The sequence below is a fragment of the Helianthus annuus genome, chromosome 4 (assembly GCF_002127325.2).
Source record: "Helianthus annuus cultivar XRQ/B chromosome 4, HanXRQr2.0-SUNRISE, whole genome shotgun sequence".
Lineage (NCBI taxonomy): Eukaryota > Viridiplantae > Streptophyta > Magnoliopsida > Asterales > Asteraceae > Helianthus > Helianthus annuus.
The window spans coordinates 122857499-122929587 of record NC_035436.2 but is presented as its reverse complement, the minus strand read 5'-3'; the positions used below and the strand labels follow the sequence as shown (position 1 = coordinate 122929587).

Sequence of the window (72089 nt, the reverse complement as noted above, 5' to 3'; positions counted from 1 at the left end):
TCAATGTTTTTGAACAATCTCCGTTGTTAGAGGAGTGGATTTCTGGCAAAGCTCCAAAAGCGTCATTTTACGCAAATGGAAACTACTACCCTCATGGATATTATTTGAGCGACGGAATTTATCCTAGGTATTCGATTTTCGTGAAGACGTTTAGTGATCCTATTGATGAAAAAAGAGCATACTTTAAAAAGGTTCAAGAGTCTTCACGAAAAGACATTGAGAGATGCTTTGGGGTTCTTAAACAACGCTGGCAATATTTGAGAAATCCATGTCGTGCATGGAGCAAGCAAAAAATGAGAGATGCTATGTACGCTTGTATAATCATGCACAACATGATTTTGGAAGACGCAGGAAAGGCGATATGCCAGAATTATGTGCCAGTAGACGTTCAAGAGGACCATCCACAAGCGTCAATGGAAGAAAGAGTGAATAATGCGCGAGAGTTGCGTTACGAACCGTACCATTCCCAGTTAATGGTTGATTTGGTACACCACGCATGGTCGGTTCGGTATGTACCACCTGAGGGTGGGGAAGAAACGGAGGACGAGGAAGACGAAGTTGGCGAGGGTGAAGAAAGCGAAGACGAAAACTAGTGTTTTTTTTTTAATTTAGTCGGATTTTATTTTTTTTATTTCTAGTATTGTATTTTTTTTATTTAATGAAGTATTAAAGTTTAAAAAAAATAATTGTGAAATGATTGCATGGGCGTTTTTGGGCATTATTCCCACTACGCCACTTTTGCAATAACCTCCAATAATGCCTCATGCTGACTGGACTGCCACGTGTCGCAAAACGCCCCCATGGTGGGGGCATTATTTGGCTAAACCACACATGTTCTTATCATAGAAACTAAAAATAATTATCCGGTATCAATAAACCCAATATCATCACCTAAAAAGGTGTACTTTGAAATTCATAACATCTTTAGTTGTCATTAATTTGTCATTGTGTTATGGGATCCCAAAACATCAATTGGGAACCATTGATTTGCTGCCTATATCCACTTATGTCAACTTGGGTGACCCGATGATGGGTCAACAATTAACATAGCAGCCGGTCCTAATTTTCAAGCTCGTTGACATCAGTAACCTATGTAGGACATAACCAACGAAAATATCTCATAATACATGTAAACAATATCAATGATAGGCTTCTAATTTGAGGCATTTGTATTAGTATGAGAGTATGAGATTACATAAAGTAAATTCCCACTATATTTCAAATCTTCTCTTAAAGGTTTTTTTTTTTTTTTTTTTCACGAGTTTATCATGTTCCCATTTATCCCATACAAATTAAGCTATCATGTTATCGGTCCATCATCAATACCGCATATGCTTTAAATGATTAATTTCTTGACATTGTTCTAGTGGGACTATGCAAATAAATAGTGATAACGTTTCCTCTTCGTTGGTGCTTTATTTTTCTCTTTTTGCTTATGCTCTTTATCATCAAGATCGTGATGCCCATCTTGTGAATCTCGTTTTACAAAGACCACCTAAGGTGGGTTGTTTGTATCTTTTTATTCTGGCCATAGTCTCCTTCCATGTATTTCCATATATGGTATTTAATTTAAAGGTGCAACAATGTTTTTTTTTCTCGAAATTATATTTATATGATTGTTTTCATGATAGAACCAGTTTCTTTGTACAAACAAATTACACTAGGGGTGAGCAAGTTTAGGTCCGGACCGAAAATAACCGAGAACCGAACCGAAAAATACCCAACCCGACCCGAACCTAAGTACCTAGGTATTTAGATCGGTTCCAATTTTTCATATAAAATAGGGTCGGGTCGGGTCGATTCTCGGTTCTTTTCATGGTGAAACCCGACTTTGACCTATGGATCGGAACCGACCCTATATTTAGGGTAGTGAATCGGTTCTGTATTTTATGTTTGATCGGTTCTCGGGTCGGGTCGGGTCGGGTAATGGTCGGGTAGGGTAGGGTCGGGTTTTTTCTTTTGCTCACCCCTAAATTACACATTAGTTTTCAGATTATCATATTAGCAGTGGCGGAGCTTGATCAAAAGTTTCGAGGACAGAAAATCATGGGACACATTTTATATATTATATAAATATTTAGGCAAAATAATTGAGGTAGGGGGAGGAGGGGATCTTTTATAATTTTAATATTTTTGGACGAAAAATCAGAAATTTTATACTTATAGCCGAAAACATTGGGGGGGTTGCACCCCCGGGTATCAACTAAGCTACGCCCCTGCATATCAGTAGTGTAAAGTTAGAATGTTAATTCTTGTCTGGCTTTTCTTTGTACATGCTTAAAAAGGGATATTGAATTTTAATAACATAACTTTCACCAATTGGCCGATAGCACTCCTAACTTTTGATTTGTACTGCACCACTCCCAACTTTCAACTTATTGGCCGATAGCACTCCCAAACTAATCCAACACTAACCCAGTTTGCTGACATCAACTGTCACATCACCAAACCGTGCCACATCATCAAAAAATACCAAATCAGATGTCATGTCAGCTGCACGTCATCAAAAACCAAGTCAGACGCCACTTCAGTTGCCACATCATCAAACAATTACACATCGGATGCCATATCACCACATAAGTGCCACATCAGAAAGAAAAAAAAAACTAACTGGGTTAGGGGTCAGTTAGTTTGAGAGTGCTATCGGCTAATAAATTGAAAGATTGAAGTTTTGGTCGTACAAATCGAAAGTTGAGAGTGCTAACCGCTAATTGGTGAAAGTTGGGTTACTTAAATCCAATATCAGCTTTAAAAGTATCTATATATATATATATATATATATATATATATATATATATAGGGGACCGCTAGAATGAGAACCACCTCGAGTTGTAAGAACCGCGAGAACCACACCGTACGGGGCGAGGTGGACCAATTTTTTTTTCAAAAACGTAGATGCATGTATTATAAACACATTCGTAAAAAAAAAAAAAAATTAAAAATGTCGTGCGTGTAGTTTTTTACACCACAAGTTTGTGGTTTACGAGTTCCGTAATTTTTTTCAAAAACGTAGATGCATGTATTATAAACACATTCGTAAAAAAAAATTTTAAAAAATGTCGTGCGTGTAGTTTTTTACCCCACAAGTTTGTGGTTTACGAGTTCCGTAAATTTATGGAACTCGTAAACCACAAACTTGTGGTGTAAAAAACTACACGCACGGCATTTTTTTTTAAATTTTTTTTACGAATGTGTTTATAATACATGCATCTACGTTTTTAAAAAAAAAATTGGTCCACCTCGCCCCGGATCAAGTAGTTCTCGCGGTTCTTACAACTCGAGGTGGTTCTCATTCTAGCAGCCCCCTATATATATATATATATATATATATATATATATATATATATATATATATATATATATATATATATATATATATATATATATATATATATATATATGAGATGGATTTGGGCCGTGTGGCATGTGATTTGGGACATTTTTGATGATGTGGTAAGCTTTGGTGAAGGTGGATTTTGAGTTTAGGAGGGAATCCATCTCAATTCTCTATACATAAACCAAAATTCTCAAAACACAAACCAAAAAAGTGTGGGACGCGGGATCCGGCTGAGGATTCGGGTCACCCAATATTAAAAAACGGATCCCTTATATTTTTTGAAAGGCTTTCTTCCTTGACACAATTCCATGTTTTCACAAACCCTAGATCTGAAGCTCCTATTTCTCTCTTCTTTGACAAGCGATTCCAAAACAATCTAAACAAGGGCGTCTTGCACATCATCAAGATGAAATTCTTAGGGATTTTAATTCTTCCACTACAAGGTGAGTATATCTTACAATTGTGTTGTTTTGTTTTTAGTTTTTTCACGAATTCGATTATGAGATTAGGGTTTATTTTTGTTCATATTACGTTTTTTTTACAAATCAGTTCATATTATGGCTGTTTATTGGACATCGATTTGTTTTTTTTTTTTTCATCAATTGCAACAAGGTGTAACTGGTGGCGGCTTACAAATAAGGTATCTTAGTGCCATCTCTGCTCAGTCTCTGCAACCATCAATGGTTTTTCTTTACCCAAATTTGGAAGAATTGAATGTTTGTGTTGGCGTGTGTTCACCATACTTAACCATCAATGGTTTTAATTTACGATTCTTTGAAGCCTGGTAAAACAGTTTTTTTTTTAATTTGACTTTTGAATCAGTGTTTGCAGGTGTTTGAATCAGAATGTCAAAAGAGTGTGTAAATTTGATTGTTAGGTGTGTACTTGATCAAACCTAAATACTGTTTATTTATGTTGTTAGATCTTAGAGGAATTTTTTTTGTTCAAAACCCTTTCGGCAGATCCTAATGTTTTTTGTTTTTATTTTTTTTGTAGATCATTCCACATAATTTGCAGGTATGTAATTTATATTAGATATTTATGTATTGTAAATGTTTAATGTCAATTTTTTATGATTTTTCTGTTTTTTTTTTCTTTTGTAGATCGAACATGTTATAGGTAAGTTTAATCAAGAATCTATAAAAAGATCTAAGGTAAAACTACGATTAAGGTTAAATACTGTTTCTTTATGTTGTTCGATCATGATTCATATGAAATGATGTTTTGTTTGTTTTTCATCATGATTCATATGAAATGATGTTTTGTTACAAATACAATATTTTTTTATGATTTTTCTGTTTTTTTTTTTTCTGTTTGTTGTTGACGATGATTTTGCATTATCCGATTCTAATCATATGAAATGATATTTTGTTGATGTTTTGATTGTGTTCTCATGTTACTCATATTTTTATTTACAGTCTTTTAGTTTGTTGTTGATGATGATTTACAGTGTTCTGATTTGTTATTTGATTTGCGTTCTTCAATTTTTCGTATTCTATTTTGATATTCTTCGTATTTCATCCGACAAGATGGTAAGGGTTTATTAAGGCTTTCTAGCAATGTACTGATTGTGAAGATTAGTTTTTTTCCTGACAACATTCTTCATTCGACAACTAAGGTATGAATTGAATCAGTGGTCTCGAGCTTCTTCTCAAGTCCATGAATGTGATTGATTTTTTTTCACAATCATCTAGATATTGATTATATTATGAATATATTAAGCTCATTGGTTTTGAATTTAAGTTTGAATAATATTTTACTATTTAAGTAAATCGTTTTGACTGATTATTTCAAAATTTGAATTTTTGAAATTTATATAAGTTATGGATACTTATCAAAGTTGTCTAAATTGTAACGTATTTCCAAATTTATCAAGATAACTTATATTAAAGTTTAATTGCTTCCAAATTTTGTGTTAGTTTCCATAATTTACAACAATCACATTATTTTTCAAGTTTCTCAGAATTTGGAAAGATATATAGCATTTGTTTTAAACCTAAATGACCTCTCTGTATGTCAAACTAGGTTCTTTTGTTGACGCACAAGCCTATTAAACACACAATAATTGAAAACACACAATCACATTATTTCCAGCCATTTAAAGAATTTCATAGATGTTTAAAAAATGTATTTTTTTTTAGTTTAAGCCTATTTTTTGTTTGGTTTGTTATAGGTACTTTATATGTACGAGTATGCCATATGGTTCAAGTTCTGTTGAGTCCTCAGTAAGCTTTTTAAATTTGTATTTTTACTTCAAGATATTAAGATATTCTTATTAACTATGCTGGATTTTCTTTTCTCTTTCTTGAGGAGTTGTGAATTAGTTCGTTTTTCAAGTACTTTGCTTCTGAAGGTAAAATTTACAGAGAAAATTACGAGAATTAGATAAACTTCAAGAGAACTTGAACATTAAGCGAAATATCAAGAGAACTTATTATTTTTGTACAGTTTCCTTGCTCAGCTTACTGCGTCAACGTCTTCCGGTTACTCTGGATTGAGTTCCTCTTTTATGAAGTCAATGTCTGATGAGTATCTATCTAATATTTCCTTTAGTACGATTGGAGCATCAAGCGGAATATCCCAAGTATTCTTACAATTTTTATTATTTTTTTATTATACGTATTTTTTTTAACTTTCATAATGTAGTAAATTATATACTATCTATACAGGAAAAGTTTGCTATTATCCTGGGAACAATTAAGAGCTTTGCTTCAGAAGACTCATGGTTTTACAATGCATGTAAAACTTGCAACAAAAAGGTTCTTACGAACACTATTTGCAAGGACAAGGAAGATGGAAGTCAAGGATATGATGAAGTAACTGTCTTGGAATGCCAAACTGATCGGTGCAATAAAAGGACTGTTGTGTCTGTTCCTAGGTTAATTTACTTGATTCATTTATTGTCCACATATTATGAAACATGATCGATCGTTAATAAAATCTTATTTGAAATTTTTATAGGATAAAAGTTCTAATACGTGTTCAGGATTGTATCGGGATTGTTACTTTGACGTTGTTTGAACGTGAAGTTGTTAAACTGATAAAGGTTAACGCAAACCAGCTGTTGGATAAAAACATGGAGGTAACTTATATTTTCCAAATACCATTTCCTTAATTGCTTTATACGTTTTAATGTTTTTATGTTACATTATTAACTTTATAATAATGTTTATCAAACAGTTAGCCAGCGAAGGTAACTTTCCCAAGGAGCTGAAGGCATTGCTAAATAGGAGGTTTGCGTTTAAGATAGCCATAGGTTCGTTTAACATAAAAAACAAATCAGATGGCTACTCGGTGTCGAAGTTGACTGAAAATCCTGCAATTATCAAAGATCTTGATAGGCATTTTGATGCTTTCCAGGTTCGAAAATTATTCTATACGTTAGCTTTACTTTTTGTAATAAAAAACTTATAACACTTTACAACATTTATTGAAACATATGAAATAAATACAGTCTGCTGATGATGAATCTTTAAATGTTGTTCCTTCTGATTCAAATCCAACTGTTAACATCCAAATCCGGGTTTGTGAAACAAATTCTTTAGTTCTCTAATGCTTCAATATTTTGTCATTCACCTTATTTTTTCAACTGTTTTTTTACCTTTTTAATTTTATTTTACAGGATTCTGTTTCCCGTACCGGTGATGACGATACGCCGATGTCCAATTTGAACAATAGCATGTTTACTACACCCTCCGGAGTGGATAATTGTTGTTCTTCGAAGATGCTGGAGAATGAACTTAAGCGTAATTTGGATGCCGTTTATGATGTGGATTTATGTTCTTCTCAGTCTTCAACTAAACCGCGTAAGGGTGATTGTGAGAACAATGAAGGTTTGAATGTGAAGGTGGGTCTTTTGAATCCAAAGCTGAAAATTTAGTCTTAGAATCTAATAGTCATCTCAGTTTCTTCAAACAAGTTTTCAATGTTTTTTTTTTCGTTCAATCGTATTCAGAACATTTGTGTCAGTACTTGATGTTGCTTTTTACTCAATGTTTGTTGGGGTTTATCTTGATTTTCATTTATTATCGTTATATCAATAAGAGATGATATTATTAATTAGCATTTGTATTTTTTTTGTACGTCGAGTTATATTTATTATACGTCGTTTTTTATTACATTAGCATTAAAAACTTTTATTTTTATTACATTGAAATTCAATACTTTAATGCGTTGACGTGATGTTGGTTTGTTACCCAACATCGATGTTGTTTTATTTTTAGTGTGGTTTTGCATTGTTATATCAATAGCATGAAATTATTGTTAATCACTTTATTGTGGTTTGTGATCTATATATCCATAGAAGATGATAGTATTAATCAGGCTTTGGATTTTTTGTATGTAATTATGTTTATAGTTACTGTAGTTCTTGATATTGAATATAAATAAAGAGTTATTATTAGTTATTCTTTGCATATTTTAAATTTTATGTACAAATGTTTTTAATTGTGTTATTTATTTATTCATAGAATATATACATATTATTATAGATAACTATTAACATTGTACAATCCAAATATAACATTATAAACCTAACATTGTAACAACATTCTTAGTATATAAATTATTTTAGTCAACTTTTTTTTGGGGTTTTTTTAAATAAATAATTAAATCACCAGTGAATGTATACTTACAGATAGTATTATATGTTTTAGTTTTTAACAATTCTTTACATTTATACAAGAATTTGCTTATCATATGTGAATCCCAACCGGTTTACTAAAATTAATTTAAATTTCCCTTCACAAAAAAACATTCCATTTATAATATCATTTTATATAAATTACAACATACATCTCCATTACATATCAACTTTCAACCTATTCTTTGGTTTCTTCAACCAGGTACTATGCAAAATTCTTAAGTAATACACAATCTCTTTTTCATGTATCAATACAAACTAATATCATTTATGTTTTATTATACGTTTCCATTTTACTAGGTGTTTCGTATAATGGATCAAATTCCGTTTGATGTTGTGATCATGGAAATTTTTGTTAGGCTCCCTCACAAATCACTATGTCGGTTTAGAAGTGTATGTAAAAAAATGGTATGAAGATCTTTCAAGTTTTGAATTTTTACAGAGGCATACGAATCGCGTTAGTAATACAATGGTAAGATGTTAATGTCGTTAGATAATTTTAATGATTACAAAATTAATATTTCTTTATACAGCGTTCATATTAATTGTCAAATTCTTTCTCATATCTGTTACAGGATGAACTACTGGAACAAGGCATGTTTCCAGATCCGTTTGACATTTGAGAACTTGCATGGCGTTCATTTTCTTCATCTATTTTGTATTTTGCTATGATTAACTGTTTTTTAAGTTTATGAATAATAAATCATTTATCAATCTTCTTATTTGTTTCCTTTAATCAAGCACACTGTTGATCATTTTTATTCATTCTTCTTTATTATTTATTATTTATATTTATTATTATCAATATTATCCATTATCAATCATATCAAATTGAAATAGATTTATGTTCAATTTATCTAATTATGGATTGAATATTGTCATTCAAATTTTTATATAATCGGTTACATCTGATGCTTAAAATAAAATATTCTCATTAATTATAAATATTTCAAAATTCAAATTTTGAGTCACTATTTTCAATCAAATTTATATAATCTTTTACATCTCATGCTTAAAATAGAGTATCCTAATTACTTATAAATTATTATAAAATGAAATAGATGTATGGTCGCTTTATCTAATTATGGAGACAACATTTTAATTAAATTTTATATAATCCTTGACATCTCATGCTTAAAATAAAATATCGGCATTAATTATAAATACTTACCTTCAAATGGAATTACAAATAAAGCATTTGTTAGTGGGTCAGATTAGATGTGTTGACACAAGAGGTTATTATCTCCAACTCAGAATTTCAGTTTGCTTTTGTATCTATTATTGTGGTATTTTTGTTTAAATTGTCATTCATCTTTATGCGATTCATTATTTCTCTGTTATATGTTTGTAGATCATTAATGTTTCTTGGTTACTTGCTTCACAAATTCATATACATAAATCTTATCATTTGTTTCATATGAATTTTTTTAGGATGGAACCTCTTGAGTTTGAAATGTTTGCTCACGAAATTCTATCAAGGCTACCAAGTAAATGTGTTGGACGATTTAAATCAGTTTGCAAGCAATGGCATTATGAATTGTCTTCACCTATGTTTTCTATTATTCACTCTCGCCATATGTCTAATTGTGAACATCGTAAGCTAATCACGTTGAGTATGTCATCGATTTATATTGACAACTTGATTGGAGGAAAGGTAGACATTTCTGAAAGGAAGTTTATTTCCTTCCCCGTTGATACCCCTCTTTCCAATCTAACGATTCTTGCTTCTCAATATAGTCTTTTACTGATGTGCATCCAAGGTCCTTCAGACGAATTGATTCTGTGGAATCCAACCACCAATAAATTTTTGAATTTGTGTCATAATAAACCTAAAAGTTTTTTCGATATCAAGGCAGATGCAGTTGGGATTTATCTAGACTCATTTAACGATGTTAAATTATTACATCTCCAACGTCGTATGGATGATGTTGTACCTCGTGTGTATTCTCGGAATACACATCAATGGAAAACTTTAACTTTTTTCAAAGAACCGGATTACGCTTCAAGGTTATATTTGTGGTCTCCAGGCACTTTATGCAACAATGTTTTATATTTTGCATCTCCACACTATTGGGCGCCTGCTAAAAGTTATATGATTGCTTTTGATGTGGTTTCTGAAACTTTCTCAAAGGTTTTAATACCACAATGTACTCATGTTGTTGCTCGCCAAAGCAGGTTTTTCAAAATCCGCAACACACTTCATATGTTTGTTGTCGTAAAGACCCATGCTATAAATGTGAAGCTATTTAAATTTCAAGATCAAGGATGGTCAGAAGTGTCTTCTTTTACAAAGCTAAAATCAATTTCATTTGAGTCATGGCTTAAGAAGTTAGTTGAGAAAGGAGGAGAAACTTGGTCTTTTATGACCGACTGGGGTAGTATGATTGAAATAAAAATTGGCACGAAAGATTTTCAATACTTACAAGACGCTGAGACCTTTCAAGGACTATATAACGTAGCATCTTTTGAACAGATCGTTGTGTCACCTACAGTTTAGCATTAATATGTTTTTCGTATCAAATTTATTGTGATTTAATATGTAACATTTTTATTTACTATAACTTTTACTACTCATCATCTTATGTTATTTATGATATATATTTTTTTATCCAAATTTGATAATAATTAACAATTCTATCCTTATTGCCATTTTACATTTATAAATCAACATGTATATATACTAACTGTAAAACTGTAATAGATATACATAGCTAACAAGTAATTATTAATTTCACACACTTATTAGGATTTAAATACAATTTTCAACTTAATACTTTTGTAAAGTGTCATATTTCCCAAATCTTTTTTTAAAAAAAAAGGATTTTAATATTTATTCATTTGATAATTTTAAGATTGTATGTGGGAGTGGACATCCTGTGAAATTATATAAAAACTTTGTATATTTCTAAAATCTCGATCCTGTGAAATTGTTATGTTTGTATATACAAATTTAAAGAAAAATATAAATATAAACATCCTAAAATTAAATGACATGTAATTGCCGTTCATTATATTTTAATATTAATATTGTATTTTATAATCAGTTGAATTTTTAAAGCTGATTTGATTTGCATTGGAAACCTGAATTCATCATCATCCTCGAACTTACTTCAATCATCATCACTGTTTCTCCTTTTAGCCATTTTCTTACAATCTTCTCCTCATTAGCTTATATCCATCTTAGGTTTTCAAACAAGCATTTGCTCAAATCAAAATCAAGTCACCAATCTTCCTTCGTCGCATCATATTCCACAACCGTAAGTATCTGCACCTTCAATCTCTTCAAACGTCTCTGTTGTTATGATCGTATTGGAATTTCAATAGCTATAAAATGTTTAATCACAAAGTAAATGAACCATAATTATCTTTAATTTTACTTCCACAAGTATGAATGTTGTATAATTCCATGTTTCTTTCTTTAAAGAGTTTGTGTAGTTTCTATGTTCAATAAGAGTTTGTGTACTTCCACAAGGAATTTCATTGGTGTTTTAGGCCGATTTTGATATCCATTATAGTTTATAAATATATTTAATATTATTTTGCACCATGAAGCCGAAAGTCTTTTTTGATTTGTAGATGTGTTATTTGTTTGATATATGAATGATAATTCAAGAATCTTTAATTTTTTTGATTCTTAACCTTTCAGTTCAATCGGGTATGTTATTTAATGTACGATCTAATATATCTGTGTTATTAATTCAGGTGAAATCATGAATTTATCGCTTGTGAAGATTCTAGAAGACCCAAAATCTTTAAAGCTGGTATGATTATTTATGTTTGACTGAATAATCTGATGTTTAATAGCCTAATTCATAAAATATTTATTTAACTTCATTATATACTTAATAGTACTATCTTTGTATTCAGGAGTTACCTCTCACTTTTGTTTATAACCATTGGGTCGACCATGGCCACGTATTGATCTCCAGATCCATCATGAATGTGGTAAGTCTTGGACCGTAACGATGAAAACATTAGAGTCTAGACCGGCTTTGGCTGATGGTTGGGCAGCAGTTGTTAAAGGCCTTCAATTGTCAAAGGATTCACTGTTGCTTTTCAAACCTATTCGACATGATGTGTTTGAACTTTCGTGTTTTGTTGACGGTGTATGTGGTGAATCGTATTTCACATATCAGCAATACACACAATTGGGCTTAAGTGTATGTATATTGTTTTTCCTTTTGCACATTATTAATCTAACTGTATACCTTTTTTTATTATATATTTATGTAATAGTATAGTATTAGATCTATTTACTATATCGAAACAACATGCGTAGTAACTTATGATACATGTTTCATTTAATGCAGATAATTCTAGATGCTTTTACTAAAAAGTTTTATAAAAAAACACACACTAAACAGCACCTATCAAATACTAGCTGTTGGTACTCGCTGGAATGTGGAATCTGCTAAAATACATAACTGCTATGCATTCACAGACGGATGGCCGACTCTTTGCGAAAGGCTTAAAATCTTTGATGAAGATGTATTGATCTTTAATAAGATTGATAACGTTGCCTTTCAGTTATCAGTTTATCGAGATTGTATTCCTGTTGTTTTGAGTGACATAGTTGATTCTGATGATGATGAGGTCGTTCAAATAAGTCATGATCAGTTTGTTGATAAGTTAGACAAGGTAATTATCTATTTTTCTTATATACACAAGCTTTTATTAATTACTTACCCATAATTCACTTCAATGTTTTTTTGTTAGGCATTTGATATACATTCTAGCCACATCTTTCGACATGAACAAACAACTGTCAACAAGGTAATCTTATATTGCTATAAATTTTTATAATGGTCACAATTCATATGAAATTTAACGATGTCACATAATCAAGTGGTTTATTTATGTTACATTGAAATGTGTATAGACACAGCGTCCTGATATTCATAAAAAAAGGTATCATCATTAACGAAGAAGTTGTGAAACCAATGAAAAGGAAACAAGATGTTGTTGATTGCACTCCAAAGGTATGTACCCGTGTTAAGTATCACCATGTCTTACAATAGGCTATTTTTTGGGTATCATACTAAAATTTTTTGTTTTTACCATCATAAGTATTTACTTTATTATTTAAACATCCAGCAGGATAAAAAGAGCAAAGAATTGTTTCACACAAATAAAGATATAAGCAAAGGATTTCATAGTACCATCAACTTTAAAACATCAATTGTTTCAAAGTTTTGTGAAACTGAAGACAAGCATGTGGTAATGATTTACTTTATATTATAAATGCCACATCATCATCTAAACTTTTAATCCTAATGATTGTCATTAGAATAATATTACTTATATGTGTAACCAATCATATAGGTAAAGCAAAATGTACCCTCGGTTGGCACTTCCAGATTGAAGAGGCATAGCCTTGCCAAGAAAGGTCAAACAGGGAATGTTCCCGTAGATGCTGAATTTTTTGACTTTACACGAAAAGGAGAATATAAGCTGGTATGATTTTTTGTTTCTTAAACTTTCGATTTACATTTTAGTAATTATTAAATAATTTTAAACAGCTTTGATTTTTAATGTATGTTGTTAAATGCAGCGTCTTCCTATCGAAGTTGCTAATCGAGCCGGGTTTACGAAGAAGATAAATTCATTGAAAGTTCAGAACTTGGAAGGACATGTTGTTTACACAGCCAAGACTGAAAAAAACGGATGTGCGAAACGTTATTCGGTCGAGAACTGGCGTCAATTTATGGCTGACAACAACTTGATTGATGGTGTGATGCTTGATTTCACCTTTGTTACTTCAAAAAACACCATAATCTTGAAAAACTTCCGATCCGATTAGTAAAACTCTATATATCTATAATTCGTAGTTAAGTGGTGGTTGATATGAACTAAGTTTTGGTTGGGTGGTTAACGTTTGTATTTTGAACAAGTACCTTTGTTTATGTTTATTGTCGTATCCGTTGTTATGCTGCTCATTAATGTTTTCAATCTGTATGTCTATAACTTAATTAGACCATTTTGTCTATATGAAGCTATATTGGATTTTGTTATGATACTAATATATATCTTCTAAATGTGACTTATCAAAGTAAAGATTAAGTTGCAATCATAATATCAAGCCATGTTATTTAAAGGTACTAATTAAATTTCATTGCTTTTGGAAATCAATTTAATCTATCCACTACATATTATTTTTTAAAAAAAGTTTTTCTAATTTATGTAAAGACAGTATAATTATAAGCATAAATCTAAGCAATGTAAACATCTATGATTTTACATACAATCCACCTAAGAATTTTATAACATACTTTAAAAGGATATTTGGGAAACAAGTCATTTGGATACAATGTTTTATTTGATCAATAAAGACACATGAATATTTTTTTACACAAACAATTTGAATTTCCAAATTAATTTATTTTTAAAAACAAACAAATTGAATTTAAAACCATCAATAACGTAAAATGTAGTACTTTCTTATGTTTTTAAAATCAAAGTATATATATCTTTAAGGTTTCGAATTTGTTAATAAACTAAACATTAATAATTTATATTTTATCTTTAATTTTTTTCCTTTGTTAATATCAATTTATAAAATATTTTGTAAATCAAACAAACTATTGAAATTTGTCTCTGTAGTTTTGAGAATGTGGTGTATGTTTACCAATGCATACTCCATACATAGATTTACTTTTTAATTTTAAGGTAATAATTTTGTTTACAAATTGAAAATCTATTATTATGAAGTAAGATTTTACCTCATATGCTTAACTTTTAAAGTTTCAAAAACCACTTTTAGTATGTTACGTAAATAATATGTAATTAATAGGTCAAATATAGTTACGTAAATAATATTATAACAATAATAAATAGATTTAAAGACTATGCATTTGAAATTTGGATTGCACTACAGTCAACTTTCAACCTGCCTGGCCCATATGTGTGGTACTCAACTAATGTGATTGTGCATATCAAATTATATTGTGTTTGTGTGTTTCAAAGGTTGGTGACAGTGGTGGTGTTAAAGCCTTGGAGAATTCATTATAGTTTTTTAGTTTTTGTACATGTTAAGTGTTATAATAAAGAACGGACACAATATTAATAAAGTTCTAATAATCTGTTATAATAAATAAAAGTTTTTTTTTTGTGTCGTGGGTCATTCAGTGAGGTAAATTTCTGCCTCCGTTTCTTGCCAAAAGTTTCTGACCTTACTGGCAACCCTAATGACTACAACTTTCAATTCAAAACAATTATAAAACAAATTTCTGACATAGTTTGATTAATATAAAGTAAATTTTCCTACCCGCGAAGTTCGCGGGTGATAACCTAGTAAAGTATATGCAAAATCAGAAATGTTATATCAAAATCTTTATCTTTTAGGCGAGTAAAGGTTATACTTAACGGATATTAGGTGAAATCTAAGGTTCTAATTTTACGTGATACAACTTATTATATAACTTTTTAGTAATCAATTTCTTATAATAAAGCTACAAATTGGCATCGAAAAACAAATTCTTTCATCCTACATTGACTATGAAATAAATGCGATGTTCAAGAAAATGTCTATAAATCTTGCTCTCAGTGCTGATGAGACAGTTTTTTTTTTTAACGGCTGACAGAAATTATGTTATTCATTGTAGCAAGATGCTATTCACCATACATACAAACATACATCACCAATACATTATTAGATTACATATATTTTAGCCAATAAAATTGAACCGACTCCAATCTTCCCATGTTAGTGTCGCCACCTTTGGCCGATTCTTCACCCACAAATACGCCATTGATTTTATCTCGTCTAGAGTCTTCGTAGTATTTGGAATTGCTTGTCTGACTACAACCTCATTTCTCATCTTCCAAATGCTCCAAAAAGCTACCAAAATAATGGCGTCTAGTGCTTTTTTCTTCTTGCTCGAACCCGGACTAAATCCATGCAAAGTTAACAAATCCTTGACGTCAAACGCAATAATCGGAGGTACCGTACACCATCCTGCAATATTCTGCCATATCGTTTATGCGAATTAACATGATACGAAAAGATGTTCGCTAGTCTCTACATATTCACCACAAAGCGCACACAATTGATTTTGTACCGGTATATTCCGAGTTGATAAAGCACACTTAGTCGGCAAACGTTCCATCTCTGCTCTCCATGCCACAATTGTTACCTTCTTCGGGACCCAATTGTTCCACTCAAATAGTCTAGCGAGCCGGACTCAATTGAACGAACTAAGTATTTTTTTTTAATACTTGCAACATTAATAGTACCAGATACCTCATACTTCTAGCTCCAATTATCTCTTCCAGGAGTCATGACTATCCCTCCAATCGTGCCCATAAGTTGCTGCAACTGAGCATTTTCATTGTCGCTAAGGACCGAACTAGCCCAGACCCAATAAAACTCCAATCCGGATTCGCCTATACCCATTCGATCAGCCACCATACAATCTTTTTCTTTTTCAGCTTTGAATATATCTGAAAGTTTTATGTAGAAAGGTTCCGAATATGCCCAGCTATCTAACCAAAAGGAAATGTTTCTACCATTTGCCAGAATCGTTGATGTAGCATTCTTCAGGTCAATATCGGCATTCAGAAGAATATACCGTATACTAAAAATGTTCTTCCATGGACTGCCTATTGAAACTTTTGCTGGAATATCACTCCATGCCCTTGAATTGTGATGAATAGCCCAAACTACCCGCCTCCACAACCCTTTTTTCTGTTTTAAACCTCCACCACCATTTTGCCAACATTGCTAAGTTTGCGTCCCTGAGTGATCCGAACCCCAATCCCCTGTATTCCACATGAGCAATAGTTTTTAGTTTTTTTCCCATGCCACCCAGTTCATTTTGGCCTTTTCTTCCGATCCTCCCCAAAAGAAAACCCTTTTGATCTTATCCAGTGATTCCAGAACCTTTATCGGAGCTTTAAAGAGTGAGAAATAATATGTTGGTAAAGAACTCAACACCGATTTGATTAGCGTTATTCTACCTTCATAAGATAATGTTTTTGCTTTCCATAGTGAAAGCCGATTTTTGAATATTTCTATCACGATTTCCAGTTTCAAGCAAGATTCATATTAGCACCTACTAACAGACCAAGATGCTTAATCGGAAACGTACCTTGTTTACACCTCAAAAGATTCGCCATGTCTTGAACTTCATGCTCGCTCACCCCAATCCCATATATACTACATTTCGCAAGATTTACTTTTAAACCCGAAGCTAAATAGAAACATCTCAGCAACCGTCGCATGTTACTAATGTTCGAAGAAGACCACTCTCCAACAAACATTACATCATCATTATCATATACCAGGTGAGATAGAGACGGGCCATCATTAGTAAGCTTAATACCATTGAACAATCCAATTGATACGAATTTTTTCATAATACCAGTCAGTGCTTCCATAACTATTACAAACAAAAATGGAGACAACGGGTCACCTTGACGGAGCCCACGGGAACAATCAAATTCCCTAGTCAATGAACCATTTACAAGAATAGAAGCTCTTACAGAATAAAGTGTTGCCATTACCCATGATCTCCACTTACTTGGGAAGTTCATTTGTGTCATTATCGAATTAAGGAATGCCCAATTAACTGAATCATAAGCCTTATTGATATCTACTTTGAAGTATATACCCTTCCTCTTTGACTTTTTAACCAACTCAATACCTTATTAAGCACTAGTGGACCATCCATAATATTTCTTCAAGCCAAAAATGCTGATTGTTGTTCGGATATCAAATTCCCCATCACCCCTTTTAGTTGGTTTACAGGCACTTTTGATATAACTTTATTGATCACACCTATTAGGCTAATTGGTCTGAAATCCGATGGGCCAACCGGATCCTTAACTTTCGGAATTAATGCTATAAAAGAGGATGTGTAACACTTATTTAGCGAGCCTTCCTCATAAAATCTGTGAACAACTTGACGATATCTTCACAGAGTTCTGACCAACACCTTTTAATGAATTTGAAATTAAATCCATCCGGCCCCGGTGCACGATCTCCTTCGCATTCCCAAACGGCCGCTTTTATTTCATCCATTGAGAATGGATTAACCAACATGTTTACCTCGGCTTCAGAAATAGTAGCTAGATTCGGACAAACCAAATCCGGTCTAACTGGCATTGGTTCCGTGAACTGATGAAGAAAAAACTCATACAAAGCTTCTTTGATAGATAAGGGATTCTTAACCTACACACCATCAATCATTAGCCCATTTAATCTGTTCGTACTTATATTAGAATTAATAATATGATGAAAAATGCAGAATTTTCATCACCTTCGATGGCCCATTTAGATCTGGATTTTTGACGTAAATCCAAATGCTTAATCTTGTCAAATTTTGCAACGTAGTTCCTGCATTCCGCTCTTTCAGCCAATTCTTCTTCCAGTAACATTCTTTCCTCCGCCAATCTTTCAATACTTGCCAACCGTCTCTTTTTCACACCATAAATACCCTCCCTACTGTCACACCCGACCGCGTTAAAACAACAAAACCGCGGCGGAAACGTCGGGGAGTGGAGTAACAGAATCAGTGTTTCACAACACATGGATATGAAGTTATGTTTTATTAAATTTATAATTGTTTAACATTGTCTTGAAATAAAATAAACGAGTTCAAACATATTGTCTTGCATATTTTATGTCACTAAGGCCCTCGTCCAATCCTATGTTTTGCATCATGATCATCAAACAACTGCACCTCAAACATACATGAAAATAAAGTCAGCATAAAAATGCCCGCGAGTACATAGGTTTTATGAGTGTGTCAAATTCATGGCTTGTACACATATTGCAATACCTCGTACGACTACTAGAGTCGATAATTGAAAACCTTGTATCGAAAAGTGTTTGGTATTTTAATACGATTAACCAACTAATACAAGTTGATTATATGTTTAAGAAAAACCTCGTTGCCATGAATCTTGACCCAAAACATTTGCTTGTATAAACCAAGTAGTAAATCGTCTCGTGAGAAAACTTGTATGGTTTATATCATTTAGTAAACATCGTTGCGTGACATCGTTTGAAATCATTCGTCCAAGTGAACTAAATAGCGCCACAGAATGTAATATGATAAAAGCACTTATATATAAGAAGTACCAGCGGCGTATCTACCATGCTTTCATCACATTACACCCGTCCCGTTATTTAATCACATACCATAAACCAATCGTTCAATTGTACGTGTTATAAATCGTCCGTGTTTTCAATCGTTCAAATCGTTCATGTTATAAACCATTGTTCAATCATTTGTGTTATAAACCATCGTTTAATCGTTCGTGTCATAAACCATCGTTCAATCGTCCGTGTCATAAAACCATTCGTTCAATCGTCCGTGTTTTAATTGTGAAAACTAAATTTTGGTCGTTCTAGTTGAACATATTCAAACCTGTGTGACTCGTCTATACCACCAAAGGGTATCTTTAATAGACTAACAAACCAACAAAGGGTTTGTTAAAATAACAGGTTCTGTCGTTACCCATATTACCCCCAAATCCATGGTGATAGTCCGATAACGGGATTTGTCAAATCCTATGGTACTATAACATACTACTGGTCGGCTTGGCCAAAGCTAATGAATGTCATTTGTGTTATGTATCAACGCACCAACAAGTTCGTCCACATTATTGAAATCGTTGTGTTTAATATAAACCATAGCATTTGTTTTTAAAAACTTGAAATCGTTTTAGCACATATGAATCACCCCAAAACAATTGAAAGCATAAAATAGGGGAACTATGTACTCACTTGAGATTGCAAGTATCCTTGATCTAGTGACTAACAAAGCTCGGGGAGTCAAGGAATCAAGTGACACCTAGTATGGAATCGCTATGTTAATAAATCGGGACCTAAATCGGGAGATCAGGTAGAGTGAGGTCTTGTAAACCAAATGAGTGTTGGAACTCATATGATATGGTTTAAACAAGCCAACATTCTGATTTGAAATCAATCCTAAGTGCTTTTGACCCGTTATGACCCGTTAAGGTAGTTTACGCTACTTTAACGCGTCATTTGCGCAAATGTGCGTTCGGATGGTCTAACTAGTCCTATGATAAGTCTTATATGCCTAAACATTTTTAATAATGTTGTGTTGATGCACAATGTCTAAAGCCTGCATCTTTGAAACGCTAGATTAATGTATAGGGTCCAGATAGGTCATTTTGTGTTAGTATAGGGGGTTAAAGTGTAATTTTATGTTTGTAATGTTGTAGGTCCGCTTTTGTGGCATGTGTCCACAAAAGCGAACCAGCTTTGTTGTCTGGACCGCTCTTGTGGACATGTCACATGAGCGGACCACTTTGTCTATAAATACCCCCGTAGTAGTCTTCATTTGTAACGTCTTCTGGAACTCAACGTCGAACTGTTGTCCGTACGACAAGCGTTATAAAGTGAAGAAAAAGTATTATAAGTGTGAATTCTCTGTTTCTACTCCATTCTGTTACGTTTTTCTTTGTATCATGCTGAAAATGTGTTTCCGCCACATTTTCAGTAAGCACTAGCTCTGATTGACTCACTCGAGAGGTCAAAACTGATCCTACAATTGGTATCAGAGCCAGTTGCGAGTTAGTTTGCTAGATAAGAAGCGTTTTATACGGACTTTTGTAGATTTGGACTGTTTGAACGGTGGAAATGGACTGAAATTTGGACAACAGGTGTGAAATACACTAATAACAAACCCTTGAAAGATTCGGATCAAAATACGGCCTAAAAGTGACCCAAAAACCCTCGTGAAATAGGTTCGCGCTTACGTCATGCTCCTGGTTCGCTTTTTTGGACCGCTCCAACATACATTTTAAGCTGGTTCGCTCCTAACTTTAGTTCTGGTCCGCTCGAAATGTCTATTTTAGTTGCTGGTTCGCTCGTCTGGTCCGCTTGAACGACAGTTTCTGGTCCGCTCCAAAGATCATTTGTGGTTCGCTCGAAAGTCAGCTGTCTGGTCCGCTCTTAGTGCAACATCCTGGTCCGCTCGAAGTGCTCATTTCTGGTTCGCTCTTAGGGTGATTTCTGGTTCGCTCTTGGTTACAGTTGTGGTTCGCTCGAAAGTCATTGTGGTTCGCTTATTCAGCCACTGTGGTTCGCTCATTCAGACTGTTTGAAAATTTTTTTTTGTTACGACTGAAAATGGAAAGCCAAGATTTTTACAACATGTTTGCGGGTAGTGGTAGAGTTACTCAGAGTCCTGCTAGCATCATTCAGAATGTGAATCTGGAAAACGAGCTTGGAACGATGCAGAAACCTCCTAAGTTGATGAGTTTAGATGAATATTCCGGATGGTCCGGGAGATTCAAAAACTGGGTGCAGGCCAACCATCTAGAGTGCTGGATAAAAATCGAAAGAAAGTATGTTCCTCCGGTAGACGGGTTGAATATGTTGAAGACCATCACAAGTCTTACAGAGGCAGAGCAGATTGAATTCAAAGCAGAAAAGAAGATGGTTAGCATCCTGCAGCAAGCGATAAAGAGGATATTCTAGTTCTGCTACAGCACGATGATAGTGCACAGTCGATATGGCAAGCTTTGGAACAGAAATTCAAAGGCAGTGCGTCGATGATCAAGAGTAAGAAAGCACTGATAAAGAAAGAATTTGATATATTCACGGGAATTAAAGGTGAATCGACAAAGCAGCTTATCGAGAGGTATTGTCACCTGGTGGTAGAGATGAGAAGGTTGAATATCGAAAAGACGAATGAAGAGTGGATAGACAAGTTGTGTGATGCACTTCCCTATGAGGAATGGGGAACGTACTTGATGATGTTGAAAAATAGTTCAGATTTCGTGAACTATAGTTTGAGTGTGTTTATAGAGAAAATTGAAGCTCATGAGTTGGAGTTGGTGAAAATCAAAAAGATGAATTCAGCAAATATGCCACAGGATGTGTCTTTGTATTACAAGAATAGTCCGGCAGCTACTAATGTTCAGAGTCCGAAGATTCAAATCGGGTTTAGAGCAGACAACACTTCATCTGTTGCTCAAAATGCCTATCAGTCGAGTCAGTCGACTCCATTTGCTAACTACGAGCCGAATGTCAAAGTCACAGAGCAGAATTCTCCTCAAAGTTCTACAGGGTCAAATCAACAGACGCTTGTGTCCGGGGTGCAGTGTAACATTACGGTTAACATCAAGAATGGGAATGAAATCACCAAGAATGCAGCCAAGCAGCACATTACGTTACTGGCATCAGTTCTGGAAGCTTATGAAGGATTGGTCGCTGGTAGGATCGGTAATCCCGATATGACTAAAGAGGATTACGCTCAGATCGATCCGGAAGAACTGGAACTGATAGATATAAAGTGGTGCATGGCGAGTCTGGTTAGAAGAGCACAACGCTTTATGGAGATCACGGGTAGAAGCAGTCTGTCAGGTCCTGATCAGAAATTGGGGTTCGATAAGACAAAGGTTACCTGTTTTAAGTGCAAAGAACGAGGTCATTTCAAGCGTGAGTGTCCGAATCGTGAGGTGCAGAATCATCAGAATCCGTTCACAAACGATTATTACAGACAAGCTATATATCACCGCCCAAATCAACAATCTGCTGTTCACAGACCTCAGATTGAGAACAAACCAGAGAAGGCACTTATCGTAAACCAAGATGATGAAAAAGTTGCGTCTGGGTTTAGTTGGGACAAGTATGTTCCAGGAAAGGATGATCGAGCAATGATGGCTGAGGTAGTTGAAATTACCGAGACAGTTGCAGAGCCGAAGGTTGTCGATGAGGTAGTTACTGAGAATGTCGATGAGGTAGTTTCTGAGAGTGTTGTTGAGTCTGATTTTGAAGTGGTTGAGGAAGTAGTTACTAAGATGGTTGATTTTGTGACTGAAATTGTGATTGAAGAAGCTATGGAAGTTGCTGATCAGGTGGTTCCGGAGGTTGTTAAAGAGGTTTCTACAGATAATTCTGCAAAAGCTGAGGAATCAATGACTGAAGTTCTCAACTTTCAATCACGGCAGGAGGAATTTGTTTATACAATGAAATCTATTTTACCTCCTAACGTCTTTGATTCTTTTGCAGATTATTTTGAAGAGCCAAGAACTGGAACGTGTCCGAGATTTGAAGCAGAGAAAGAAGCAGTCGAGGAGGTAATCGACGTTTCCAAAGAGATGACTGAAGAAGCTCTAAAGGAGATTGCAGATAAAGCATTGATGAGCAAGTTGAAAGAGGTAGACACAGATTTCCAGGAGTCAGTTGATAAGATGTCAGGTCTAGGAGAGGAAACTGGAGTCATAGAGGTCAACGTGGTCAAGTCGTCTGAGTCAGAGTCAAATTTTGTTGGTAAAATTGTTTGTGAGGATGAGATTAAAGTTGAAAAAGTTTCAATCCCCGATACACCGTGTCTAAGTTGTTCACAACCATGCACGGGGTGTCTTGAAAAAGACACCAAGTATCAGGAATTGAAACAACATGCAGATTTGGTGAAGTATGACTTAGAGCAAGTAAAAGAGGCATACAACACATTATCTAGGTCAATAAAAATGATCCAAAAAGAGAGTCTTGAAAATGATAAAGCAACAAAGTTGGCACAATCAACTTTATTTGATAAACAAAGAGAAGTCAACTTTCATTTAGATACAATCGCATCTTTGAGAAAAGAGCTTGAGTTGACTAAAATTGAGAATGATAGAATTGATCAGAAATTGATGAGTTATGTGGCATCATCGTATGTGTTAGAGCAAATAGTGCCACAACAGCCACATGCTTCACCTGCCTACAACAGTGTTAAACCCCCAATGTGGAATCATTATACACAGAAATATCCAGATGGGGTGGAAGCAGCATTAAACATCAAACTGAAAACACTTGAGAATGATTTACCTGATAACATTGATATCACTTTCACTGCGTCTGACACTGACAACGAATCCCAGGTTATCAAAAATGTTATTGATCAGGTGTTGGACGATGAAAGTGAGAAATCTGAGAAGGCAAAATCAGTGAAGTCCGGTAGTGATTCTGAGGAGGACGGAAACTTTTTAGATCGTTATTTGTCAAAAACGGATAAAAGTACGGGTGATGATTCAATTATGGTGGCTTACACTATGGTTGGGTCTGACAAACTTTACTCCAACACCGAGTTTCCGCTTCAGAATGTTAAATTTGAGAATGTTCAGAAAGTGTTTAAGATGATTGAGCTGAGCGTAAATGAGTTAAAGAAAAATGATTTCTTTTCAAAACTGAATAAGTCAGTTGGTTCATCACGACCTACTAGTCCAGAAAAGGTAGAGGTGGTGGGTAAAAACCAAAACAAGAAAAATCAGTTAAAGAATAAAGGTATTGGTTTTGAGAAGAAAATGACTAAGCAGGTGGTCAAACCAAAAGATAGGATTGAAGATGTGTTTGTCGCTGGTCCTAGCACTGAAATTGAAAAAGATTATATTTTTAGTCAAAAGGCCGTGGACGACTTCAATGCAGCGCAAAAGCTAAAAGTGGAAACTGTCACAACCACTTTTGTAGAATATGATAAGCGTGTGTGTTATCGCTGCAATGAAGTCGGCCACATGGCAAAGCAGTGTAAGAAAGTAATTGAAAAACCGGTTGTGATAAAAGTTGTTAATAAACAAATGGTTGAGAAACCGAAGGTTGAAAAACCTAAGGTTGAAAACAAAAATGTTTCAAAACAAATCATTCAAAAACCTCGACCAAAATCACCGGTTGTTGCAAAAGATAAACAAGTGTTGGTTTCGCCGATTCGAATTCTTAAACGGGGTGAAAAGTTAAAGTCGGAAGATAAGCCGAAATCGACTTTCGAGATTGGCGAGTCTTCTAAGTCTCCCAAGACTTCGAAATTTTATCCTAAAGCAAAAACTTTTGAAAATCAGTCATGGGTTGCAAAATCTAAACCATCTGGTGAGATCAAAAAGATGGAAAGTGTGTTGAAAAATGAGTCACAGTTTGTGAAAGATGATGTTGCTGTGTTTGAGTCTGAAATTGATCAGTTTTTATCAGAATTTCCCAAACTCCATAACAAAGTGAAACAAGATAAAAAGGAAATTGAGTCAAATGTCACATTTAACTTTCCTAAAACAAATGAGAAATGCAATGTAGTTTTTGGGTCTGTGTCGGAAGTTAAAAAGTCGTGGGCATCATTGTTTAACTGATGTGTTTGTGTGCTGATTGCAGGAGCTGCCCAAGTCTGTGCTATCCAGGTGGATAATGGACAGCGGAGCGTCGAGACATATGACGGGATCCTTAGCTCTATTATATGATGTCAAATCAATTAATGGAAGCTACGTTGGATTTGTTGGTAACCAAGGTGGCAGGATTATTGGTCAGGGAAAGCTCACAAACGGCATCATATCTTTTGACAAAGTGAATTATATTGTTGAATTAACGAACAATTTGTTAAGTATTTCACAAATTTGCGACAAAGACTTTAGCGTACATTAAACAGAGTGTTTGGTTTTAAAGCCAGGGTTTAAAGTCCCTGATGAGTTGGTGCTGTTGCGTGCTCCTAGGGTTAATGATCTTTACATTTTAGACATGAGCACTGCAACACCAACAACTCCTCAAAAACAATGTTTTGTGACAAAATCTAAAGCAACTGAGAAAGAGTCAATTATGTGGCACAGAAAAATGGGTCATATACACGTTCGTAAAATGAATTTTCTTGTGCACAACGATTTGGTAGAAGGTGTGAATGTTAAGAATTTTCATTTACCTGACGATTGTGTTGCTTGTAAGAAAGGTAAACAGGTACGGAAGTCTCATCCGCTAAAGATGCTCAACACCATCCGGTTACCTCTCGAGAGATTGCATATGGATCTCTTCGGGCCGGTCAACGTCAAAAGCATCAGTGGAGATTCTTATTGTTTGGTGGTTACGGATGATTATACAAGGTTTTCATGGGTTGTTTGTTTGGAGAAAAAGGACGAAACATTCGATGCTTTGATGGTTTTATTCAAAAAGATGGAAACGGTGTACAAGCTGCCAATCAGAAGAATTCGGAGTGATAACGGAATAGAGTTCAAGAATAACAAAATGTACGAGTTCTGCAACGAGAAGGGGATACTACACGAATTCAGTGCGCCATACACACCACAACAGAACGAAGTGGCTGAACGAAAGAATAGAACCCTGATCGAGACCGCACGTACTATGTTGGCAGATTCAAAGCTTCCGATTTTCTTTTGGAGTGAAGCAGTGTCAGCGGCTTGCTATACACTGAATAGAGTTCTGACAGTGAAGAAATATAAAAAGACTTGTTTCGAGCTGCTGCATCGCTATAAGCCAAATCTTGAGTTCTTAGAACCTTTTGGCTCTCCGTGTACTTTCATAGATGCTGATGGTAAATTCGGAGCGAAAGCGAATGAAGGATTTTTTGTAGGATACGCCAGCCCGTTAAAAAGGGTGTTTGTACCGTGTCTGGGGAAAGTGATTCAGGTCCATCATGTGGATTGTCAGAAGCATACGCCGTCGCAACAACTTCCCGGACAAAGACTCCTATTTGACTACGACAAACTCTGGGAATCGTTTCATCTGCCGTCCGAGCCGAGTGAGGAGGAACTTGCTCTCATGTACTTGTATCAGCAAAGTCAGTTACAAGAGCCGGAATCTAGACCGCTAGATGTTCCTACGCCCACCGTGGGTATCACGATGATGAAGCAGGACCGAGTGGAACCGTTCATATACCGCCAGAGGAACCAGAGGAACCAGCTCCGTCATTTGACGCTTCTGACGACTCAGAGGAGGAACCCGCTCCTACCTTTGACGAGGAACCAAATGAGACATCAGAGGAGGCTGTTGATCAAATTGTTGATCTCGACATTTCAAATCTGGAATCGAAAGTTGTGGTGCCTGATAATGTGATGCCACGGACACTGTCTTATCATCCTTCAGAACAAATTATCGGCGATTTACAGAGTGGTGTCAAAACGAGACATCAGATAGATCAGGCTTTTACATGTTTTTATTTAGATATTGCTGATATGCAGAAAGAAGTCTCACTCAAATGTTTTATTTCGCAGATAGAGCCCAGGACTTACAAAGAAGCATTGACCGAGGATAGTTGGGTGAATGCTATGCAGGAGGAACTGCAACAGTTTGAGAAATTGGACGTCTGGAGACTTGTTGATCTGCCGAAGAACCAGAAGTTGATAAAGACAAAATGGGTGTTTAAATGTAAAAGAGATGATAGAGGAGTCGTGGTGAGGAACAAAGCACGTTTAGTGGTTCAAGGCTTCAGCCAGCAGGAGGGTATAGACTATGATGAGGTTTACGCGCCGGTTGCAAGGCTTGAAGCAATTCGCATCTTTTTAGCCTTTGCATCTTGGAAAGATTTCAAAGTCTATCAACTCGATGTTAAATCAGCATTCCTGTATGGCAAGATTCAAGAAGAAGTTTACGTGGGGCAACCACCGGGGTTTGCAGATCCACTGAACAAAGACAAGGTGTACCTACTGGATAAAGCATTATACGGTCTACACCAGGCCCTGAGAGCCTGGTACGAGACTCTCTCGACTTACTTGCTGGAGAACGGGTTCACAAGAGGAACAGTAGACAGCACCTTGTTCACAAAAGAAGTAGCAGGCCACTTGTTGATCGTGCAGATCTACGTTGATGATATAATTTTTGGTTCCACCAACGACGATTTGTGTAAAGAGTTTGAGAGAGTAATGAAGAAGAAGTTCGAAATGAGTTCGATGGGGGAGATGAAGTTCTTCCTCGGGCTGCAGGTAGAACAAATGCCCGACAGAATCTTCATTCACCAGTCAAAGTATGTAAAGGATGTGATAGACAAGTTTGATATGACAGATTGCAGTCCTGCATCAACCCCCCTCGCACAGAACCATGGTATTTGTCCGGATGAACAGGGAGTGAAGATGGATGAAACGTTATACCGATCGATCATTGGGTCTTTAATGTATCTCACAGCTTCCCGTCCCGACATCATGTATCCTACATGTCTGTGTGCACGATATCAGTCGAATCCGAAGCAGTCACACCTGACGATCGTCAAACGCATATTACGGTATTTGAAGGGTTGCCCAAGCATCGGCTTGTGGTACCCTCGTTCGGGTGATTTTACCTTATCCGGTTTCGCTGATTCAGATTTTGGTAGCTGTAAACAGAACGCAAAGTCCACCACTGCTGGGTGCCAGTTCTTCGGAACTCGGCTCGTTACCTGGCAGTGCAAGAAGCAAACTGCAGTCGCGCTTTCCACGTGTGAGGCTGAGTACGTCTCAGCCTCTAGCTGTTGCTCGCAGATCCTCTGGATCCAACAGCAGATGCGCGACTTCGGTCTGCAATTCTTGGATACTCCGATATTTGTGGACAATGAAGCGGTCATAAATGTTACTAAAAATCCGGTTCACCATTCGAAAACAAAACACATTGAAATCCGTCACCATTTTATTCGAGATTGTCACGAAAAGAAATTAATACGGATTGAACATGTGGGCACCGATGATCAGAAAGCTGATTTTTACACGAAACCGTTTGATAAAAAGAGATTTTATTATCTTTTAAGGTTAAATGGGATGAAAAATCTGCAATCTGGGAGGGTAATCGAGTGTGAAGCCGAATTGGGCGGCGATCTGACTTGAACCGTATCGGGTTGTCAATTTTCGTTTGTACAGTTGTATTTTTTTCTGCTTTTCGTTTAAAAAACAAAAACACAAAAATATGTTTTAGTTTTAGGGGGAGATATTCGCAGAAAAATACAAAAACATGATAAAATCATAAAAATCCAAAAACATTAAAAAATGCAAAAAGAGCTGTGTAGTATAGGGGAAATGATAGTACATCAGCTAGACGGGCACAGTACGCTAAAGATATGTAATGTATTAAATGCAATTAAGCAGTCTCGCTAAAGATGTGCTGGTAGGTTCTTACAGAATTAGTAGATCAGTTTGGGATATAAACTAAATTTAACTTGCGTTTTTGTGGGGAACACCTCTAGGATATATAGGTAACCCCTGAAATCCTGTTTGAAAGGTCCCGTATTCTGAGATACTAGGTCTTTATGCTCGGTGATATCTGGGGTATTATCCCGGGACTTCTACTGTATGGAAATACTGACCTAGTCCCCGGATAATACTTTACGCAAAAAGCTTTGAAACATAAGCTTCACCCTCAGCATGCTGATGAAACAATAAAATTGATAGTCGCTGCTGTTGAAATGCAAAAGATCCTCTAAAGGGGACCCACCGAAAAGTCGAGCCGTCATCTCTCTGCTGAACGGAAGTTCTGACCTGAGCTCTCACGGTTTCGCATTTACCCCCAACAGATATCAGCTGTGGTATATTCACCTGTAAGACTGAATACTGGGATCCGGATACGGGAGTATATACTGAGGTGGGAACACACGTTAACGTTTAAGTCTCTAAAACACCAATAACGTATCTCGAACAGGTTGAAAATTTTGCGAGAATTTAAAGTGTATCAATATACCGACAATCAATGCGAATTGTTTAATGCTTAAAATGAAATAAGCTTAACGGTGCTTGTGTTCTGTCGACAGCTGATATGATCCCCTAACACGCTCACAAAAATATTGTGTGTATATATTTCAGTTTGTACAGCTTAAAACACAAAAAGATTTTCTTTTCTCATTTCTTTTTCGACAACTGATACTGGGGATTGGAAGATCAAAGCCCGTGTGCAGATCATGACAGTGACTGGTGAGGGTTGGGTAAGCTGTGATTGCAAACAAAGATCTGGTATGATGTTTGAAAGATAAAATGTGCAAATGTTTGAAACGTTGAAAAGTTCATTAAGTTGAACTGTTTTTAAAACAAAACGACAGAGTACTTCATAAAACTGATCAACCAGGGCCATTAACTTGGACTTGGTAGGTCAAACAGCTGTCCAGGGTCATTAAATTGGACTTGATCAACTGGGTGTCAGCGTGTGAAATCGAAAAAGTTGGAAAAATGACTAAAAAATGAATTTTTGAAATATTAGAGACAGGTTCGCTCTTTTGTCACCATCGGTTCGCCTTTTTGTCAAAAGTAACATGTTGGTCCGCTCATGAGAACATGTCATATAAGCGAACCAGATCTCATATAAATAGAACAGGGGTCCGCTTTTTCTGTCATAACCCGGTTCGCTTATCTGTCGTTGTCTCTAAGGCGATTACGAGCGATTCTACTTGTTCATCGTGATTTCTTGCTGATCGAGCTTGTTTTCCTTCGATTCTTGATAGATTCTAGTTCATTACATCATGGGCAAGGTAAGTCCTCTCTCAATCTTAGTTCTTTCGTGTTAAAAACATGTCTGTTGGTATGTTTGAATGAACGGATCGTGTTTTATACTTTTAACTGTCATATCTGGTTGAATAGAATAGTGTAGTTGTGTCGTCTGATGATTCCGAGTATAGTGTTATGTTTTAATTGCTAAGATTTGAGCGATTGATGAGTGCTGTCGGCAATGCATAGTTTCAGTTTCAGATCTAGGGTGATTTAGGCATGTTTTGTAGAAATTAAAGACACCCTTAGTCTCAGAATTCTGTGTAGATTGTGTTTCTGTAATCAATTTTAGGTTTTTAGCAGTTTTTACAAGTGTTGTAGTAGGACCGCTTTTGCAGACATTCACCATTAGGACCGCTCTTATGTACACCTTGTAGGACCGCGTTTACGAACAGATAGCTCAGGACCGCTCATAAGTCATCTGTAAGACCACTTATAAGAACCATTAGGTCCGCTCTTATGAGATCTTTCAGGACCGCTCATGTGTACCATATCAGGTCCGCTTTTAAGGCAGTAATCTGTTGATTCGCTTATGTGGCTAGGGATGGTTCGCTTTTTGTGCATTTTCTAAGTAGGTTCGCTTTTTAGTCACTACAGTGGTTCGCCTATAGGGTTGTGAAGTGTTTGGTTCGCTTTTAATGTACTATGTAGGTTCGCTTTTTAGTCAGTGTTAAAAATGTGAAATTTTTATAAGTCTTGATTTCTGTTGTTGTTGTGCAGGCATCGCCAAACGTGTTATTTGATCCAGTACACAACAGTTGTATTGATTTAGATGTGGAGAAGTGTCCTTTATTGTCAGAATTCAGCAGCATTTTGGATTATATGAATCGTATTCCAGTGAAGAAAGCAACGATTGACCAAAGACCGTTGTATAGATCACATATTAGTCGATTTTGGATAAACGCAAAGTATGATGAGGAAAGCAAGGTGATATCATCAGTGGTGGAAGTGGATGGAAAGTTGGAGACTATTCTGGTGACTGAAGCATTAGTTCGAGAAGTTATGAACTTTCCTGATGAGGCCAATTACCCCACAAGATTTCCTGAACGCTTAGTGAAGGGTTGTATGCTGAGAATGGGATACAGAGGTGCTTTAAACACCGGAAACTACTTGAAGTCAAAGTTTCAAAAATCTTTCAAGTTCTTGATCCATTGTATTCTGATTTCATTGAGCCACACAAAGGGCAGTTTCGATCAGATGAGAGATTACCAAATGAACATGTTAACAGCGTTGGTGTTGAATAAGAAATACAACTTTTCGCACATAGTTTTTCATTATATGGTGGAGAATCTCACGTCGGATGTTAGAACCTGGAGATATCCGCGTTTTGTACAAATGATGATTGATCGCATACCCTAGAATTGATAGAAACATTAAGGGTGATCTTCTTGTTCAAGCTCACATGTCTAACAACACGTTGAAGAACCTGGTCAAGTATCATCCTAATCATCCAGAGCCTGATCTAGTGATTGAAAACTTCGGATTGATTAGAGATGCGAGCTATGTGGATCCTGATCCGGAAAATCATCAGAATTGGTGAAATCAAGAGGAAATGAAAGAGGCGTTGTATGCTGTAGAGTTAAAAAATACTTCAGAGTTTCAAACCAACCAAGAACGAGTGGTATGTAAAGGAGTCGGGGCGTAGACGTAGATTTGCAACTCCTGTAGCTGAAGGTGAAGGTTCTTCGTCAAAACCGAAGAAGATACAAAAGAAGAAAAAGCAAACAATGTTAATTGATGAATCTGATGAAGAAATTCCTGAGATGAATGTTGAAAATGAACAAGAGACGACTGGTGCTGAAAATATTGTAATTGAGACAGATTTGTTTACAACAGAAGCGTATTTTGTTGATAATGTTGTGGAAACGGGTACTTCTGATGTTCAAAAAGAAAAAGAGGAGTTAGATGATGTTGAAGGTGACGACGTTGATAAAGACACTACTAGTTCTTCTAGTTCGTCTGATTATGAAGTGATTGATGCAAAAGAACGTGAAAGACGAATGAGAGAAGAGGTAGAACATGAGAAATTGATTAGAAAAAGGAAGAGGGAAGAGAAAGAAGATGCTCCTTATGTACCTTCTCCAGAGCATGTTTCAGTGTCACAATCTTCTCCGAAGGGTAAAAAGAAAGCTGTTGGTCGAAAGAGAACTACACCAAAGATTAAAGTGTCAAAGCGCCCTCAGAAGATCAGGCAAACGCATTCTACACCTACACGTCAACCAACACCTCCACAATCTCCAATACATCAATCTCCTCCCAGACAACCAACACCACAACAATCACCAAGACAACCTACTCCTCCATCACACTCAACACCACCCAGACAACCTACTCCACAACGACAACCATCTCCTCTTTTTCAATCAACACCACCTCCACATCAACCATATTATTCTTCGCAAGATCTCTTTGGCACATCTCCACTCATCTAAGCACAACCTAGTTCTTCAAGTAGAGGTCTTCCGATACCGCAAGATAATCTGCTAGATGTTTATTTCGACTTTGCAAACAATTCCGCAAGTGTTGAAATTGGAAAAGAGAATTGATGATGTGATAGCAGAAAATAAAAAGTTAGCGGCTGAATGCAAAAAGATTGCTGATAGAGAAAAGACTCTTGCTGGTAGGGTGCAGAGGTTGGAAGGTGAAAACAAAGTGTTGACATTGAAAATTGAAGTTGATCAGACGGAAATCGACGTTCTGAAAGTTCGAGTGTCTGAATTAGAAGAAGAGAAGAATCGTCGAGAGAGTGAAAATGAATACTATAAGTTGAAGAATAAAGAGCTTATGGCTGCTAAAGCGCTACATGAACGTAAGTTCTACATGCTGAATAGAGTTGTGGAAAGCATGTTAGAAACATCAGTGGAACAGAAATATGAAGAGTTGAAGCTAGAAGATCTTCGTGCAGAACGTAAAGCAGAATTAGAAAGGCAGGTGAAAGATAAGGGTAAAGGAGTGGAAGGAAGTTCTGATATGTCTATTGTACCGTCAATGGTGATAGAAAATCCTGAGCCTATATCTTCAGTTCCTGGGGTATTCGAAGAAGAAACTCCAACGCCTAAATTAATTGGTGGCGAAGATGAAGAGGATGATGAAGATGATAATGAGGATGAGGTTGTTTATTCTGTGAGCAGTCACAGTTCTAAAGGTGATGATGATGATGACGCTGCAGGAGGCTCAGGTGTTAGAGTGACTGAAGCCTCAAATGAAAAAGTCGTTGAAGATCTGCTAAACGACACAATCAATGAAGAAAGTGGTGAAACTGAAGGTAAGGGGGAGTCGAGTAAGACACAGATTGTAGAGCATCATGAGCCTTTGTTTATGAGTCTAGATGCGTATAAAGAGATGCTTAAAGATGTAAACCCTGAAATTCCCTTCGACTTCGAAGAGGACTTAGAATCGTTTGATATCAATAAACAGCAAGATTATAAGTATGATTATGTTGAAGATGCTGATATCTACGATAGAGTTGAGGTTGAAGAATGTTCAGATAATGAAGAGGTTCCTGAAGATACTTCGAAACTTCCAACATTAATGGAGTTCTTTGCTGCTGAGAATAGAGATGAATTACGTCAGAAAGTGACTGAAGCGGTGAATGATAATGTGTTTGAATGTTTGAGGAAAGAAGCTGAGCAGGAAGGCCAATCTAATGTTGATAAAGAAGGTCAATCGAATGCTGAAGAAATTGATCGTTCTAAATGGTTTAAAGTTTCTCATGAAAGAAAATTCAAGAGGCCGCTGAAGTTCTTCCAACGAGATCGAAATGTTTCGCTTGGCGATATTATTAGTTGGGGTTTTCTTCCGCAAGTTAACGCTTACGCTATTCGAAGAGAATATGGCGTCCAGTATTTTGCACGTTTATATGATATAATGTCATTACCGTGGTGGGACGTTGATGAATTAGCAAAGGTGAGAGTCTTGGAGTACAAGGTGAGACAGAATGATATCGCGATGTGGGGCTACATCAAGTATGAACAATTGAAGCCATTTCGAAAGTGGAAGCCTCATCGTCCAAAGCGTGTTCAAAGAATTGATCCAGAAACTGGAGCTGTAGAATTTATTCTGAATGTGAAGCCTCCACGTACAATGAAGACAATTCCAATGCCAGAAATGGAGCAGGATTTTTATAAAGGCTTTATTGATTGGGTGTACAGTTGCAGAACGACTGAAGCAATAATCACATACAGAGTTGGTGGAGAACTGAGGGATATTCATGTTTACGACCCAATGTGGTTAGTTAATTGTTCAGCGAAAGACATTGAATGTCTATTCATTCACAAGATTCGCTACTCTCCAGCAGATAAAGAGCAAGCTCTTCAGTTCCAACGTGTTGTATCTCTGTGTGTTCAGAAAGGAATCAACTCTGAAAACAAGTGGAAATCTTCGTGGTGGTCTTTAGAAGAGAAGATGAGGAAGAAATCAAAGCGTGAACGTGAACGTGAGAATCAAAAGATGGAAGAAAATAGAGGAAAGTTTATGAAGCAACAAGAGAAGGAAGAGAAAGCGAGGAAGAAAGAGAATGAGAAGATCAGGGTTGCTCTGAGTAGAAAGCCAAAACCAAAGGAAGAGAAATTCAAAGCTATCTGAAGACCTATATTCAAGACAAAGACTGCGGCTTCATCCAAGGGGGAGTTTGTTGATGCACAATGTCTAAAGCCTGCGTCTTTGAAACGCTAGATTAATGTATAGGGTCCAGATAGGTCATTTTGTGTTAGTACAGGGGGTTAAAGTGTAATTTTATGTTTGTAATGTTGTAGGTCCGCTTTTGTGGCATGTGTCCACAAAAGCGAACCAGCTTTGTTGTCTGGACTGCTCTTGTGGACATGTCACGTGAGCGGACCACTTTGTCTACAAATACCCCCGTAGTAGTCTTCATTTGTAACGTCTTCTGGAACTCAACGTCGAACTGCTGTCCGTACGACAAGCGTTATAAAGTGAAGAAAAAGTATTATAAGTGTGAATTCTCTGTTTCTACTCCATTCTATTACGTTTTTCTTTGTATCATGCTGAAAATGTGTTTCCGCCACATTTTCAGTAAGCACTAGCTCTGATTGACTCACTCGAGAGGTCAAAACTGATCCTACATGTTGCATAATCAGTTTAAGTGTCAAAATTTTGGTTACATATGCTTAAATTGAAATTATGCGCAAAAAGGGCATTTTGGTCATTTCCTAAGGCATATAAACTACCTATAATACAACTAATCAAACGAAGTGACCATAAGGTATAACCTCGGAAGGTTATTCCCTATACAACTATGGTCACAAAATATGTTTGGTCGGATCCTAATTGTCGACCAAACGGGTCAGGTTTGAAAGTCTAAGCGGTTGTCGAGACCGCTTGACTTACAACCCTAAATAAGCACTAAACTAAATGTGACGAGTTAAACATGTTAAAACATGTTTAACTAAGTTAGAAAACTGATTTGATATCAAAACAAAGTGTTTTGATACCCGAAAATAGTTTCGTCACAAAATGCACAAAATCGTGTATTTTGACCGAAACTTTGACTCGTCACTTCGACTAGTCAACGTGGTAATCAGTAGGTATAGTCGCAAGGGACTATAATCATCGTGATTACGCTCACGTTGCAAAGTTCAATTGAACTTTGACTTGACCAAATCATGGTCAAAGCTGAAAGTCAAATACTGTTTGACTTTTAGCTTGAAATAAATAAACAAGCCAAGGAAGAACACTTGCAAGTGCTCTAGGATGGAAAATAAGACTAAGAATGCTCAGGTATGAGGCCTCCAACAAGTGTGGTAGCCTCAACTTAGAGCTTAGAGAGAAGAGAACGAGAAATGAGCAAGTTGGAATGAAGTTGGTGCTTGCTATTTATAGGAATCAAGAGCTCATAAGATGATTTTACATGTGGATTATGTGCTCTCCAACGAATGATCTACACCCTACAAGTGTTAGAGACTGATTAGAGAGCTTTACTTGGTCCCCAAACAAGAAAACAAGCAACCAAAACCAACCAATTCAGCTGTTTTGAAGGAAAACTGGTTTCTGCCCAGCACTGTTTCTCGCAGCTCGCGACCCAGACAGAGGTTTCTGTCGCGGCCCGCCAGCCAGGGTACAGATCAGACTTTTCAGTTTTGGCAAAACAGGTCCCTGCAGCTCCGAAACTTGTTTTTCGACGCGTTTAACCCCCGTTAACCCAATTTCAAGGCTCTACAAGGATGTTAAAGCATAGGGGACTTGAAATATGCTTGGAAATATCATAGATGTCGGTTCGTTTGGTCGTACGATCGCGTTTTTCGGTTAATTACGACGAAACTCGAACGGACGCAAAAACGATCCAATTTATCCGACAAATGGTATTTTTGCATTCCTATCACTAAAATGCAATATTCTAGTGATTACAAAAATTTTTGAATGTCCGGATATGGTCAGAACGCAAGATATGCACGCATTTGCATACTTTCGCAGTTTTGATGCTTTTAGTCCCTATGATCAAATAAGCGTATTTTCGCATACCGAACCCCTCAAAACTTATTTCTAAGCTATGTAAAGGGTATTTAGGGTATGTTTAGCTTATGATCTTGTTCCGGAGTGTACTTGCTATGCGAATTGGCAGACTTTTGCAATTTGTCACAAATAGTCCCTGTGATCGAATAAACTTGTTTTTGCCACACCAAACCCTTCAAAACTTATTTCTAAGTTATGTAAAGGTTATTTAAGGTATGTTAAGATTATGTCACTATTCCGGAGTGTATGTCATGTTAAACTGATCACGTTTACATAACAGTTTGCGTATAAATTTCCAGAAAGTGATTTAGAGCTTGAAATTGAACAAGAATTGAAACATGAAATTGTCAAACATAAATAAACAAATATTGAGATCAAAACACATTGTTTCATTGATATTTGAAATTTCTACATCGTACAGTGTTTACAAGAGCACCAATGTTACACCTACTTTCCTTTCCACTTTTAACAATGATTTGATATTATTTTTCAACCGCCTAAATTTAATTGCGAGAGCAAGATCCTCTGGTCCCGAAAAGGAGAACATACCACTCATCTGTAACACATAATTTAGAAAACCGGGGTACTCAAACCAAGAATTAAACAACCTGAAAGGAATGTAGCCGAAGTCCGACTGTATTGTTGATAGGATTATAGGCCGATGATCAAATGCTTCTCTATCCAATGCAATCACTGCTGTGTTTGGCCATCTCTCCATAAAGCCCAGGCACACCGGAAAATGATCAAGTTTGCTTAGCTTTTTACCATTATCTGATATATATGTGAAATTTCCTCCACCCATATTATATTTTACTAATCCAGCCGATAGGATAAAATGATTAAAGTCCTCAGCATTAGCTTCAACAAATTCTGAATTCATACGCTCACTAGCATTTCGCACATCATTGAAATCCCCTATCATGATCCTTAACCCCTGTAACGAGTTCCTAAAACCAAGAATATCCATCCAGACAGCCCGTCTACTAGCTGCATCATTAGGGGCATATACGTTTACTAAATTGATCCTACACCCTGATTGCACAAGGAATCCCGAAACAACAATAAAAGCATATGCTTTTATAAAAGGCTCTTACAACCTCATCTTTGCAACTAATTTTCTTTAAATGACTTTCCAATTTAAGGGTCTATTAAATTTGTTGGGCCTAATGCTCATGTTTTTCAAGTAAGTGTAGGTCCACCCCCGGCGCTGGAGCATGGGCGAGTGGTTGTCAACGGTTCCCATTCGCGGTGAAAGTTGAAGTTGATCAAGGAGGGTGGGATTTTTTTTATTTCATATATTAGTATTGTTTCGGCTAAAAACCAAATGGAAGAATGGAAGCTTTTTGCAAATGAAATGGGGATGATGGGAGGTTGGGGACTGTGACTATTCAGGTTATTTTTTTTATTATATTTTTAAATTGAGTTATTTTGATTTTGTAAAAAAAAACCAATAGGAATACTCGCGTTACACATTGGGCAGTTGGTATCGTTTCGTAAAAATAAATCAGTAAACAAAAATTAAATAGGTTAAACGTGTATATCTGTACTATCTGTAAAAGCATATAGGAAGGATTACTTAAGGTAATTTGCCACTTCCCTTAAAACACCCTTAATGCATGATGTACAACCCTCTAAAGCACAATATTCATTTATGGGATTTTTACATATTTCCCCCTCCTAACCTGCCTTATTACGTATTTCCCCAAACCATAAAATCAATTACATATTTCCCCTTCCTAACTCATATATATTACATATTTCCCCTTTTCATTTAAATGACTCTTAATTATGACTATTTTACCCTTAATGAACTATTAAATAAATATTTACATATTTACCCAGATTATGTAGTATCACCCCAATTCTTCTAATTGTTACTCTTGTCAAACAATACACACAAAACCATAATACTCATAATAAAAACATAAATTCCCTTCATAATAGATTCCATTCAAAAAACATTATAAATTCATCTTGTACATAAGAATTGAAGAATCTCTACTACAAAATGGCATTCTGTACATAAGATTAAACAAAAAATTATTAACATTATAAAGTCACCTTGTACATAAAAAATGAAGAATTTCTACTAGAAAATGGGATTCTGACCAATTCAATAACTACTTACACACCAACTACTTGAATCTATTTATCTTCATATTATATCTTTCCAGCAACACCCACAAACACATTCAGGAAGATAGATCAAGGGTACAAGCATTTCAGTCACTTGCACAATCTAGTCATGCACCAAACACCAGAAGGCACCGAAGTCTCGTGCCCCGGTTGCCATTCTTCTGGCACTAGAACCGTATACATATGATGGCAGTGTAACTTCTTCCTGAATGGTTAATGCTACCGAGCCACTCGGTCCCTGAAACACCCGTCACACCCTCCTCATTCCCTTACTTTGGTTCCTTACCCCACCTACACCTCTAATTCCTTTTACTGCAATTCCTGTCGAATCAAGGGAACGACTTCTCCTATTCCAGCGCTGACTGCGAATTCGACCTTCATGTCCAATGCGCGTATTCCATTTCCAGAGCTACAGGTTGGAACGGAGTGCACAATTCTAACATGGCTAACAATGCCCCCTTTGTTTTTGTTCCTGATAGTCATTCAATTCCATTCACCCATGCCCACAATATTCATTCTAATCTTAGTGATCATACTTATGCTATTTCCATTCCACCTGGCTACTACCCAAATTCAGTCCCTACTACCCAAAATCCATCCATTTCACATGTGCAGTACCATTCTACTCCTCATAATCATACTTATGTTAATTCCATTTCGCCTGGCCGCCAGAATTCAATTCCGACCGCCCCAAATCCATCAATTTTTACTCCCACAAGTTCAATAATCCATTTCAGCCACCCCCACAATTTATCTACAGTATATTTAAATAAAGAAGACGAACAAGCAGATGTAGATTATACGAATGACGAAGACGAACAAGCACATGTGATAGCAGTGATGTGCGATTGTGAATGAAGATGAACAAGTTCGATTAACATACCTAATAAAGCAACGATGTTCGTCCGGGGGTTGCGTAGGAAGAAGAAACGTCCGTTGGTGTGTAAGGTTTGGGCGTGCTGATTACATGAACATAAGTACGCAGATAGTTATTTTGAGGGCAATTGGGTAATTTCTCAAAAAAGGAGAAATATGTAATTGATTTTATGGTTTGGGAAAATACGTAATAAGACAGGTTAGGAGGGAGAAATATGTAAAAATCCCTTCATTTATCTTCCCATTAGAGCATTCACATCCAATCCATCAAATTATACATACATTCCACTAAAAAACAACTCCTATATCAATATATTTCCACTAAAAACAAATACTTTTTCTCTCTCCTTTCAATTAAATAATATTATCATTACATTTTTCTCTCACTTCCACTCACAACCACTTTCAAAATATATTAAAAAATTATAACGGGTGAACAGTGTCCCCCCAAATATACAGATGAACAGTAACATTTTCTCTCTCCTCTACTCACAACCACCTTTTATACCCTTTATAATATAAAAACCCCTCCTCACATAATTTGATGGTTAGGATGTGAATGCTCTTATACCCTTGAAAAACCTAAATTTCATTTCAAATTTCAAATTGAGAGCCTTTCTTTTTCATTTTCGTTCTCTCTCTCCCTCAAATCCAAATTCAAATGAAATTTTCGTTCTCTCTCTCCATCTCTCCAGGCGATTTTGTAGATCTAGGGTTTCTGGCATCTTCAAGGTGGGTTTATGGCATCTTCAGTTGGGTTTCATGCTTTGATTTTAAAAAATCTGGTCACTGATAGTCTCTTTTGTGCGCTCGGGGGGCAAAAGCGATACCAGAATGCAGTTCTCCAAAAGACGATTGAAAATGGTTAGAATTCCGGCGGTGAAAGCTAAAACGAATACTTTTTCAACTTTTCGAGTTAATAATAATCGTCTAATTCGAAGAAAGCTTGTGATCATGCAACAGTGATGACGGTAACAACTGTTCTTAGTTTCCGATTTTTTCCATTAATATTATTTAATTCACAAATGTCAAACGGAATCATCACACCTCTCTATTTTTTGACATTTTTCGTGCCATTTTCAATCAGCTTCCTCTTGTAATTTCAGGATTTTGTTGCTTCAAATTGAAGATGTTCGACTTCTAGGGTTTCACTGTAAGAAATTCTGATCTGATTTATAGAGTTTTGTGCAGTTTTACTGTTATTGTTGATGAAATTGCGAAATTTAGTGTCAGTTTTGTTTAAAATTATGTCTGGTTTGATGATTGGATGCCTTAATATTGTTCAATTTGCAAACAAGATTAGGGTTCTGAATGTTGGCATTGATTTAATCCCTAATATTATAACTATACTCGTAAGGGGTATAGCCAAGCCGATCCGAGCCTAGCCTGAGCAGCTGAGCTAGACTAGGCTCAAACTTGGCTGGTTTAAAGTTGCTTGGGCTCAATCTTTCGAGCTCAACTCATTTATTATTTATTAATTAGTTTACATACATTTTTAATTATTTTTTTTTACTAATTTAGCTATAATGTTTATATATAAGATAAAATATATTATTTACTTATTCTGATGTTGTGCATAGATCTGGTTGTTTTGCTGGTGTATGGACCATTTTGTTTTTTATGTGTGTTTCGAGAAGAAAACAAGATATGCCTAAAATGTGGGTTAAGTTGTAAAAATACAAGAATTTTCTGTCGGTATGTGCAGAGGGGACAGTAATATTCCATTTCCTTCAATTAATAATATTATTGATTTTTTCCCATTTGAATACTGGTATATATATTATTGTTAAACATGGTCAAATAAAAAAAATACTTTTTTTGTGTAGCAGTTATCATTTATAGGGCTGCAAACGAACCGAACGAACACCTTGTTCGTGTTCGTTTGTTATGGAAATGAACACTCACCGAACGAGATTCTATGTTCGTGTTCGTTCGTTAAGAAATGAACGTGTTCATGTTCATTTGTGTTAGTTTGCTAATTTCAAGTGATGAACACAAACAAATACAAACAAGTCTTCATAAAAAGAATATATAATACATTGATACTTACTAAATATTTAATTTGTCAGTATTTTAAAGTATTTAAATAAAATATAAAAATGAAAAGTATTAACAAACTACCGAACATAAACGAACACGTTACCAAACGTTCACGAACATAAATGAACGAACACGGCCTTTGTTCATGTTTGTTCATTTAACTAGACGAACGGAATTTTTTGTTCGTGTTCGTTCACTTATTAAACGAACGAACACAAACAAACTTCTAACCGAACGGTTCACGAACTGTTCTTTGAAGCCCTAATCATTTATACTAATAATAATGTGGTAGTTAGCGTATCGGTTTGTAATCAAGACATACATACTATAAACTATGTTGATGTGTTCTTAAGATTCAACTGATTTAATAATTTTTTTTTTGAAATTGCAGGAGCAACCTCTTTCCTGTTCACTGAATACCAATACGTTGGAGTAATTATGGTTATTTTCGCTGTTCTAATCTTCGTATTCCTCGGGTTCGTTCCGTTGAGGGATTCAGCACAAGTAGTAAAACATGCACATACAACGCCACCAAGATGTGCAAGCCCGCTCTAATGACAGCAGTGTTCAGCACTGTGTCATTCTTGCTTGGTGCCATCACCTCGGTTGTCTCCGGTTTTTTTGGAATGAAAATCGCCACATATGCAAATGCCAGAACCACCCTTGAGGCTATAAAGGGTGTCAGCAAGGCGCTTTTTGGTAGAGTTGGTAGCGGTATTTACACGAAAGCTGCTGATGTCGGCGCTGACCTTGTTGGCAAGGTTGAGAGGAACATCCCTGAAGATGACCCCAGAAATCCTGCGGTAAAAAAGCTTTTTCTTTTATCCCTCCCCCATATCTGTTTATGACACATGTATCGGAACAGTACAATGCTGTTCGGGCCTTTTATAAACATATATTAAAGGTGACAAGATGTGCATGTTGGGTAACTGGTCATCTTTTAATACGGGTCGAAACAGGCCAGTTTGGGTTGGTTTGACCCCGACATTTTTCATCCATTTTTAATTATTATTGTTTTTTTTCATAAAAGAGTGTGCATTAGTTATGATCACGGAAACATAGGTTTTACGGTAACTTGGTTTAAAAAAGCGCGAAGCGCTCCGAAGCGTTTTGGTTCCAAAAGCTTTAAGCGAAGCTTCAAGCGCGAAGCGAGAGCTTCACGTATACGAAGCGCTCCATATTATATATAATTATATATAATGTTAATTTTATATATATGTATAAAAAATAGCTATCCATATTATATGTATGTATTTTATAATGTTAATTTTGTACTTTTATGCATAAATTAAAAAGTTTAAGGACCAAATGTAAACTATTGAAGATAGAGAGGGTTAAATGTTTAAATAGACAAACTATCTTTACTTTTTAAGTAAAAAGTTAGAAGTTTTAGGGACTGAATGTAAACTAATGAAAGATAGAGGGGTTAAATGTTTAAAAACCTTAACTTATAAAAACCCTAAAAACCTAAAAGACATATACGCAGCCGTCAGCATCTCTCTTCTTCTTCTTCTTCCCCCTTCTTCCTGGTTTCCGGCTGAAAGCAACTCCGTCGCCGGATTTCACATAGGAAGTCGCTATATCGTCGATATAAGGTCGATATGTACCTTGTAAAGAACTAAAGACTGTTGGGCTTAAAAAATGGCCCAAATCTCTTCTTCTTCTTCCCCCTTCTTCCTGGTTTCCGGCTGAAAGCAACTCCGTCGCCGGAATTTGTCGCCGGATTTCACATAGGAAGTCGCTATATCGTCGATATAAGGTCGATATGTACCTTGTAAAGAACTAAAGACTGTTGGGCTTAAAAAATGGCCCAAATGGTGATCTGATTGGCTGGAGCGTCGCTTCACAACTTCATCGCTTCGCCGCTTAAAGCTCGCTTCACTTCGCTTCACGTGATGTAACGCTTCAGAGCCAAAAAAGCGTTTTTTCCATCGCTTCATCGCTTCAAGCTCGCTTTTTTAAACACAGTACGGTAATAAACTTAATCTTTGAATAAAACGATTTCCTAGGTATGAATTAAAAAAAATGAGTAAAGTACACGGATGGTCCTTGTGTTTACCATCCGTGTACTTTACTCAAAATTGATATTGGTGGACTTTCAACATGTTTGGCAAACATATACTGTTCCACTTTTAGCTAAATTTTTCTGGCCCGTAAATACAACCCGAATCAGCCCGTTCGTAAGTATATGGGTCAAAATTGCCTCCTTTACAGCAGGGGCGATGCTTTGAAGGGGCCGGGAGGGGCGCCTGACCCCCCGAACTTTTCGGCCAGTAGTGTTATATATGTATTTTTCGTATATAAATTTTTGGGTATACATGTTTTCGACCCCCCGGTTCTATAGAATTTTTTGGGTATATACGTTTTCGACCCCCCGGTTCTATAGAATTTTTTGGGTATATACGTTTTCGACCCCCCCCCTAAAAAATTTCAAGCTTCGCCATTGCTTTACAGTATATATGCAATCTAAAAAGAAAAGCTTCTCTATCGTTATGTTTATATTCATAAAAATGCAGGTAACCAGGAGTAAATAGTAGTTCATTAATGAGAAGTCGATTATTCCAGAAACATTCGATTTCACTGAAGAAACATTCCAAAGTATCTATATCGTGTTCGTTAAATGAGAGTACAACAAAAGTGATTTATAGTGTAGCGCCTGCAATGGGTCATAACAAGGTAATCAACTTATGTCCTTTCTACAATGGGTCATAACAAAGTTTCTACTAGCATTCACAAACGATAAAAGTATCTATTTTTCATTTTAAAATAGAATTCTTAATAGGAACTCTTTTTGTTTTGTATAGAAAGTGTGTATTGGAGAACGTTGGTGAAGTCTTGCATGATATTGGTAACAGGAGGCACATCCAGAATGCAGTTTACGGGTTCCTGCAATTGTGACTGCTCTCGAGAAGGTGGAGCTCACACCGAAGGTAGTTTCCAAGAATCATTTTTTTACACTTCATTTAATTTCTATATAACTGGCTTCTATTATGCATGATAGAATGAAATTTCGTTATAATGATATGCAATTTTTTATGCTTGCAGTTTCGAGGATCTGAGATCATTCAACTTCAAGATTTTAGAACTGCTACTGTCGAAGATATTGCAAGTGTGCATTCCAGATCTTATGTTTTTGGCCTTGAGAAGGTAACAGATGTTCATTAGACGTAGCAATTTCGACATGTTTACTTAAAATCGGGTCGGTTTTTGCTTTATTTAGACGTGCATTCTATATCTATAGGCAATGGAGCAGGCTTCAGACCAAGGCTTTATACATATTAGTCGAGTTTTAATATTGTTGATTTCTTTTGCATGTTTTGGTTATTTTATTTTTATGGGGCTCAATAAGACCTGTAATTTAATTTCTAATTGTAACTAGTACCCTTAAAACTTCAAAAGAACTGTTGTAGACTAAGTAGAATTCCTTTTTCTTTGATTTCCTTGATCATCCAACCTCATTCATATCCTGTTGATGTCAAAAAAATTGATTGTTATCAAGGTTTTAGGGCATGATTTTGTTTATTACTCGGTCGATGCTTCTTGAGTGGTGTTAATATGTGGGTAGGGATGAGCACGGTACCCGTTCGGTACCGGCTATGTTGTCAAAAGCGCAAAAAGCGCGCGCCTAGGCGCCCGGGCGCTGCGAGGCGCACCAATAGCGCCTGGTGGCAGCCTAGGCGCAAAAATGGGTTTTTTTGAAAAAAACGGCAAAAAAGGCGCACAAAAACGGCCTGAGGCGCGCACTTTTTTTCTACTTTCCACAGGTGCGGGCACGCACGAGTTCAACCAAATTCCAGCTCAGAAACTCATTTTTGCACACCCCCCCTGCGCGCGGGTAGGACTTGTGGTAAAACATGTCATAAAGCTACAATAGAGTAGTAAAGACTTTACCTTATAAACAACCACTCACTTTGTCCCCACTCCGATGTGGGACAAAGTATTTACCACCTTTTAAGACTTTTATTCACACACCCAAAACTTACAGCATATAAGTCCTAAACTTTTGCTACTAACTATTAGCTCCATGATCTTAAATGGCATGTATAATAGTTTCTTTAATTATATATGTGGAATCTTATTTATTTTCAAAGCATAACATATTTTTTTATATTTTTTTCTCTATGTGCGCTTTTCTTAAAAAAAGCCCACTCTTTTTTGCGCCTTGCGCCTAGGCTCCGGGCGAGGCCGATGCGCCTCGCCTGCGCCTTGCGTCTTTGACAACATAGGGTACCGGTACTGAAAAACGGGAAAAGTGAGTACCGGTACCGAAGTCCGAATATACCGGTTCAGTACCGGTACGGTACCGAAAAACGGAGAAAGTGGGTACCGGTACCAGTACCGAATATACCCGGTACGGTTCGGTACCGGTTCGAAATGCTCATCCCTATATGTGGGTATGTGCTTCTTTGGCTCAATTGCTAAACAATACAGACATTCATTTTCTCATGTCCGTAGTGAACTCGTTAATCTGTGTGTATTTTTAATTTTTTTGGTTGTTTGGTGTTCTTAATTTGGTTTCATTTGAAAGTAAGGTTAGGAATGTTAAGATGTAGAGTAAATCTGTAATTTTGAAACTTATTAATCCAGCTCTTGCTTCTTGCTTTTAAGGTACGGATGCGTTTTTCATTGATGAAGAAATTTGGCGGTGTTTTCATGGTAGAAGGAATAGAAGGTGAAATCGAAAATGAAAGCAGCGATGGTTGGTAAGTTCGTGCGTAAGCACTCAAATCGATTGTTATATTTAGTTGAATTTTGCATCATGTATAATGTGTTTTGCGTCTTGCTTGTGTGTTTTAGTAGACTCTTATGATCAATATACATAAACTAATAATGGGTTTTCCGTTGTCCATAGTAGCTTTACTTATATTGTTGACGAATGTCCCTCTTTTAACCACTTTCAAAGACGCAGATCATTACTGTCTTTATTACCTAGGTATGAAAAAATCGAACAGTATTGTCGGCTTGAATGTCTCGGTATCAAGTTTTTTCAATCATCTATCACCGCCACACGAGGCGAAGAAGACAGTTTGTTCTTCAAGATGAAGTAGATTACCCGTGATAGAAAGTGAGCGCAATGAGGAAATTGTTTAGAAAACGTTGAAGCCTAGGCGAATAAACTTCTTACATGCCGAAGAACATAAGTGAAGATCGACCAATGCCTGTTTTTCCTTTAAAGAGCAATCGATCAATGTCTGTTTTTCCTTTAATTTCATAAGCGATGTCGTTGAGTTGCGGTTTATAGAAAACTGAACTTAGAATTGTTAAAATTGATTCTTCTTGCCTACACACAACTTGCTCCACTGAATGCCTCAAAATGTTGTGCCGTTGGTATTTAATGCCAACATATGAAACTGATGGATTTGTTGCATACATCAGTTGTTTTGTTGATAAGTGCTCAATTACATATGATAGCACATCCGTGTTTTCTTTAGATAAAATTAAGCTTTAAAGTGCTTCCCGGCCACGAATTGCCAGTGAAGTTACCATACGGTCCTTGAACTTTTGTTGTCACACGTTTTGCTTTTGCATATGTGGGAGCCCCGTCGCAACACGAGGGGAGCCCCGCCGCAACACGTGGGTGAGTCAATCCCACAAGTGATTAAAACCAGTAGCATAATGGAGTCAATCCCACAAGTGATTAAAACCAGTAGCATCTAAAGCGGTTGGCTTGAATGATTCGGCTAGCTTGAACGAATTCATAATAATCAACTTGAAACACATGAATTCATACGAATAACCAAACTACCAGAAACGAGTACTGCAATTAAAATTGGTGTCCCCGCCGCATCACGCGGGTAAATGGCTAGTATTATATAAAGTATAAGAAGCTAACCAGGAAAAAAATTAAACTTTTATAGTTTTGACCAAGTCACTATTCACGTTACTTGTAAATATTGACTGGGTTTTTGTATATATAGTAACTAGGTTATCTACCCGTGTGATACACGAGTTGGACAATTTATTTGTGATAATGAATAAAAATTAACAAATGATTTACACAAATCATTTGTGGTATAAGTTTTAAATAATTAATTTAAAATTGCTTATACATGGTTGAATTATTCTCAAATTAGAATGTAAATTTATGAAATAAAGTTTCTCATTTTTGTAACTTTCAAAGTAATAATGTTAAATCGTATTTATCTTTATAAGAAGTTAATGTTAATATTTTGTTAATATTCTATCAAACGTTAAAGGTGTAATTTAAATAAGTTAATTTTAATATTTTGTAAATATTCTATTAAAACATTAAAGGTGTAAGCTATTGGTTGAAAATCTAAGTTGTTAGCATAAAGATTAGCTACTTGTGTGATGCACTGATTGAACAAAATACATATCAAAAGGTGTAGAATATATATATATATATATATATATATAGGGGACCGCTAAAATGAGAACCACCCCCAGTTGTAAGAACCGCGAGAACCACTCTCCACCAATCATATTCAGCCAACAAAGAGGGTATATTGGTCATTTACTCTAAATGTCAAATCCTACCATCTCTCTCTTCATTTAATTTGATCAGATTATCTCTCCTCTCTCTATTTTAAATCCTTCATTCCTCTCTCATATTATACCTGTCTTCTCTCTCTCAAACTTGAAATGCATATCTCATCTTTCTTTTTTCTCTAGAAATTTTCATCTCCATCACCGGAGATACCCTCTGGTCTCCTCCGCCACCGTCAACGGATATCACTATCCGGACCACCGTCTCCTCTGCCACGGTCACCGTGTCCTCCGTCGCCGTTCACCACCATTCAACGGGGACAAACCCCTAGACCCCTGGACGCCGCCCCGCGCCGCCGCCGCACAGGTAGTTTCTGTGTGTGTTTTTTCTTGATTTCAATGTCCAGTTCTTCTGGTTGTTCTTCATCTGAGAGATTAATGGCGATGATGATGTGGAAACCCACACATGAGCCTTATTCTTTAGTTTGAAATCGGAAATTATTGGTTGTGGATGAAGGCGGTGGCGGTGGATGAAGGCGGTGGCGGTGGATGAAGGCGGTGGCGGTGGATGAAGACGGTGGCGGTGGATGAATGAAGACCGGCGACGCAGGTCCGGCTCCTCTCGATCTCATGTCCGACCGACACAGGTCCGGCGACGGGGGTTTCTTTTGGCTAAGCCGGTGATGCCAATGGTTTTTTTGGTATGTGTTCTTGATTTTTCTGGGGTTGATTTTTGGGTGTTCTTGAATCTGGGTTTGATTTTTGGGTGTTCTTGAATCTGATGGGTGTTCTTGATTTTTCTGGGTTTTTTTTGAATCTGATGGGTGTTCTTGAATCTGATGGGTGTTCTTGGGGGTTTGACTTTCTGGGTTTGATTCTGTTGAATCTGGGCTTGAATGTTTGTTCATGTTGAATCTGGGTTTGAATGATGTTATTGTGACCTTTTTTGGTCCTGTTGAATCTGCGTTTGAATGATATTCTGTTTTTTGAATGATGTTCATGCTGAATCTGGATTTGAATCTGGGTTTGAATGTTGTTCATGTTGATCTGTGGGTTTTGATTTGTGATATTTAAATCTGTGGGTTTTGATACGATCGACGGAGTGGCGATGATGCAAAAAAAAAAAAAAACCGTAGATTTTGATGACGATGGCGCGGCAAGGACGGCGGAGGGTAGGGTTTTTGATCCTGCAACTCCACTTTTGCAGCCTCTTGATTATCGAATAATCTGAGCCAAACCCCGTTTTTTTTTTCGAGATACCCTTTGTTTTTTATGTTTGTTGAGTTTTTATATTTTTTTTAGGCGTCGATGATGATAACAATATATCTGAGACACCTCCCGAGTTTACTTTTTACGTAAAACGTAAATCGTAAAAAGTCTTTACGTTTTACGTAAAACGTTTTACGTTTTACGTTTTACGTAAAAAGTAAAAAGTTCTACGTAAAACGTAAATTTTTTTTTACTAAAACGAAAAAAACGTTAACGTAAAAACGTTAACGTAAAAAACCGTTAACGTCACCGTTAACGTAAAAAAACCGTTAACGTAAAATAACCCGTAAAAACTTTTTTGACGTAAAACGTAAAAACGTGAAGCGTAAAAAGTTTTACGTAAAACGTTTTACGTAAGTCGTAAAAAGTCTTACGTAAAACGTAAAACGTAAAACGTTTAACGTAAAACGTTTTACGTTTTACGTAAAACGTAAAAAGTAAAAAGTTCTACGTAAAACGTAATTTTTTTTTTTACTAAAACGAAAAAAACGTTAACGTAAAAACGTTAACGTAAAAAACCGTTAACGTAAAAACCGTTAACGTAAAAAAAACCGTTAACGTAAAAAAACCGTTAACGTAAAAAACATGTAACGTAAAAAAACGTAAAACGTTTTACGTTTTACGTTTTACGTAAAACGTTTTACGTTTTACGTAAAACGTAAAAAGTAAAAAGTTCTACGTAAAACGTAAATTTTTTTTTATTAAAACGAAAAAAACGTTAACGTAAAAACGTTAACGTAAAAGACCGTTAACGTAAAAACCGTTAACGTAAAAAAACCGATAACGTAAAAAAACCGTTAACGTAAAAAACCTGAATTTAAAAATGTTAACGTAAAAAACGTTAACGTAAAAACCCGGTGCGTAAAATGTAAATAACGTTAACGTAAATTACCGGTGCGTAAAACGTAAGGGGTTTTACGTAAAATGTAAAAAGGTTTTTCGCAAAAACGTAAAAAGTTTTAAGCAAAAACGTTAAAACGGGACGCCAAAAACCGGCGCGCAAAAAAATTCGGGTTGTTAAAAAAATCTTAATTTAAAGAAAGATTTTAATAAAAAAATTCTTTTAAAAAAAATTATTATACAAATCTGAATTTAAATTATTGTTTTAACATAAAATTCTGTTTTTTTAATATAAAGTAATTAATGAATAAGACAAAAAGGCAATTAAATATAATATATATATAAAGACAAAATAGTGTAATTTTACTATACTACCCTTTTGGATTATAATATTAAAGACATAATAAGACAAAATCTATTTAATATTAATTTTAGTTACTTTAAATCTCATCCATCCATCTCATTGATCTAAAGGCTAGAAAGTGGTTCTTTCAGTTCTTACAACTGGAGGTGGTTCTCATTTTAGCGGTCCCCTATATATATATATATATATATATATATATATATATGGAATGTTCATTTGAGAAGAAAAATTAATTGAGAAGAAAAAGAACAAAGGGTAATTTTGTAAAACATTAAATAGTTTTTCACTTATCTCATTTATTATTATTTTTGACTAATTAATTAGTCATAAAGACTATTATCCTCCACACTAACTTTTTTTGCCTACACACATCAAAAAGTTGTCATACATATTTCAAAATTCATCCTACACGTTGAAATTTATCTTACACAACTCGTAATTTATCATACACTTTAAATTATTTTATTTTATTTTTTTTAAAAAAAATATATATTTTGAAGATAAGTTACAAAAAATTTAATGTATTAGCTATTAAAGAGGAAGACTACAAATTAATGACCTATGTAGATTTACCAATGTACCCTTATAGTAACATTAAATACTTATATTAAATGAAGTAAAATAAAGCATTCTTATTGGTTGAAATTTGTTCTTTTTTCTTCTTACAAAAAATTTCTTCTCAATTGAACTCTCCACTATATATAAATATATATATATATATATATATATATATATTGTAAATGCATCCCGATGTAGACATTTATGTAACAAAACAACATAAATGAGTTAATACAAAAATATGTATGTCGGTAAGATAAGAGTTCATGAATAATAATGAGTATGGGAATTTATGTACAAGCTTACTTATTGTAACTCAAATCAAGAGATTTGATTGGGATCTTTTTGACACATCATTACGTAATATTATGTTAATAAAAAACAAAAGTATAATAAAAATGAGTGAAATGAACATCCACAATGAAACATATAGGTGTGCGTGGACAGTTTGGCTCCATTTACTAATCTGGTGTGTATGGACAGTTCAAACCTTGGGTGTTTCAAGTAAAATACCTGCACATTTGAACTCAAATTAGGTACATCTACATGGCTAGAAAGACAAAAAATATTTGTATAACACTTTTAACGGCTAGAAGTTTTAACATCATTTTACCCATTTTCAATTAGGTATCTTTACAGACCATGCAGTGAACATCAACATTATAATAAAAAGAGTTAATTACTGTTTTCGTCCCTAAGGTTTGTCAAAAATAACGGTTTCAGTCCATTAGTTTAAAAATTGCGATTTCAGTCCATTAGTTTCATTTTCGTAACCATTTCAGTCCACTTTTCAAACGGCGTTTGTTTTATGCAGTTCATGGAAGCATGTGCTTGTCACGTGATGGGCAATTTGGTCATTTCCATTCCAATTCTCACAAACCCAGTTGTATTAAACACCACCTACCCCTTATTCATCCAAACCCTGACCCCCAATTCATCTCTAAATTGCCCATCACGTGACAAGCACGTGCTTCCATTAACTGCCTAAAACAAACGCCGTTTGAAAAGTGGACTGAAATGGTTACGAAAATGAAACTAATGGACTGAAATCACAATTTTTAAACTAATGGACTGAAACCGTTATTTTTGACAAACCTCAGGAACGAAAACAGTAATTAACTCTAATAAAAACATATCCCACCGAACCAGGTTTAGTAAACTAAATACATAAACTCCATAAAATTTGAACACCATAACTAATTATATTCCATCCATCATGTTTATAATTTATTTTGATGTATATAGAGAACATTTTTTTTCTTTTTTCCTTTTTATTCAGAAGAGTAATAGGATGATAAAAAGTTATTTCCTTAAGAGTTAATTACTATTTTCGTCCATGTGGTTTGTCAAAAATCACTATTTCAGTCCATTAGTTTAAAAATTGCGATTTCAGTCCCTATGGTTTCACTTCCGTAACCATTTCAGTCCACCTCGTAACCATTTCAGTCCACCTCATAACCATTTCAGTCCACCTCATAACCATTTCAGTCCCTCTATTTAACAGAATAAATGGATTGAAATGGTTACGAAAGTGAAACCACAGGGACTGAAATGGTTAAGAAAGTGAAACCACAGGGACTGAAATCACAATTTTTAAACTAATGGACTGAAATAGTGATTTTTGACAAACCACAGGGACGAAAACAGTAATTAACTCTTTCCTTAATTATTAGTTATTTTTAAACCAACTATTCTCGTAACTTAAAGGGCGATAACTTTTCTGATACCTAAACTGTGATCCCATACATCCCAAGATTAAAAAACTTTGTAACCACTATATATCCCCTAGAGTCCTTGACAAACACGAGGCCCAATTTCTCTTCTTCCGGGCCTAAAACAAACCCCAAATAGGCCCATAAATAATCGCAAGGGCCCAAACAGGGAGCTGTTTCATCTTCTTTTCAAATTTCAAGCCGTTATCAATCATCACAATTCATTCGCTTGATTTCCTCCAGGGTTTCCGAAGGTTTCGATCAATGGCGACTATTAAGAAACCAGACCCACTTCACACTCTCTCAACACCCAAAAGTAAAACCAACAAAATAACACCCATTGAATGCTTAGATGATGATGACGACGACGGCACCCCTCTTAGACCCATCTTCTGTTTGAAGCGAAAATCCGCCATTAAAGAGTTTGATGATAAAGAAGATTGCTTTATTCTTGATTTCAATCCAGAAGAGGATGATCTGGATCTTTCAGGTATCGAAAAGGGTCGCCTGAACAATGTTCAAGATTCTCCGGATGTGTTTCTGGTTGCTGAAAAAGGGCAGGTGGTGTTTAAGTTTTAAACCCTGTTTTTGTTACGGTTTTTGGTTTTGAACTGGGATTTTTTTTTTTTTTTTTTTTTTTTTTTTTTTTTTTTTTTGTGTTTGTAGGTGGCTTGTAGAGATTATCCCCATTCGAGACATTTGTGTGTAAAGCATCCTTTTGAGAAGACATCACATGAAAGCTATTGTAAATTGGTAATACTTTTAATCTCTTTATGATTTAAAGTTATCAGTCTATAATGTGTCGTTTTCGGTCCATGGTTTTAAAATGCGCGCATTAGTAGTAGCGCATCACATCATCTGGTGATCTGCAGTTGAGGGTTTCATAACATGATGCGAATGTGTCGTTTTGGGGCCATGGTTTTAAATACGTGATGTGCGCGCGTTGCACATTGGCCTTGGGATCAAAATGCAATGGTGTGCCACACGCTTTATAAAACCGAGTTTGGGGCAAAATCATACTTCAATTATGGATTTCTTTGCTGATGATTAGTGAGTTATTTCAAGTTCTAGTGATTGAGGTTTACACCCTAATGTTGTTGACTGCAGTGCTACTGTTTTGTTTGTGATGTTGCTGCACCTTGCAAGTTATGGTCTGGGGTTTCTGGCCATTGTCATGCTATTGACAATGAAGGTTGGAAGGCTGCTAGGAAAAGTTTGAGAAGGAGCTGCAAATCATGAACAGACGTCTGCCTGCGTTCTTTCATACATATGCTTTTGTTTCCTCTTCATATTCTCTCAGTGACCCAACCTAATCTCATTGCCTCGGGTTTGGATTGCTTACTTGTGGGTGGTTTTGGGTAATAGTCTTTTGATTATATCTAGTATTTCTCGTCTTGGTGATCAACTTAACGAATGTTGATTAAGCAAGATTGTTGATGATGAGAACATGAACTTTATTCTTCCTCTCCTTCAAAAGTGTATAAAACCTTAATGAAAGCCTTTCATAAGAAATGTCAACGTGGAGTGACAATTGTTCTGCCCAACCGTTGCAACCTTTTTTTTGTGTGTTGAATTATTAGTTTGAATCCAATCCAATGATGAGGACTTTTGCTTTAACACAAGTGAGTGTGAGCTGTCTTATTGTTTAAAATGTTTTAGACTTACACAAGTGAAATATCCACTAATAATGAAACTTGTTAATATACATAGATCTGACTAAAACAAAAGCAATCTACATAAGAGATGTTAGTGTATACATACATGATCACACATTGTTAATAGATGTTTAGGGGTGCAAACGAGCCGAGCAGCTCGCGAGCTACTCGAGATCGGCTCGATAAAAAGCTCAAACGAGCCGAGTCTTATCGAGCTCGAGCTCGAGCTTGGAATTAGGATCGATTAGATATCGAGCCCGAGCTCGAGCCTTGTAAGTGTAGTTTGTTTAGGCTCGTCGAGCTTTATCGAGCTTAGCATATATTAAGGTATAAATTATGTATTACTTTTTGAATGATCTAGATGTTTTTTTAATTGAGTTCTCAAACTGTCAAACCAAGCTCAAGTCGAGCCTTGGCTCAATAATAGCCAAAAACGAGCTCTCGAGTCGAGCTTTAGCTTGTTTTAACTCGCGCCATAGATACTTAGATCGAGCTTTCGAGCCGAACTCGAGCTTTAAATTTTACTAACGAGCCGAGGTCGAGCCCAAAATCCAAGGCTCGAATCGAGCCGAGCTCGAGCTCGAGCTTCAGGAAGTTGTAACAAGCCTAGCTCAATTAAGGTAAGGCTCGGGCTCGGCTCGGCTCACCCTATAGATACATGATCCACAGAATTATGCAACATAAGCTTCGTGATAGATGATTCAAGCAATGGGATGGTGGTCTATTGGCAAAGACAAAACCTTTAAACACTTTGAGTGGAGGAGGTCTTGGGTTCAAGTCCTACAGACGACATGAATAAAAGAAATTTGCGGTTCAAAAAAAAGCTCCGTGATAGATAGGTTTGTTAGACCGTTGAATGTTTAACAAGTCAAACATCAAATGCTCGTTAACGATGACACGTCTATTAGTATAAAAGACATCAACTTAATGATATATAATTCATGTATCAGATGAGCTTAAATATCCCTAAGACTGAACATATTTTTGTAAAGCTCACAAAAAGTGTCTTAAATAAGCCAAAGTTTTATAAACGAACTCAAGGTTTATAAAAATTGTGGTTTACGAAGATTTGACGTCGAAAATGCAACAAAGTTTAGAAAAATCAAATGAGATTTTATAAAACAAATCACGTATAAGATAATATATTTTATAACATGGTAGCATGAAACCAAAATTGCTGGAAGCATTTTCAGCAAGAAGATAACTTTCAGCACGGAAAAGTCTTGAAATACATTTCGACATAAGTTTACCATTTTGTTTGATAGATGGCATTCATTATATTATATTTCACTATAAAATGAACCGCATAGTGTTTAAAAATATCCTTTAAAAGCAGCGGCAATTTTTTATATTTTCAAGATCAATATTTTTTTTAATGATCTCTAGATCAAGTGGTGGAATACTTGCATTTCTATTGAGAGATGCAAGTTCAACTTCCACTTGGTGCAGAGTGAGGCAATGGTGTGAACAATGATAGGAGACCTAGGAAAACCTAGGTTCGATCCTTCTGCCAAACGGGTTTTACCGGTAATTTCACCGTTGTGCCTATGGGCGGGTGGATTAACGGGTTTTTCCCCGGAATTGGTGGTGGACTCGGGTTACTCTCGGTGTACCCCGTTTGGTCCATTGGGTGTCTCGAGAGTGCTCGGAATTGATTTTGTTTGCCGTTAAAAAATATATATATATTTCCAGTTCCATGGTTTGATAACTAAATTAAACTAGTAGTTGCCCCGCCCGCGTTGCGGGGCGATGGCCGAATAATTCTCAATCAATTAAAAAAAACACTACTATAATTTTGCTAGGAAAAAAACTAAAACGCTGATAAGACCGTAATCTCCGGCTCAGTGCAAAACTGTAATTTTTCAGGACTAATAAGCGACTGTTAGGCAGCTCCTTGACACGGGAAAAACTTAAATGGAGTTAACAAATTAAAAAAAAAACTTTTATAGTTTTGCTAAAAAACACTATAACGACTGGAAAAACGTAATTTTTAACAGAGGGCGAAATCATAATTTTAATTCAGGGATAAAATCGTAAATTAAATGAACCAATGGGGGAGTGCCAGGCAGCTGCCGGCATGACTGTAATTTTACACTGGGGGCAAAATTGTAATTTAACTAGGAAAACAAACAAACACGATGGAGAAAATATAAATTTAAGTTGGGGGCATTCGTAACGTAGCTGTGAGATAAAAAACTAATGACAAATCTGTAAATTTAAACGGGGCAAAATCATAATTTTTATCCGAGGGAAAAATTTAAATATTTAGATGGGAGTAAAAACGTAAATTTATCTTTATGTGGGGGTAAAAACATAAATTTAAACTGATGGCAAAATCGTAATTTTAAAACGGGATAAAAGTGTAAATTTGTTGGAGCAATAGGGGAGACTTAGCCGCACAATTCAGCCAATAATTGGCCGGCACTATTAGCCGCCTATTTAGGCCAATGATTGGCAACAACTATTACCGCACTTGAGATTGTAGATATTGAAAATTGAAAATAGGTCTACTGACAACCCTTTTAAATAAAATATATTTTATCAAAAACATATAATTTATAACTACAACCCGCAAAACATTATAACTCGCTCATAACATGTCAATCTATTTACAACATCCATTTAAAAGTGGATTACAAGCCAACAACCTGTTTAGATAAAAGGGTTGCATATTTGCATGAGTTACGTTCGTATTACATGGTGTTTAAGTATGTTTAAGTTATCTATCAATCATGTTCGGGTCATCAGTTTTAACCAGCCGCTGAATTACCAACTAAAACTTATCAACCCGTAAACCCAACATTCAAAATACCTTTTAGGGGGTGTTTGGTGTTGCGTTTTCAAAATAGATCATGCATTTTCAAAATAGATTTTGCGTTTTCAAAACTGCGTTTTGAAAAAGCATGTAGGTACATGCTTCTCCAAAACTGCGTTTTGGAGGCAGATAATCACTTTTTCATCCAAACATTTTTTTAGATTATTTATGTTTTACAAACACAATAATCAAATAATCACTTCAAAACGTAATCCCAAACACCCTCTTAGAAAACGTTTCATGTTCAAAAGTTCCAAATTCTTATATATATTAGAAGGCTATTTTGTCAACATCAACTATCTTTGCCCCTCAACTTTAATAATAATATGGTTAGTCCTTATCTTTATTAAGTTTTTCTATTTTTATTATATACTCTTAGAGGCTGTTTGTTTACCTTTTAATGAGCCTCTTAATGGTTCAGACCTCTTACTGGTTCAGCACTTAATGGTTCAGACTGTTTGTTTCGTGAGCAGATGTCTGAATGCTTCAGACATTTGTCTCTGAATGGTTAAGTATTTTACAGAGTCTGAATGGTTAAGACCTCTAATCTGGATTGGTCAGACATTTGCCTTTGAAGGGTTAAACATTATACTGGCTCTTATTGATTCATACTAGTTTAACACTTAATGGTTCAGATATCTTATTGGTTCAGCACTTAACCATTCAGAAGTTGCCAAACAGCCCCTAACACTTTATAATAATTACTATTTAGACCCTCAACTTTTTAGTTTTTTACACTTTATTTTAATTACTATTTAGGCCCTGAATTTTAAGTTTTTCTTTCCTTTTACTTAAGTTTCGTTGTTTCATTTTAGTTTTTTCTTAACGTAACGTTTTTTCTAAGTTTTCTGTACGTACCATAGTAAGTAGGTTATTTTAATTACTTTCTGAACCCGTTGCGGTCATTCGTTTCTATGGTTATAACAAGTATTGATATCATAACGAACTGAACCAATAACTTTTCCATAACTTTCAAATATGCTGCTACAATATTATTTTTTATCACCATGTAGAGTATGCTATCACTATTTGATTATTTTTATCTACGTATTTATCCCGGGACAGGGAGGCAAAAACTTTGTTATTGTAACAATGTGATGCACCTTATCTTCAATCAAAGATATCTCGTAATGCCAAAATGGGCCGGGCCTACAAAATAAGAAAAGGCCCAAGAAGCAAGGAACCCTAAAGAGTATCTCTATATCACTTCACTCACACCTTTCCTTACAAAGATTTTATCCACAAAAGCAAGCTGCTGCTGCTGCTTCATTTCATTTCATCACTTAAACATGCCGGGCCCCGTCGTCGAAGAAATCGAATCTGAGAAGAAGATTGAGGTACTTCCATTCTGTTAAACATTATTATAATCAAGATTCAATCTTTTCACACTTATTGAAACTTATACAGGAAGAGATTCCTGTTGTTGTTGAGGGCGTTGTTGAGGATGTTAAGGAAGAAGACGACCACAACGATGATGATGTTGACGCTGATTCCGATGATGATGAGGAAGATGCTGCTCAAGGTAGTCAAGATTCATTTTTTTAGCATTGGGTTTAGTTACTGGATGAATGAGAGTATGGATTTGGTTATGTGATTTTTAATTAGCTTATATTTGAAAAGGCTTAGATTTATCTTGATTAATTTTAGTTTTGAAACAAGTTGTATGCTTTTGTAACAATTATGTGTTTTTTTAGGTGGGAGTGAGAGCTCAAAGCAAAGCAGGAGTGAGAAGAAGAGTCGAAAGGCGATGTTGAAACTCGGAATGAAACCGGTTCTTGGTGTTAGTCGGGTTACCATCAAAAGAGCAAAAAATGTAAGATATATATTGTTACAATAATCAATTATTTGTGTACAGATAAAATTGTTATGTTTTTTAATCAATTTAGGAGAGTGAATAGTTTATGTTAGCGGTAGTTTACAACTTTTATTATCAGGACTTTTGTATGGTTGGTTATTTGCTCTGTTCTTGGTGTTAGGCCACTCGGTGTGGGGGTCGTCCAGGCCCGGCGACGCCCCCAAACACCATCCCGGGTGGTCCATCAGGCGTCGAGATCGTCAGCGGTGGGACGATGGAGACGGTCACAAAAAGACAAAAACATATCCTCCTTTTTCTCACACACACATATACATACAACTCATATATATATTTTAGGCCCATCCCCCATTTCCTTAGGTCCATCCTCTCTGCCCCATCCTCACACCCATCCTACGTGGTGCTGACGTGGAGGCCCATCCTCCATTAACCACACCGAGTAGCCTTAGCTGGGTTAGATATATCAATTATTTGTGTTTAGATGAAGTTATTTTGTTTGTCACAATTTAAAATGGTGTTTTTTGTTTGATACAATGCAGATTATGTTTTTCATCTCAAAGCCTGACGTATTCAAAAGCCCAAACTCTGAAACCTACGTGATATTCGGTGAGGCCAAGATCGAGGACCTAAGCTCACAACTCCAAACTCAAGCTGCTCAACAGTTCCGAATGCCGGACATGGGTTCGGTTATGAACAAACCAGAAATTTCAGCTGCAGCAGCTGCCGCTCAGGCAGATGAGGAAGAAGAGGAAGTTGACGAGACGGGTGTGGAGCCACGTGACATTGATCTGGTCATGACTCAAGCCGGTGTGTCAAGGCCTAAGGCGGTTAAGGCTCTCAAGACTCATAGCGGGGACATAGTCAGCGCCATCATGGAACTCACCACTTAGGTAGATAATCCTTTTCTTTGAAATGATTTTGGATGTTTTTCATCTTATTTGATTATGATGCATCATTTTAATTGGAAGAATATCTTATTAAAACTTCTAGCTACTTATTCTGAATTACTTTTCTTGAGAATGTTTTGTCTTTACACCTACTATGAAAGACTTGATTAATATAAGGTTTAGTTGGTAATTATGTCTATCACCTTTGACTTGATCATATTTAAGACGTTTTCGCATAGCATCCAGAACTTGTTCACATGTATTAAGGGTGTGCACAATTTGGTTTCGGTTTTAGCCACGGTTCGGTTTGTTGGTTTTTTCTTTGGTTTTTTTGAACAAACTAACGTAAGATTCATAAAAAGTATAATCCAATATTCAATAATCTTTTTTAGTGTTTACAATTATCTTAATATATCTAACCTTTGGAACTAATATTGTTCACATAAACAACTTATAACATTCTAATATATTTTTAAGTTTCTCTAAAGTTGTTATTAAGACATTTTCCTTTATAATACTTTGAAAATTATTTATTTTATGTAAAATTTTGTTATCTCAAGTAGGCAATTGATAAAGTATTTTAAAGATAAATAAACATGTTAATGTTCTTATTAAATAATATATAACAAACGCCATAGAAAATGATTTTTTGGGTTGTTCGGTTCGTTTTTTTTTTTTCGGTTTTGTGCTCACCCATAACACGTATATTATTCAAGATATCTTAGTGATTATACTGCAAACTGCTTATACACTTGAAGGAAAAGACGTACACATAGGGATCAAAATAATTGAGCACCTCACGTTTACTTGCTTGATTTTATTTGTTTATCACTCGGCAGTTTGATCGAATCTCTCCTTGTTGACCCGTAATAACACCGATCCTACCCATCTTCACCATTGCTTTTGCAAATTTAATCTTCCAAACCAGCGGGTTCATAGCATGCTGGTGCACTTGGTTTAATGTCGATTGGCTCGTGAGTAGAGACTGGTCTGATGTGAATAGTCCTCTGTTATTCAAGACGTCTACATAGTAACCTGTGTCACTTATGGTTGGTGAGCTAGGGTTCATGGGTACAACCAAATTCACGTTGTTACTCCCCTTTGGGCATTCTTGTTTTAGCTTGCTAGCATATAACGGGTTCAAACTCGGGTCCAGGTTTACGGTGGAGCTGAAATTGTATAGCCTGCTAGCAAAGGCTGTACAGTGTGATCGGCCAATAGTATGTGCTCCTGTAATTCACCGATTCAAGATTTTAGAGGTGTATAATGTTTAGGTTGGGTAACATGTTAGGATAAGTAAATTAGGGTGTGGGTTGAAACGTGTGAGGTTAAGTTAATCAACACGAACTTGACAAAACAAAATCAAATGGACCTTTAAAATTGTTTTGTTAGTTAAGTGACCTTGATGAAAACTTTTTGAATACTTGGGTTGCCTATGGGGTCGTGCCGTCGTGGTGGTCCTTCTAAACTTTTTTCGTTTTTACACTTTTTTTTGCATATAAATGCTCTAAACTACAGTTTACAACAACATAAAAAAGTACAATTATCTATAAAATCTTCAACTTTCAATTATAAAAATAATGCTAATTTCTCTTCTTAAATTTTGACATAAAACTCAAATCTGGTTTTAATTTTTGTCGTTAAAAATGTTTTTTATTAATACAGAAAAAGCGGGTTGACAAGTTAGGTCAATCTTACCGGGACATGTTTATCAAAACTTATTCGTTAATTTGACTCAAATGTGTGCCTATGTACATATTATCCCTTTATCTAATCAAAATCTTGTTATCAACCGCTTTACCGGATAGAGTAACCATTTCTTCTTGGGTCAACCCATTGGTTGAAAACGACTTAGTGAGTTGGGCAAGATTAGATGTTGCCGGAGGCAATGCTCTCGTGTCTGCGATCAGTGATACTCTGCCATCTCTTCTCCCTGCAGGGACTTCATACCCCAGTCCACCAGTCTGCAATAACAACAATTATACACACGATTATACACTCGTAAAGCCCGGTCCAATTGACTGGGCCTTTGTGTCATAAGTTTTCATTTATCTTTACTATTTCAAAGCTATCTCTAGCTGCAAATGCAATTATATCAGCACAAGAAACAATTCCCGGACATGAGGCTTCGAGTCTGGCTTTAGCGCTATCAATGACGTTAAATCCACGTACACTTGGATTATTTGCAGGTGAATCTTTCTCCGCTTGGTTTGAAGGAGTCGAATCTATTAAGACCGATGCATCACAACCCTGTTACGAACAAACCATTGTTAGTATAAAGACCGGAGCCATTTTGATTTCAGCCCGTTATAACCTACAACTTGAACCAAACTTACCCTCACAAAACAATCGTGAAAATGCAGTCTCACGAGACCGGCAGCAAGACCCCTGTCTTCCGAGTAGGCTTTACTCACTTCCTGTTTGACAATAGATTCAGCCGCAGAACATGAGTCCGAATAGAACCCGATTTGAACTTGGGCTTTTGAATGAACCAAAGTTACAAAACATTGTAATGAAACCAAAGTTATAATTGTAAGAATACGAGCCATGATCATGGGACTCATGTGCAGTATGGCAGACTATTGGTGATGAAAATTTAACCTTATTTATAATGCAATGTGTGTGTTATAGTAATATTGTTTTGGAGGCATGCTATAATGCATCAGCAAAGCTTAAATCATCGTATTTGACTTGGTCAACAAACATATATACAAGAAACTGGGTCAGGATCAATGAGTTTAGAATATTGCAGAGGTTGAGAGTTAGTAGTAGTAGATAGTTTCTGTAATTGATTGAAGTTGACTTGTTGCATAAAATCCAAGAGAAGCAGTTAGTGATGAGATTGACACCAAAGGCTTTCAGGCTAGCGGTAACAAGGCGTTCGTTCCTCCCTAATTGGTTGAGGATTCTAATCTCATAGTGGACCTTGGTGTAGTTTTAAGAATTAAAGGTAGGTTTAGAGGGTGTGTGAGTTAACTGTTCTAAAAAAAGTTAGATTGACATAGGGTCTGACATAAGCCTGACAAACCGGCGGGTCCGGAACGCGACATAATGGGTTCAGGTGAAAAACGGCCGTTTCGGATAAAAATTTCAATTAAGATAAGGTCATAAGTGTTTTGTCCAAAATGGAATCGAAAATAACTGCCATCTGCATGCATTCCTTCACCAACACAAAGATAAACACTTGAAGGAAAGAAACCAGTAACGTGATATACAACCTGCAGTTAATGGGCGCTGACCCGTATCAGTGCTCCCCTCTTAAAAACGGGTCTTGTCCTCAAGGCCGAGATCCTTTGGTGGCATGCAGGCCGGCCCATGGGGGTTCATGTTTGGATTTGAAGGAGCAATTGTAGTGGCTTACAACATGAATAGTGACCCTGTTTGGTACTTTTCGGGGCAGTTGTAATAGAGGCCTGAAGGCCAGGTGGTTTGCATTTTGTGGAGGTTAAATTTTTGATGGGTTGAGTGTGCAGCGATGTGGACAGGGTTTCCAACAAAGGTTGGGTTGGTGGTGGAAGTAGTGAGGTACTACCCGCACGACTAGCTTGTTTTCAACCAGCTTGGACCTGTAGCCTGTAGGCTTGAGAAAGAGATGCAGGTTGTAGAAAGGCAAGCTAGTTTCGGATCTCTTAATGGGGGCCGGTAAGGAAACAATTCAATAACGTGTCAGGTGGGAGGCGTATGGTACAGTTGCCGAGTTTTTTGAACTCAGATTGGTAGGCGGAGACAGTGGAAGAGTTCAAAGAAAGCAGCTTGGTGGTTTTTATCAGGGGTGAGCAAATTAACCGACATAATCAAACCGATAATCAACATAACCGATGGTTATAAATATGAAACTTTGTTTAATCGGTTATGGTTATAATATTGGCCAAGTTCCTAGTAATGGGTTGTGGGTGAGAGAGCAAGACGTTGGGTGGTTGGAATGTTGTAATAAGTGAAATAGTTATTGGCTTGAAAAATCAAATCAAGCGGGAAGGTGAATCCTTGGTGGACACGGGTTGGTTTGTGATGGTGACTGTGGGTTGATGGCGCAGGGTCGGAAGAGCATGCGGGGTCGATGGGTTAGGTGATAGTAGCGACCAGGTTGGTGGTGATCTCGGTTTGTCAATTCATGTGGGAGGTGGTGGGTTCGAAATGGGCCTTGGTTTGAGATGCGGTCGATGTGGTGGCTAGGGGCGTCTTTTCGAGCATCGGGGATTCATTGCGTGGAGGCATGATGAACGCGAATGAAGGCATCAAATGATAAGAGTTGGTTCAAGATGACAAATCTCTCAAGAACTATAGTAAAGACAGACTTTTGGAAGTATATTCTGCTAATACTTCATAACAAGCAAAGGCCTTTTGAAGGCTTATATTGAAAAATTAAAACGTAGGGCACAATAGAATTGAAAATAACTACCTTCTACATGCATTACTTCACTAACACTAAGATAACACCGAAGGCCGTGGGTTCTTTGGGTGCGCATGGCAGACGTGGGGTTACTGGTCGGTAACAAGACAAAACGAGCCGTTTTGAAAAAAAGAAATATCACTTTGGTTGAGGTCAAAACGAATCTTCACTATAATGGACTTGACCGTTTAAAAAAAAAGAATTAAAAAAAATATCAACAAGGTTTCATCGGGTTTATTATTTTTTTTTTAATGGTGGTAGTGCCATAGTGGCAACTGGATGGATGTGGTGAGTGGTGACTAGAGGTGCACATTTTGGTTTATTTCAGTAACTGGTATTTTCTATTTTTATTTTAACCGGTTATTACCTTAAATGGCTCGGTTATTCATTTTAATCGGTTTGGTCAATAATTGGTTTTTCCTTTATTTTTTTCGATTTCTTTTGGTTAACCGGTAATCTGGTTAAAAAAACGGTATCAATCCAAAAAATCACTAACCGGTTAGGAGTTGGATGTTTAAAATAACTTCAAACCGGTTAGGAACCGGATGTTTAAAATAACTTCAAACCGGTTACAAGTCAAACGGTTATTAATCGGTTTCGATTTCAGTTAATAAACCAGTTATTATTTGCACCTTTAGTGGTGAAAACAAGTTGGGGGCCAGCAACGGTATTTGAGTAAACCCAACTAAACTCATATGCGATTTATTAGACGCAAATCCTCCATTATAAAATATAACCATATATCTATACTATATTACTAGGTTACAATCCCATGTATTACACGGTTGATAAATGTAATATTATATAATTAGTAATATAAATATTATGTTTTAAAACAATATGCATTGAATGGTTGAATAAACTCACGTATTATACTATCAAAATAAAATATACTGTAATTTGTTAACATACACAGTCGTCAAAAAATATATTTAAAAAATGAACAATGGCGTGACAGTTATAAATTTTGTTCAGTTAGTTTTTAGAACATTATTTCTTTCAACGGGGTGTTAACTTTGATTTTTTTCATACCGCCTATTTTTTATTATTAGTGCACATATTGTATTTTTAAAATTTTTACCATCTAATCACATTAAATATTTGAAAATTGTTAAAAACCACTCATAAAAGCAATTATTATTATTATTATTATTATTATTATTGTTATTGTTATTGTTATTGTTATTGTTATTGTTATTGTTATTGTTATTGTTATTGTTACTGTTACTGTTACTGTTACTGTTACTGTTACTGTTACTGTTACTGTTACTGTTACTGTTACTGTTACTGTTACTGTTACTGTTACTGTTACTGTTACTGTTACTGTTATTGTTATTGTTATTGTTGGTGCATACGTCTGTCGACTTCGTCTTGTATCGAGTCTTGTTTGTATATAAATAGAACATGGCACGTAGTACGAGAAAACTGTCAAATATAGGTTAGGAGTTAATTTCGCATGAAATTACAATATTGTAATTCCGCACGGAATTAGATTTCGCATGAAATCTAATTTCGCTTGGGTTATTCCGTGCGAAATTAGCATGCCTATAAATACCTTGAGGTGCCTTGTCATTTGTAACTTTCCGGTTTCAGTGCCGAACTGCTGCCGAAGTGTCAACTCGCTGTAAATCATTGTCAAATTAATCAAGAGACAGTTTAAAGTGTATATCTAGCTGAATTGAACTCGATACGACTGTTTCCGCCTTTTGTATTGAGCAAAAACTCTTCTGAACGACTCGTTTGGTCGGTAAAATGATCCTACAAGTAGTATCAGAGCTCAGGAGGAAGAGTTCATACCAATTCAGCTGCAAAATCTGATTTCTACACATTCTTTTTCAAAATTAACAAGTTTTCATGGTCAAAATGCTTTGAATTTCTCACATTATGTGCGCAATTGTGTTTTAACAAATCCTTGAAAGTTTCAGATCTTAAAACGGCTTAAAACTTGGTCAATTTGACAAAATTCAGCTCGAGATGATGACATCAGCATAATTTCGCACGAAATTAGGGCTTAATTTCGCTACAGATTGTAATTTCGTTTCAAAGTTTCACACGAAATCAGTATTTTCGCTCAAAGTTGTAATTTCGTTTAAGAGGTCCACACGAAATTAGCCAATTTCGCTTCAAGTCGTAATTCCGCTTGATAATTTCGCACGAAATTACATATTTCGTTTGAAAGTGTGTTATTTCATGCGAAATTAGGGTATTTCGCATCAAAGCTGTAATTTCGTTTGAGCAGGTTAATTTCGCTTGAAAGAGTATTTCGTTTGAAGGATAATTTCGTTTGAAACTGACTGTTTGTGAAATTCTGAAAACCTAAACATGGAAGAGGAATTTTATAACGCCTTTGCTACTCCGATCAGTATTGTCCAAAACACAATGTTAGAAAATGAAACGGGCACTATGAAAAAACCGCCAAAACTTATGAATATCGAAGAGTATAAAGGATGGGAAGAACGATTTGAGAATTGGGTTCAAGCAAACTATTTGGATGCTTGGGAATGTGTTGAGACGAAATATGTTAGACCCATGGCTGATGATGAGGAGGTTATTGCAATTAAAGATCTCAGTGCTGAAGAGAAAAAGAAATACAAGGATGAGAAAATGATGACGAGTTTGTTACATCAAGCTGTGAAAGAAGACATCTTGGTGTTATTACAACACAGTGGAACTGCTTATTCAATCTGGAAAGCTTTAAAATCCAAGTTTGTCGGCAGTAAAGAGATGATAAAAAACAAGAAGTCACTTTTGAAGAAAGAATTTTATCTATTTCGAGGTTTGAGAACTGAAAGCACTAAGCAGATCATTAAAAGATAATGTAATCTGTTAGTCAGCATGAAAAGGGTGAGCATCACAAAGGAGAATGAATAGTTGATTGAAAAGTTAGCTGATGCGTTGCCACATGAAACTTGGGGAACTTATCTCATGATGTTGAGAAACAAGAAAGATTTTAGCAATCTGACTCTGAGTAAATTCATTGAAAAGCTTGAAGCTCAGGAGATGGAACAACGCAAGATCTCAAGAATGAAAGACTTTGATGGTGAACAAGATATTGGTCTTTACTACAAAGGTGGAATCAGTGATAAAACCACCAACATGTCACCAAAAGTTGATACAACATTCAATGTTAAGAGTTCATCTGGAGGATCATCTAAAGGATCAAACATCAAAACAAGTTTTTCTTCATATCCATCATTTGATCCAAACTTTTCTGCAACCAAGAATGGAAAAAAGTTACAATGCAACATGTACTGAATCTTGAAAATGATCAGGATTATTCAAAAGAAGTTGCAAAAAGTCACATGTCTTTGTTGGGAACTGTGTTAGAATCATACGGGAGCATAGTAGTAGGTCAGATCGGGAATCCAATGTTGACAAAAGAGGATTACGATCAGATAGATGCTAAAGAGATGGAATTAATGGATATAAAGTGGTGTTTGGCAAGTGTGTTGAGAAGAGCTGAAAAGTTCAAACAAATTACGGGAAGAGATGATTTCCGTGACGCAAATGTTTCTACTTTAGGCTTTGATAAATCTAAAGTTACTTGTTTTCGTTGCAGGGAAAAAGGACACTTCAAGAGGGAGTGCACAAACCGCGAAGCAAGTGGAGCTCAAAATCCGTTCAACAACAATGATTACTATCGGAAAGCGATTTATCATCAAGTTGCTCAACAACCACATCAACAACAACCACAAACTGCTCATGCCAGGAAGGAGATTGAAGAATCATCAAAGAGAGCTTGTATGGTGAATCAAGAAGATGGAAAATCATCAAAAGGATCAAGTTGGGATAAATATATTTCAGCTGACAGTAAAGCACTTCTGATTGATCAAGATGATGAAAAGTTACCAAAAGGGTTTAGCTGGGCAAATTTCAGTTGGAATGATTATGATCCGAATAAAACTTCAAATCACAAAGCTTTTGTTGCTCGAGTTGCCGAGGGTAGTGATAATGATGATGATTACTATGCAAGAAAAATGGAAGAGCACTTGAGATTGATGGAAGAAAGTGATAGTGATGATGAAAAAGTTCGAAAGAAAAAGAAGAAAGTTAAAAAACCAGTAAGCAGTGATGATGAAGAAGTTCCAGTGGTTAAGAGAAAAGTGAAAGAAGTTCTAGCTTTCAAATTTGAAGAAGAAGCTGATGCACAAAAGATTCTGGTGAAATGTGAAAGTTGTGAAGCAATGAAAAAGCAAAACAGTACTTTGATTCACAACATGAACAGATTAAAAGAATCATATGATGTGCTAAACAAGTCAATGAATCTGTACAATCAAACAAACAGTGAACAAGCAACAACAATGAAGACGCTTCAAGGAGCGTTCATGACCAAGCAGAAAGTTGTCAACAATTACATCGAGAAATGTGCTGTTCTGGAACAAAAACTGGAAACACAAAGGATTGAAACAGAAAGAGTTAATAGATTGTTAAAAAGTTGCTCATGTACTTCTTATGTTATTGACAGGATTTATCCAACCATGGAAGACATGAAGGATTTTGAAGAAGACACTTCTGAAGAGAAGAAGATAGACACAGAAGAAGAGACATCTGAGAAAAAGAACTCTAAGAAGAAAAAGGATACTAAAGTGAAGAATTCTGGTAAGAAACAGAGTGTTAGTTACAACAAGTGTCCACCTCCGCTTGAAAATGGATATTTGCCACGAAATTCAAATTCAGAAAGAGTCAAAAAGGCAACCAACTTAAAGTGGGAATCTGAGCCATTAGATAATTTGCCAGAAAACATTGATGTCACGTTCACATCGTCTGACACTGATCAACAATCTCAATTGATGAAGAAAGTGGTGGATCATGTGTTAGATAATGATGAAACAGAGGAGTCAAAGTCGGAGTCTATGTCAGAATCAAAGTCTGAATCCGACACGTCAAGTTCAAAAGTCAAACAGGGCAAAAGAATTTACAATAAAGAATTCTTGTTATCAAAATCTAATTTGAATGATGAAACATTCAAAGTAGTGTATACTTTGAATGATTCTGACAAATTATATTCTGATGAAGAATTTCCAATAAGAGATGTCAAAACTAAAATGATCAAAAAGGTTTTCAAACTAACAGAAATTAATATTTCTGAAATAAAAGATGTAAATCTTTCTGATAAACCTAAAAAATACACCTCAAGAGCTTAACAAAGAGAAAACAAGAAAAAGGGTTACAGTTCTGGTTCTGGTTTTCAAAAGAAACCAAACCATAACGGTAATTTCAAAAAGAAAGGTTTAGGTTTTATTCCCCCAGAAAATCATAAAAATGAGAAAATTTATAAACCAAAAACTGTATTTGTTTCAGGAGCAAGCTCAGAAGAAGAAGAGAAACATTCGTTCTGGAAGCAATCAAACAGAGAATTCCTTACAAAGAAGCAAGATGAAATGAGGAATGAAGCTGTTCAGATGAAAGAGACGAGTATCTGTTTCCAATGCAACACAGTTGGTCATATTGCCAAGAATTGTTCTACAGCAATTCATTCAAAACAGGAAGTTTCTCGTAAATTGAAAGAAAAGATAGTTGAAAATGAATCACCAACTAAACCATTTATTGTTTTCAAAAACTCAAAGTTTAAAGTTGGTGAATGTTCAAAAAGTTTTTACAAGAGAAAAGCAAATCTTGGCAACCAAAAATGGGTTGGTAAGAAATCGGATGATAGTTCTAGCAATGATTCTGATCATCAAAATCAGAGGAGCTATCTTCTGGCGATGAATCTGATTCCACAAAGTCAGAGGAGCCACAAGTTGAGTTAAAAGGTGAAGAATCAGTTCCTTCAATGGATGATGCAAATTTTCCACCATTAAGGGCTGAAAATTTTAAACAAAAAGTTGGTAAAGTTGAGATTTCAAATCAATTTTTTTCTGAAAAGAAAGAATTTGATGTTGAAAAAGCCTTTAACCCCAAAGTGAAACACATTTTTGGAAAAATGCTTGACGGGAAGGTCAAAGGGGTAAAGGAATATTATGAGAAGAAAATGAAAGGTAAGAAACCGAGTGTTGGTAACTCGGAATCTCCCAAGGTCTGTCAGGCTTGGGAGAATATCTTTAACTGAAAAACCTGACTTGCCGGAGCTCCCAAGTTGGTAATCGCGGAGCATGAATCGGCATCTTTCTTAAAATTTGTATTTGAGAAAAATCTTAAAAAAATGTTAAATTTGACAGATTGAGGATTTGCCGGAACTCCCAGGTTGGTAAGTGTGGAGTAGGAATCGACATTTTTCTTGAGAAATTCACGAATGTGAAATTTCAACCTCCAAGTGGTATTTTCTTAATATTGTCATAGCTTATCTTTACAAGTGGTTGACGGGAGGTTTGTTTTTACAAGTGGTTAATCAAGGACATTAAGTTGTACTTGATTTAACTATCTTACATGTGGTATGCTTATTGGAAATTGTTTTTGTGATAAATCTACAAGTGGTTGAAACAATGTGATGAATTGAACCCCAACTTACAAGTGATAAAATCAACAAAACTTATTTTCCGAAAAAACCATTTTGATTAAAACAAACTTAAGTGTTTTGAAATCAAATGGGAAAATAGTTTGTGGTCAGGGGGAGTTCTGATTGTTTATGCCAAGTGGATGGAGAATTGTTGTAATTCACATCATGTTGTCAATTTGTGTACAGTTTGTTTTCAAAATTTTCTTTAAAATGTTTTTGAATTTTAGGGGGGAGTAAGAAATTTCAGAAAATCCAAAAACATTAGAAAATTTGACAAATCCAAAAAAAAAATGATAAAACCAGAAAAAGCCAAAAACTTTGAAAAACAAAATGAGTTTTTGTTGTAAAAAGAGGAAATGATAGTACATCTGTGGATTATCACAACACGCTAAAGATATGGAATGTTTAAAGTGATAAACGATCTTATTGAGGATTTGTCAGTAGGTTTTTACTCATTCAGTAGATTGTTTTCGAGATATAAACATAAATTCGAATACTTACTTATCTCGTGGGGAACATCTCTCGGATATATGGGTAACCCCCGAAATCTTGTTTGAAAGATTTTCTATTTCTGACATACTAGGTCTTTGTGCGTGGTGATATCTGGGGTTGTGACAACCCTCGTATTTGCATGTATCCGCATGATTATTTAATGATAATTAAAGTGCTTAGTGCCTGTGTTGAATTACTTAACTGTTTCCAGTTACTGTGTCATACTTACATGTGCGTGTTAGCATACTAGTAGTATACAGAAAAGTTACTAAATGGTCCAGTATATTTTCCTATGTGTTAGGAATTAATTGTGTTACAAAAATATATGTATAAGACGCCTTACGGAACAATTAAACAATTTAACGGAACAATATCCGACCGAACAACCGGACATTACCTGGGACACCGAAATTTTGTCAGAAATATTATTTTATTATTCTTAAATAATTACGGTCACAAAAATCCCCATACACTATAGAAACATGGCATACACCCACTATTCTTGATAATACCCTTAACCTTCTAATTTAATACCTATTAGTTAACAAAAATTTTCATTTTACCCCCCCCCCCAACCGAAAATCTGCCCATGATTACAAAATATTATGTTTAGATTTTTAGTTATGGAATCTTAATTCTCATTGGGCAATAGATATGCAATGATGGCTATGGAGTTGTAGGATGCATGTTTCCAAGATATGTTCATCATATCCTCTAAACCCACACTCAACCTTCCTCCTCCTTCCCTTAA

General features: G+C 35.9%; 5 protein-coding genes across 9 annotated transcripts; 4 read left to right on the top strand and 1 right to left on the bottom strand.

Moving 5' to 3' along the window:
* The first annotated feature begins 31867 nt into the window (after positions 1-31867).
* On the top strand, positions 31868-34724 carry LOC110933652 (myb-like protein X). Its single transcript, XM_022176864.1, has 4 exons — positions 31868-32009; positions 32112-32258; positions 32662-33538; positions 33605-34724. Exons 1-4 carry the CDS (start codon positions 31868-31870, stop codon positions 34722-34724), a joined length of 2286 nt encoding a protein of 761 aa, XP_022032556.1.
* A 4913-nt stretch (positions 34725-39637) lies between these two features.
* On the top strand, positions 39638-46946 carry LOC110936806 (histone deacetylase 14-like). Of its 5 annotated transcripts, XR_004891308.1 has the most exons (8): positions 39638-39721; positions 40316-40591; positions 40727-40773; positions 42052-42463; positions 44177-44336; positions 44465-44590; positions 44706-44807; positions 46269-46509. XR_004891308.1 is itself a non-coding variant. In XM_022179212.2 (6 exons), the coding sequence occupies exons 2-6, from the start codon at positions 44205-44207 to the stop codon at positions 46706-46708; spliced, it is 519 nt and encodes a 172-aa protein (XP_022034904.1). In that variant the 5' UTR covers positions 43004-43627; positions 44177-44204; the 3' UTR covers positions 46709-46946. The 5 variants fall into 5 exon arrangements, 3 of the variants coding, with proteins under 3 accessions (XP_035844901.1, XP_022034904.1, XP_022034903.1); XR_002590291.2 differs by lacking the exon at positions 39638-39721 and having other exon boundaries at positions 40219-40591; positions 46269-46511; XM_022179212.2 differs by lacking the exons at positions 39638-39721; positions 40316-40591; positions 40727-40773; positions 42052-42463 and adding exons at positions 43004-43627; positions 46594-46946 and having other exon boundaries at positions 44516-44590; positions 46269-46363.
* Positions 46947-53042: 6096 nt separating this feature from the next.
* On the top strand, positions 53043-54395 carry LOC110936805. The gene is made up of 3 exons (XM_022179209.2): positions 53043-53411; positions 53517-53603; positions 53958-54395. Exons 1-3 carry the CDS (start codon positions 53115-53117, stop codon positions 54087-54089), a joined length of 516 nt encoding a protein of 171 aa, XP_022034901.1. The 5' UTR covers positions 53043-53114; the 3' UTR covers positions 54090-54395.
* A 4102-nt stretch (positions 54396-58497) lies between these two features.
* Positions 58498-60210, top strand: LOC110936804 (nascent polypeptide-associated complex subunit alpha-like protein 2). The gene is made up of 4 exons (XM_022179208.2): positions 58498-58657; positions 58728-58842; positions 59015-59133; positions 59673-60210. The coding sequence occupies exons 1-4, from the start codon at positions 58610-58612 to the stop codon at positions 60021-60023; spliced, it is 633 nt and encodes a 210-aa protein (XP_022034900.1). The 5' UTR covers positions 58498-58609; the 3' UTR covers positions 60024-60210.
* Positions 60211-60727: 517 nt separating this feature from the next.
* On the bottom strand, positions 60728-62584 carry LOC110936803 (peroxidase 5). The gene is made up of 4 exons (XM_022179206.2): positions 62357-62584; positions 62079-62270; positions 61822-61984; positions 60728-61250 (listed from the first exon to the last, which is right to left on the bottom strand). Exons 1-4 carry the CDS (start codon positions 62582-62584, stop codon positions 60838-60840), a joined length of 996 nt encoding a protein of 331 aa, XP_022034898.1. The 3' UTR covers positions 60728-60837.
* Between the last annotated feature and the right edge of the window lie 9505 nt (positions 62585-72089).

Bases quoted from the DNA above. Each gene is read 5' to 3' on its own strand.
- LOC110933652 (XM_022176864.1), top strand. From the start codon at position 31,868: ATGTTAATTGATGAATCTGATGAAGAAATTCCTGAGATGAATGTTGAA. The intron at 32,259-32,661 runs GTAAAAAGAAAG...CAATTCCGCAAG, and splicing joins GTCACAATCTTCTCCGAAGG to TGTTGAAATTGGAAAAGAGA. The intron at 33,539-33,604 runs GTTTGATATCAA...TATCTACGATAG, and splicing joins TTCGAAGAGGACTTAGAATC to AGTTGAGGTTGAAGAATGTT.
- LOC110936806 (XM_022179212.2), top strand. From the start codon at position 44,205: ATGAGAAGTCGATTATTCCAGAAACATTCGATTTCACTGAAGAAACAT. The intron at 44,337-44,515 runs GTAATCAACTTA...TATTGGTAACAG, and splicing joins CTGCAATGGGTCATAACAAG to GAGGCACATCCAGAATGCAG. The intron at 44,591-44,705 runs GTAGTTTCCAAG...TTATGCTTGCAG, and splicing joins AGGTGGAGCTCACACCGAAG to TTTCGAGGATCTGAGATCAT.
- LOC110936805 (XM_022179209.2), top strand. From the start codon at position 53,115: ATGGCGACTATTAAGAAACCAGACCCACTTCACACTCTCTCAACACCC. The intron at 53,412-53,516 runs GTGGTGTTTAAG...TTGTGTTTGTAG, and splicing joins TGGTTGCTGAAAAAGGGCAG to GTGGCTTGTAGAGATTATCC. The intron at 53,604-53,957 runs GTAATACTTTTA...TGTTGACTGCAG, and splicing joins ATGAAAGCTATTGTAAATTG to TGCTACTGTTTTGTTTGTGA.
- LOC110936804 (XM_022179208.2), top strand. From the start codon at position 58,610: ATGCCGGGCCCCGTCGTCGAAGAAATCGAATCTGAGAAGAAGATTGAG. The intron at 58,658-58,727 runs GTACTTCCATTC...AAACTTATACAG, and splicing joins AATCTGAGAAGAAGATTGAG to GAAGAGATTCCTGTTGTTGT. The intron at 59,134-59,672 runs GTAAGATATATA...GATACAATGCAG, and splicing joins CCATCAAAAGAGCAAAAAAT to ATTATGTTTTTCATCTCAAA.
- LOC110936803 (XM_022179206.2), bottom strand. From the start codon at position 62,584: ATGAGTCCCATGATCATGGCTCGTATTCTTACAATTATAACTTTGGTT. The intron at 61,985-62,078 runs GTAAAGATAAAT...TTGTTATTGCAG, and splicing joins CTAGAGATAGCTTTGAAATA to ACTGGTGGACTGGGGTATGA. The intron at 61,251-61,821 runs GTAAAGCGGTTG...GGTGAATTACAG, and splicing joins AGAAATGGTTACTCTATCCG to GAGCACATACTATTGGCCGA.